Source organism: Ochotona curzoniae, unplaced genomic scaffold (assembly GCF_017591425.1).
Source record: "Ochotona curzoniae isolate NIBS_2020 unplaced genomic scaffold, NIBS_Ocur_1.0 patch48, whole genome shotgun sequence".
NCBI classification, from domain to species: Eukaryota; Metazoa; Chordata; class Mammalia; order Lagomorpha; family Ochotonidae; genus Ochotona; species Ochotona curzoniae.
Window position 1 is genome coordinate 455,028 of NW_024467026.1, and position 72,089 is coordinate 527,116.

At 42.0% G+C, this 72,089-nt stretch overlaps 1 protein-coding gene across 1 annotated transcript; it reads right to left on the reverse strand.

Moving 5' to 3' along the window:
• Window positions 1–331: 331 nt before the first annotated feature.
• LOC121168054 (klotho-like) lies at window positions 332–55,438 on the reverse strand. Its single transcript, XM_040997823.1, has 5 exons — window positions 54,644–55,438; window positions 8,751–9,261; window positions 7,049–7,317; window positions 1,773–2,874; window positions 332–666 (listed from the first exon to the last, which is right to left on the reverse strand). The coding sequence occupies exons 1-5, from the start codon at window positions 55,436–55,438 to the stop codon at window positions 332–334; spliced, it is 3,012 nt and encodes a 1,003-aa protein (XP_040853757.1).
• Window positions 55,439–72,089: the final 16,651 nt, after the last annotated feature.

Genomic DNA, 72,089 nt, shown 5'->3' on the forward strand with positions numbered 1-72,089 from the left:
TAAATAAGTCTTTTAAAAAATATTCCTATTCTTATAATTCAAAGTTTTGTACAAAGGCTATTGGATATGGTTAGCATTTCCATGCTTTTATTACAGAGTATGTTACAAAAATTGCAGTGCCTGTAAGTTCTTTAATCAGCAAGAAGAGAAGGGATTCAGGCACTACTCTTCACATTAGTCAGTATTTTACAATCACCTAGACCCATCTCAAAACCTCTGTCATATCCCACAAAGGGCTTTTCTATGAAGTGTGCAGTTGGACAACTTTGAGAGGTGCAAATGGTTAACAGCACAATCATCTCCACACACATGAAGAGGAAAACGCTCAAAACTATTTGTAACTTCTGCTTTTCTTTGAGTAGTAAAAAATCAGAGAAAGAGAAATAATAAAAGCTAACAATAGAAAAGCTAGGAAACCCAGTATAGACTTCCGGGTGTGAAAAAAGCCACACTCAGTGCACACAGTGAGTTGTTCTGGACAAAATCTCCCCTGTGCTTCCGAGCCCGGGAAGCCATTGCTGTCGACAATTTTCCTGTAATGTTTCATGGATGGTTTGGCTTCAAACTGGTTTGCAGCGTAACGATAGAGGCCAAACTTGGGAGCCGAGCGGTCGTTAAATGAGTATGCAAAGTACCCGCGAAGATCAATTCCATCCAATATATAGGCTGGAAAACAAAAGGACAGGGAAGGCGTTACTGAAATACCTTGCACACCACACATCACTTTTATGTAGCCTTGCTGCATCAAGGGAAATCTCGGTATCTTTTAATGAAACTCCAGACTCAATTAGATTTCCTCAGAAAAGGCTTCTTTCATGCAAAGACAAATATTGAATTTCCGTTAGCGGTTGGTTCTACATAATTAAGCCTGCTGTGATTCAGTTAGGTTAACCTATGTGCCCATCACGCAGCTCGCATCATTATGGGGCCAGCAAAAGCTGAAGACCAGAGAGCCTGTGCTTTAATAGGTTCAGAGAAGGTGCTAGAGACTTCTGGCCTGCCACTTTCCTTATCCCTGGGGAAATAAGGAGGAGGAGACTTCAAAACATTTATGGAAAATTGAAACAAAGCCAGGTTTAAGGGGCAGGGGGTTGGCACATCAGTTAAGATGGCCATATTCCATATCTGAGTGACTGGGTTCAAGTGCCAGCTCTGCTGGACGCCAGCTGCCTGCATGTGTGCCCTGAAAGGCTGCGGCAATGGCTAAAGTACCAGGACCCTGGCGACCCACAATGGATACTTGAACGGAGTTCCTGGGTCCTGACTACAGCCCAGCCTGCTTTCCAGCCACTGTGAGCATTTGGGAAGTAAACCCACCAAGAGAAATTTTCTCTTTTTTCTCTTGCTTTCCTCCTTGAGCACGTGTGTGTGTGTGTGTGTGTGTGTGTGTGTGTGTGTGTGAAAGAGAGAGAGAGAGAGAGAGATGGAAGGAGAAAGGACTGCCTTTCAAATACATAAACTTTTTTCAAGAAAGGGATATGTTTATCTTGTTGCATACAAGCGTTTCCGTCTATAAGACATATTTTAAAAGTCCATAGAAAACACATATCATAAAACATGAATTTTTAGTTCATTTGCATCAAAATAAACTGATTTCTGAATTCCATTTCCCACAGCGCTTTAAGGCACTTCCGTATGGGGTACCCCTGGGGACTGCTGCGCCGTGGCAAGGCGTGCATCGCTCTCGGGTCCAAGCATGAGCGCACGCCAGCAGGCAGATCCGTATCCTGGTGACCCATCTTCAGGAGTTGGCTGCTTGCTGAGCTCCTTACCTTTGAGCGCTTCATTTACATAGTTGCGAATGTAATACATCCTCAGCTGGTCTTGTTCCACGTGCGGGTCATCATCAATCCCGTTAGCAATGATATACACGGGGAGATCTCCGTACTTGAGCTTCAGCCAGTTCAGTATTTTTCTTAAGCCCCAGGGCACCACAGCCACCTGCCCGGGAGAACTGAGCCATGTGATGTCAGTCATTTCCTGCACTTCCAGGTAGTCGTTATATTTTATTGGATCTTCTTTTTCCCAGTCTACAAGGATGGTGGTGTAATGGCTTACAGCCAAAAAGTCAAAGGAACCCTGGATTAGCTGTTTTTCCTCTTCGGTGAAATACGGGAGAAGAAAATTGTTTCTTTGATTCAGCCATTCTCTCATCACGCTGGGATAATCTCCGGAGCCGAAAATGGGCTCGGCTAGCCAGCCAATGTCAAATTCCAGTACTCTCTCGGCCACCTCCTTGTCCTTCTGGGAGAAGGGGCAGGCGGGCTCTATCCAGTCCGCCTGCAGGGCTATGGATATTCTGCCCTTCTGGGCAGGCCTGAACTTCTCATTGTACTCATGCCAGGCCAGTGCGTGCGCCTTGAGCAGGTGGTGCCCTGCCCTGTAGGTCATGTTGCGCGTGTACGGTTCGTTCATGGTGATCCAGAACTTGACACGGTGGCCCAACTCCTGAAAGCACAGCCGGGCATACTCCGCAAAGGCCAGGGCAGTGTGCGGGTTCTCCCAGGCACCCTGCTTGGCTAAGGGAGGCGGCAAACCCTGGTAGGGTGCCGCAGGTTGCCATAGGGCCACCACGGGCGTAATGTTGGCACGCACCAGCTCGCTGACCACGCAGCGGTAGTAGCGCAGGACCGTGTGGTTCACCTGAGACTGATTGCCCTGGGGGAGGACGAGGGCCCAGTCCAGGGAGAAGTGAAAATGAGTGACATGTATTTCCTGGAGTAAGGCTATCTGGGGCCTGATGGCAGCGAAGTCCACACAGTATGATTTCCTTTTCCTGGTCATAACCCCGTCCAGCTTAATGAGCTTCTTGCTGTGGTGGACATCCCACAGGTAAACATTGGGGTCTGTGAACTGAGACAAGGTTGTGTCTACCTACGAAATGGAAACGTTAGCTGTACTTTTTCTGCAAAAAGTGATTGGATGCAATAATTTCAAGACATCCCGCCAGCAACAAAAGCAAAAGCTACAACTTTTCTGGTGGTGAATTTTGAACTTCCTAGGTTCCAGAGGAGGCAAGCCTTTTGCTTTTTTTGTTTGTTTTTGTTTTTGTATGTGTTTTAGGTTTACTCAGAGTTCAAACTCTGAGGCTAGTACTTCGGTGTTAATCATCATCATCATCATCATCATCATCATCATCATCATCAGAGTTAGGTCTCTCTCAGTGCCCACACTCATGACTCATTCACACCTGGCATGTGGTGCACTAGCAAGGTGTCTAAGATAAGAAGTCACACAAGAATCAAACTTTTAACCTAAGAATTAAAAAATAAAGCAAAACAAAAAAACCACTTGACAAAGGCAAAACATGGAACCCGAGTGGGAGTCGGAAAAGGAATGTTTTGGAATCCAGTGTTGATCCATAAACCGTGAATCACATCCTTGGTGATTTTGCTCTAGGTAGTGAAAGTGCTAAATAAGCTTCTTTCCTGCCTCTCATTGCCTTTGGGGTCAATGACAGGATTTAAACCTTCCATCTGGTTGATGGTGGAAACTACAAGAGGGAGGGGCTGGTAGTGTGGTACAGTTGGTTAACATGCTACATGTGGCCCAGGCATCCCATTCGTGTGGGAGACCCGGGGGGTCCCATCTCCCACCCAACCCTAGCCACTGCAGACAGTGGGAAACTAAACTAGGGAACAAAAACACCTATTCTCTCTCTCAAATAAATGAAAAGTTCATGGAGATGTTTATTATGAAAAAAATGCAAATTTCTAATGTTATTTTGGCACCAAAATAAACTTCTCTTTCAGTCCTGTTTTCCACAAGCATTTTGAAGCCTCATCTGTATCCACTCCCCACATGAAAAACAAGTGTTTAAGAAAAGTGGGCAAACTGTAAGAATGAAAGTTTCGGTCCATCTGAAAGCCAGGCCACCTAAGCCAGCTCTAACTTCTTGCAATAATCAGCCTGATGAGGTTCCTAGGCTTGATTCCCTGGTAAGGCAGAAGTCAGGTATATCTTGGGTTTGAAGCTCCAGCGGTTTTGCTGCCCTTGGCGATGGAGGGCACAGTGGAGTGTTGTAAATACACTGCCATTTCTTTGGAGGAATAAACACTGAGTTTATAAAGGAAGCAAGGAATCAGCGTGTCAGAGGGAAATGGCTTTTCCTAAAGAATGGGGCTGTGTAGCTCACCCACGCATGTACTTCCCCTGGTGCTGTGTGAATGCTGGCATGGATATTTTTCCACCGCGATGCAGGCACAAATCATGTTTCCTCAGCCTTGCAAGAGAAAATATTTACGTGCTCTTTCAGAGTAAAAGTGGTAGAGCTTGGAGGGATTTTCTGGATTATTTTTATAGAGCTCTAAATTGATTAAATTCATAACTGTTCGGCCATAATTATTCCAAAACAGTGTTTATTCAGCCTATCACAAAACAAACATTCTAAAAAAGATCGGACATTTAGAATTTGCATGGAGGCACATGCTAGCCAACCTCCATTAATCTGTTGACTTAGTTTTTTACTAAGAGTTGGGCCATTTAGAAGGAATGGGCATGGAGCATGTATTTGGTATGTTTTGGAAAGAACTCTGTCTGAACAAGGACTGATGTTAAAGTTCTATGTGCTCAGTTTGTAGTGCATTCTGTGGCTATCTTCACTATGCACACTAGTGGTTATGAGAAAAGAGCCAGCTGGGAAATTAGTAAAATGGCTCTCTACAGATGAACTCAAGGTCAGACTTGACGCAGAGTGTGTCTTAATGGGACATGAGTCTTAAAGTTGTTAAGATGAAATGCATGCTTCAATCAAGATCATTTCAATGGCTTATGAGTCCTCGGGATTCTGATATACAATGTGCTAGAAGTGTAAAGGGACTACTTGTAACTAAAAACACATACCTTGGCACTGACACAGCCAAGGACTCAGGTTGACTAGCCCATGGGTGAGTGAGCTGGGCGGGGGTTGCTGCCCACAGAATACAATGATTGGTGTGAAGACCTCAAAAAGGAAAGCAGCGGGGCAGCCCATTCCACGCAGAGAACTTGCAGAGGAGTACCTGTCCTCATGGGTCTGAGGACAACTTAATTTTGCCCATCCTGAAGGAAACTGGTGAGTCCTGCCAGCTGAGGGACAAAGACGAGGAGCTAAAAGGTTGGGGAAACCTGACAGAGGAGCTCTGGGCTGCTGAGAGACCATCCCTTGATCAGAACCTCAAACCACTTTGGATGGCAAACACAAACCTCCCATTTGATTCAGTTATATATTTCACTTCCTACCAGTCTCTTTTATTCCTCAAGGGAATAGGACATACTGCTAACACTTTCTCCATAACCATCAATTTCCAACGCAAACACATAGCCCCTCGGTTGGGGAGCGGAGGGTAGCATAATGTTTCTCTCTAGCACTTCCCCCTTACCTCTGTGCTCTGCGTCTGAACAGAGGAGCTGGCCCTGAGATGCCTTACACACTAATGAGGAGCCAGGAGCTACCTGCAGATGCAAGCTGCTCTCAGGAGATACAGAGCAGGAACTCCTCAGGGACAAAAAAAAAAAAAAGACAGACGAACTTCAGCAGGGAGCCACAGCAGGATCAAGAGATGGAACAAGGACCAGAGACCCTCTGACACTTCCTTAGCCCCTGTGTTACTGTTTGGTCTCTGAATTCATGCAGGACCCTAAACCCCTAACTCCTAACTTCTAACAGGCTGGAAATTGAATCCACCATGGTGCCTAGGAAGTAGACCTACACCAAGGTCCTTAGATCATTATGGATGTGCTCGCCCACAGTAGCTCTCCTAAGAGAGTTTATTAAAAAGCCAGCATTTGGGAATAGCTGCTCTCTGCTTCCCAGCCGAGCTTGTAATCACCTATGATACTTGACCATTGCTATCAGCCACTCATGGGAAGCTGAATTACTGCACCTGGCCAATCTTGGACTGGAACATCTTAAACCGTTGAACTAAATAATGCTTTTCTCTCTGTAAAGTAAGCTGCCTCGGCATTTCACATTATGAATGAAAGGCTGATTCATGCATCTAAAAATCGGAAGGAGGAAAGGATTTCAGGTGGTGTCATTTTCCCTTCCTCCTTTCCTCCTGCTCCTCACCAAGCTCACTTTGCCGCCTCTAGGCCTATGTGAACTGTAGATCCCACCTTGGGAAGCAAAAATTAGGAGAAGGTGGCTCCCCTTAGCCCTGAAAGGAGGTGTTGAGACCAGGCATGGAGCAAGCAGGAAAATCTCACACCGAGCCAAAGAGAGCCAAGCCTTTCTGTTGTGCTTAGAAATATTTGCAAATACATTTTATGCCATCGTTTAAATTGAAGCCCAGGACTGTCTCCAAAACAAACTGCATGCTCTGAAAAAGACACAAGAATAATTCAAAAGAAAAATTATTAAGCGTAACGTTGACTTATGTCCTTAGAAATAAAAGACTTCAATGTGATATTTACTAAAAAAAGATTAAACCATTTCAGCTAGAAAACAGTTCTTTAGATCCAAGCACTCTTCTGAAGCTGTGATTTGCAGAAACAATGAATTGGCTAGAAAAACTCAATATGCTAAATCTCACTTTTTAACTACGAATTCTGAACTTGGTCTCTGTTTTGATCGCTGCTTTCACATCCTGTGTTTACTAGCTTCCCCCACCACCACTGCCACCACCAACGACCATCAACAACAACTACATACTCACTTACCATCATTTTCTGCTTGAAGTGCACATGAGTCTATTGAGAGTCAATTATATATATATATACGTATATATATAATTATATATATAATTTTTGTGTCAAAACACAACTACTTTAAGGGAGGTTGAAAGCTATAAAACAAAAAGTGTTTTCTGTTTATTGGTTTTCTATTGAGCATTCCATGTTTAAGATTTATTTCCCTTTGGGATCTAATTTAAGGTACAAGGTGAAGTCTGGAAGATCTTTTGAAAGAAGGGCATTGTATTCCAAATTTGTGCACTTAGAGTGCTTTTAAGGAAGCTGTGTTTGGCTCAAAGAAAGAAGAGTGTGCCATGACAAGAGCCTAATAAGGAAACACTACTTACTAGTGATAGGGCTTGGTGAGACTGAAGATTGGTTTTGTCAGCTGACTTACTTGAATGTAGTTGTCAACAACTCCCCAAGCAAAGTCACAGGAAAATGTCCCTTCTAGGGGTTGATTTTCAGGTAAAGGAGGGAAGCCATTTTTCTCTATCAGGTTTTGGTAGAACAAGGCTGAAGACTTTGGCAGCAACTTCTTGTCCTGGCTCTGAAAATCAACATAGTAGAGTCCGCGTCTGATGCTGTATCCACGGTGCCACTCAAAACCATCCATGAGGGACCACACTGTGTACCCAATGACATCAACCCCATCCAGCCTGAGAGCTGCAAAGGGAAGACAAAACAAGAGCAGCGTGACCTTCAGTGATTACTCACCTTGTGATGGATGTGAAGGGTTCACAACTTAAAAACATGAATTAAGCTTCATGCTTCTTGCTTAAAATGCCAATGATTTTTCTTATGGACTAAAGGTTATCATCAAATCTAGATAATTCCACTAAAATGTATTCACAATAATAAGCTATTTTCCAATTTGTTTTTATTGAAATGTCTTAGCATGGAGATGAGACAGTTCCTTGTTTCCAAAGGGTGCTCTGCAAAACTGAGAGACACCTTTCAATTTCTGTCCTAGGCACTTGACATTGTGCCTTATGCAAAAAAATGAAAATTTTCTTTTAATAGTACTTTTGGGGGTGGATAAAACTCTGTATAGCGCACAACACGATAGTGTGGTGGTTAAAGTCCTCGCCTTGAACACACCAGGATCCCATATGGGCACCGGTTCTAATCCCGGCAGCCCCGCTTCCCATTCCTGCTTGTGGCCTGGGAAAGCTGTCAGCCATTGAGGACAGACCAAAACCTTGGGATTCTGCACCTACGTGGGAGACCTAGAAGAGCTCCTGGCTCCTGGCTTTGGATTGGCTCAGCTCCAGCTGTTGCAGCCGCTTGGGGAGTGAACCATCGGACAGAAGATCTTCCTCTCTGTCTCTCCTTCTCTCTGCATATCTGCCTTTCCAATAAAAAATAAAACAAATCTTAAAAAAAAAACTCCATATATACAGCAAAACTAATAAACAAGTATTTCTTTATTGGATCTTAATGATATCTGCCTTTGTCTGTCTTAGTTAATTCAATATGATACCTTTCAGTTCTAACAATTTAACTGCAAATTGGTTATTATAGCTGAATAATAGTCCAATATATGTATATGTTTATATATGTATTGTACAATATATACTATATATACCTATAAATACATTTTATTTATACACACATAAATATGCCTATTCATCCAATGATGGATTTTTAGGCTGATTCCATATTTTGACTATTGTGAAAGTGCTCCTATAAATATTGCAGGGGAAAATATGTCTCTTAAATACAATGAATTTATGTCTTTTGAGTGAAGTAAATGCTTTTATTTGAGCAAAACAGTAAGGACACAAAAACATGTACAGAGAACTACGGAGCCTGAGATTTGTTGTATGCTTTAGCTTAAAAAGCTAGACTAGCAACCCTGAATGTAACAATAATATCCAGTTTTCAAGTAAAAAAAAAAAATGAGTTCTAAGAATTACGTACGTTTTCTGGGGCCGGGAATAAGTCAGGTGTTACATAACTGTATCCCTCCCTTTTCGAAAATGAATTTCTACATTGTGATTAGAAACTATAAATTTACCTAGTTTCCTAAAGATAATCTTATAGCTTATTTTTCCAGGGGACTTCAACAGGAAATATAAATTTTACCCGAATCCTACCTTTTAACGTTTCCATTATGAACTTTTTGAGGTAATACATATACTTGGCATCATCTCTCTTGGTGGTCCCTGAGACAAACCAGCCATTTTCCACAATAAATATCTGAGGGTGATTGTATTCCAGGTCTATCCAGGAAAGCAACTGCCTCAGGCTGGGAGACTCTAGTTGACGGAACTTCATTTGAGGATCCAACAATTGGAAACTCAAAGTTGGTCCAAAGGAAAGAGCAAAAAAATCAGCTGTTCCTTTGATGAGCTTTTTCTCAGATTCAGTAAAATCAGGCAGAAGAGATGAGAGATTCTTCTTCATGCTCTCAGGATAATCTCCATCAATAAATAGGGGCTTGGCAAACCAGCCTAGGACAAAGTCAAGAGACTTTTGACATTCTTGGATGTTGTGATCAGTCATTCTTCGAGGAGTGATCCAGTGGGAGCTGAGGGCGATAGACACCTGGCCTCCCTGGGTTGGGCGGAAAGAAGCATTGTAGAGATGCCAAATTTTGGCATGAGCCTGTGAAGAGAACAGCCATGGTGGATTTAGTTTTGATCGTTAGGGGGAATGTGATACATATTTTCATCGCCAACTCCACTTTTATCTGTTTTTCATAAAACTTAACCGAAGGACTAAACCCAGAATGTGAAAATCAGCTGGAACCAATAAATGATTTTGGATGTGGATCACCTCACACAGAGTTGCTACCATGATTGGACTTGTTTTGCTTGTTTTTCAGCAGTCACTGGAAAAATATGAATATCTTGTGTTGACTGTACAGTTATTACTCATATTTTGAAAAGTAATGAAATTAGAATTTGTTATACTATCTTACTCCTTAATTGATTTTGGATTATGTAATTTTAATTACTGGGCTCCATAAAAAGAACCAATCCCACATCTGGAATCACACCAGGAATTTCTAAATAGGATTATGTTGTTGTTGTTGTTGTTGCTGTTTTAATCCTAAGAGACTGGAAGTTTTTTAACTGACCCAAATTATTGGAGTCGATTTAATATTTCTTATTCATCTATCATGGCTAAAATTTAAAGACTTGTCCCTGTAATCTTTGTTCATCATAAATATTCAGCACAATAAATTAAAGGGTCAATTCTGATTTGTAAGCCACTTTCCAGAATTCTGTCTGGCATAGGGCTGGCTTCCCACACACTGAGACTTAAAGTTCAAGCTAACAGCAAAAATCAACTAAATAGTCTGCAAAGAGATCATAATCAACCAAGAGTTTCCTTCATCCATGAAGAGCTTAGCTTTTATAAAATCAAAGTAATAGTCCCAGCAAATCTCACTGGCTTCCAGTGTTCTTATTTTCATATGTTTCCTTTTGATTGACAAAGTTTTATTCTCCCCTTACCTGTATTAAGTTTCCATTTACTTTTGAATTCTTTGATTTCATTTTCAGTAATTTCTTACAAATTTGAGTGCTATTTATTGGCTTTTTATTTCCATAACATATAATTTTTGAAAACTCTGTTTTAATTCTCTGGCTAACTATGCATATTCCCTAAAATGATCATTCCAATTTTTATTGCATTCCCTGGTTTGAAGAGGCTCTGTTGCTCAGTGATCCAAGTACCCTTTTCATCTTCTCTAAATACATGTCTCATGGTTCATTTCAGCACAGGCGTCCAAGAATGGCCTCATCACCATTCTTATGAGCATTTCAATGGGATAGGGTAGTTTATGTCTAGCTTTGTATTTTTAGTTTCTTAGTGAATATCTACCATGTCTCATTTCTCTGAATATATCCTTTGCTTGACATGAATAGCTAACTCCAAACTAAGAAAGAAATATGGAATAAGATATTGATCAAAACAATGGTTATCGTCTAAGTGATCCAAGAAGCCAGGGACTTAATTATGCCGCACTGCTGTCAGCTCTGTAAGGCCTGCTGCCCTTGGGTATCTTCCTCACCCCCGCAACCTCCACACTACCCATCCCCAATGAAAGGAAAGCTTGTTACACAGGAGGGTGAGGGAGAAGTCCAGGTTGCTACTCAGGAATAATACGTGGTCATGAACAACTCCTTCCAACCTGGAAGACCTGCAGGTGACTCAGAGGAAGATTAGGGAGGAAATGGGGAATGATCTGGACCACCAAGAAAGGTACACACAGTCAGTGATGCCCCCACCATGTCTCAGTTGTAGACCTGACCTCATTTTTTAAGCTAGGAAGGTAAGTTCAACTTTCCTTCTCACAGGGCTACCATGGATAAAATGAGATCATTCAGGTAAAAATCCTAACATCGAGTTTGGGACAGGAGGATCTTCTCATGGGAATGTTTATTCCTTCTCTCACAGGATGACAGAGCAAAAAGGATAAACATGACAGGTAAAGGAAGCACCGCCTGCTAAGGCAGTCAGTCCATGGCAGCGATGCGATGTAGCGACAAGACCTGGGCTTCACACCCTAATTCCTTCCTGTGACCCTCAGTTGTTCCCCTCCACAAGTGAGGATGGCATCTCTCCTCTGTGAAGTTGCTGTGAAAATTAGAGAATGTGATACATGCAACAATGTCTAAGAAGCAGTTGATTATTTTAGAGAAGGATACATGTGCAGCATTGGAAAACAACCTGCATGTCATTAGATTTAACAATTCATTCCACTCCAAATCCCTATTGGATGGGCTGTGTGACTATGTTGTACAGCAGCCAGACTTGGCCACCCTGTGCACAGCTCTCAAAAATCCCACCCACCCTCCCACTTCCCTTAGTTGTGTGTCCCTTATCTGGATGCTGTCCAAATCTTACACATAGTCGCTCCCATTATTTGCTGCAGGTAATGACACATCCCTCTCCAATCTAAGATCCCAGTGGACTTACTTCCTCACCCTGGCACACATTCGAGCCTATTGTCTGTGAAACTGATTTGAACTCTGAGTCATCGCCTCCTGATGAGGCAGTTCATTCCACTTGCAGATGGTGGATCTGAGAAATCAAATATTAGGAGGCAGGCTGTGGGAGTTAAGATGTTGCAACAACTGAGAATGATTAATGATTAATGAAACGGTTATGGATGGCCTTTCATTCATTTTAAAAATTTATTCCAGGTATGTTAATCTTACAAGCTTATTGTCTTAAGATAGAGATTGAATAAATCTATTAACAAGGGCTCAAGGAAATAATTAACTGAGCAAGAATGTTCACCTTAACATTATTTCTAGTTGGAAAGCAATTGAAATGTCCAGTATTGAAATACATCTCAACCATATGGGAATATTTTAACACATGGAAGTATTACTATTTGAGCATCATAAATGATGCAAACAAACATACAATTGTTTGCACAAAGTGCTTCTAACATACTAATAGGCTCAGGTTACACAATGGTAAGGAAAGTTTAAGAGCATATGTATTAAGAAAAACATGTGCATAAATCTGGGAGGATTTCTAATTTGCTGAAAGGCCTTTTATGGAAAGATTATGTGCCGTATATTTTTCTTCATTTTACCTATCTACATATTTTTTTTTCATTTCCTACCAATACCATGTATTGCTTTGGCAATTAAGACATTAAAATTCAATAAAAGAAAATGGTTCAGAATAGCAGGGTGGCAGGCTGATTTATTAAAAACTCTCTGATTTAGCTGAGTCACCCATTTGCTCCCAAGCTTGACCTCTGGTCTCTGCTTTAGAATCCAAGGCCCAGGGAAACCCTACTGAAGTCCTGCAATTCCTAAACCTGCCACACTTCCATTGATGCAGCTCCCAAAAGGTGTGTTTCCCATTCCACCCACCTTCTCCCACACTTGAAATCTCAGCTCAGCTACCACCACCTCCAGGCAGCCTTCCTGGTATTTTCTTTCTCCCCAGTCCTAGCAGCTAAATGTGTCTTAGGCGTTTTTGCACCTGACCTCTTTCAAAGATCATAATCGTATCTTATTGCATTTACGTGACTGTTTAGATTGTAGGCACTTCAAAGACACTGCCTGGGCCAGTTATTGCTCTACACCCAGACTCTCCCTAAGTATCTGGGACAGATATGGAGGAAAGAAGGCTAGCACTAAAGTCAAAGAGATTGAAATAATGGGTACAGGTGAAACATTTTTGTGGGCTGAAGCAGAAAAACTCATATTAGATACTGGCTTTGTTTTATTTTAGAATCCATGAAGGACAACTTTCAGGCACGTTTTTGAAACAAATTAGTGGGAACCTGATATGGAAGCATCTGAGAATGATATTGCATTGTCTCACAGTGTGTTTATGAGCCAGTTGAGGTATAAGTCATTGCTATTTGATGTTCACCTAGCTTCCTTTCCACCCTTGATGTAGAGTTTGAATGCAATTTCTGCAATATCTAGGAAAACTTGGAGATTATATTTCTTTCTACCAATCAGCTAGTGTCTTTAAATAATGGAAATCAAGGAAAATATTCTTCATTTCTGGCACTTATAAACTTTTTATCTCTAGCTAAATGGTAAGCTCACTGTCACTGTTATCCTGCACAGAATCCAACACAAGATTTCACAACCATGTGGTTTCAGAATTGGAGAATGAAGGGTGACATGAGCAGTGAGACTCACATCCAGTCCAACTTTCCACTCTGGGTTGTATTCCAGATCTGGATGACGGAAAAGAAACTACAGCGATTTGCAGCACTACCATCAACTTGAGAAGGGAAAAAAAAATCAAAGGTGAAGGTTGTGGAAGCAAGTCTATATCCTGGAGAAGAGAAACCTGCCCCAGCAAGACCCAGACATTTATTTGTATGCAGATTTTCTGAGTTTTTAGCTGTTACTGCATGAAACAAGATCCCGGGAGGCTTAGAAAAAGGCTGCTACTCCTCTGACAGCTGAAGGACAAATGTTGTGTAGAGCTGAGAACACTGAAATTCCCAGGATAGAAAGATGGATGAACACTTCAAGCATTTAGCAGAAACTCAGAAAACTACACCTGCAGTATAAAGACAGAACTGAAATAGACTAACTAATAAAAGCAGAGGCAAGCCTGACAAGATCAAGTAAACTCTCTTGCGATGTAATTCTCTGGCACAACAAAAAGCCAGCATTCTTTAAAAGAAGACATGAGTTGGACTCTATAATGTGTGATTCACGTTGTCTAGGATATAATAAAAATTACTAGATGTCTGAAAAGAATGGTAGAATGAAATATTTACTTAATAAAGAAATAAAGAATTCAAAATAGTCAAAGCCAAGATGCCACAGATAGTGGAATTAGCTCAATATTTTAAAATAGCTACTATAAATAAGCTTAAGAATTTCAAGGAAAAGAGATAAAGTGAACAAATGAAAAAAAATAGCACTTAATTGGAAACTGAAACAAAAAAAACCCTGAAAGTTACAGAGCCAATAAAAACTTCAAAATATTTTAAATGTGATTAATGATATTAATTCAAAGAAAGTTTTAAAATAAGGATACATTTATAATGTAATTTCTAAAAATCCACCAAAATATTAAAGGTATATCCAGAAAGCCAATACCTTAAAAAGTGAACTACTAAAAAATACTTTATTTTTCCAAAAAGAATTAAGAAGAAAGATTCAAAAGCCAGATTGGATAAATATCAAGATGCATGAATGAATCCAATCATATCAGTCAACACTCAAATAAATTACACTAAATGTCCCAACTACACAACAGTTGTGTCAAAGCAGATTTTTGAAAAAGTGAACTCTAACTACATTCTACATATATACAGAATATATATAAATATATATTGAGACATTATATATATAAATATATTTGTATATGTTCTATATATTCTATATCTACATTCTCTCTATACATAAAAAACACAATGAACATGAAGTTTCAGTTTGAAAGAGAAAGGACAGAAAGATAAATCATACAAATAGTAAAGTTGGCGTTGGGATAGCCAACTTAAGATGGGTTAAGATGCTACTTGGCATATCCACATCCCGTATGAGAGTATCTGGGTTTAAATACTGGCTCTGCTCCTTTTTCTAGCGCCCTGCTAAGACATCACAGGACATAGTGGACAGTGGCTATGCTCTGTCCAGAGGCATAGTGGACAGTGCTATGTCAAGCACTTTCATCTGCCACCTCTTTGGAAGCCACGTTTTAACTTCTGGGCTCCTGCTCTTAGCCTGGCCCAGTATTAGCTAGTGCAGGTGTTTGGGGAATGAACAAATAAATGGAAGATGTTTCTCTCTCTCTCTTCCCCTCTCGAATTGTCTATCTTCATTTAAATAAAATAAAATAAAACTAACACTGGCAGAGCATATCAATAACGAATCAGATTTCAAGACATGTTATGTTGAGATGACATTTCATAATGATGAGTCAATTAATCAATAAGCACACAGATACACACGAACTATAACAATAAAGATATTAGAACTTTAAATTCATATAGCAAAACTTCTTAGGGCTGGGCATGGTGAAGCACCAGGAATTGTGGTTTGAGTCATAGTTACTCGGTTTCCAACACAACTTTGTGCTAATGTACCTGGAATGCAGATAATGTCTCAAGTATTTGACTCCTGCCACCAGTACAAGAATCCTGGGGGTGACTCTTGGTTCCTGTCGTCAGCTTGGTCGCACCTCAATTGTTGTGGTTATTTGAGGCATGAACCAGCAGAGAGATTTTCTCTTTATCACTCTTTCAAATACACAAATGAATCTATCTCTTAAAAGTTCATGGAATTATTTTCAATTGACAATTTGGGTTAGAGATTTTTAACTCTTCTTAGACTGAAGAAGTAGCAAAATAAGTAATAATAATAGCAATACATTTGTAGACTGTCTCAATATTGTCAATCAACCTGAAAGCTTTAGGCCAACACTAAATATTTTTGAAGAGTATTCATATATACCTTCAGAATGATCATGAGGGGCCTGCACAATGGCTCAACTAGCTAATCCTCCCCTTGCAAGCACCAGCATCCCATGTGGTTGCTGCTTCACGCCCAGCTGCTGTATTTCCCATCCAGCTCCTTGCTTGTAGGCTGGGGAAGCAGAGGAAGAAGAACCAAAGCTTGGGACCCTGCAACCTCATGGGAGACCTGGAAGAAGCTCCTGGCTCCAGGCTGTGAATCAGCTCAGCTCTGGCCACTGTGGCCACTAGGGAAGTGAGAAAGCAGGTGCAGGTTCAGGATCTTTCTGTCTTTCTTTCTCTCTGTAAATCTGCCTTTCAAAAAAAAAAAAAAGTAAATAAATCTATACCTGTAAGCAAAGATCATGAATATAGATCACATGTTGGCCCATAAGATGAATTTCAAGAAACAATCAAGACAATAAAACTTACAGAGAAACTTTGATGAGATGCAACTAAATTACAAACAAGAATACACTAGAAAATTCATTAACTGTTTGGAAATCAAACACACATTTCTAAGGAATCTATAACTGAGAGAAAAAAAAATCAAACAGAGAATCAAAAAACATTTGAAACTGAGAGATAAAATACCAATCAAAATTTGTAAAATGAAGCTAGAACTAAAATTTCCAGGGCTTAAATGTTAATGTTACAAAATGAAAATATCTGGGCCTGGCGGCATGGCCTAGCAGCTAAGGTCCTCGCCTTGAACGCGCCAGAATCCCATATGGGTGCCGGTTCTTATCCCGGAAGCTCCACTTTCCATCCAGCTCCCTGCTTGTGGCCCGGGAAAGCAGTCGAGGACGGCCCAAAGCTTTGGGACCCTGCACCCATGTGGGAGACCTGGAGGAGGTTCCTGGCTCCTGGCTTCGGATCAGTGCAGCACCGGCCATTGTGCTCACTTGGGGAGTGAATCATTGGACAGAAGATCTTCCTCTCTATTTCTCTTCCTCTCTGCATATCTGAATTTGTAATAAAAATAAATAAGTCTTTTAAAAAAAGAAGATGGAAATATCTAATAACTAATTATCCAAACTTGCATATTTAGATATTATTAAGTTTAAAATGAGTAAATTTGAACCAAAATAATAGGAATAACAAAATTAAAGCTAAAAATGGTGAAATAAAATGAACAATAGACAAACTTAAAAGCACAAAGGCTGTTTGCTTGAAAATATTTAATGAAACTGACTCATTCTTACTTTAATTAAGGAAAAAACCTAGAAAATTTAAGTAAAACTATAGAAAATAAAGCAGGAGTTATTGCTTAGACATTGACCTGACAAAAATAAATCATGAAAATGTTTTGCCAGGCCCGGCGCGGTGGCGCAAGTGGTTAAAGGTCCTCGCCTTGCACGCCCGGGATCCCATATGGGCACCGGTTCTATCCCGGCAGCCCCGCTTCCCTTCCAGCTCCCTGCCTGTGGCCCGGGAAAGCAGTCGAGGACGGCCCAAAGCTTTGGGACCCTGCACTTTCCAATAAAAAAATCTGCCTTTCCAATAAAAAAATAATAAAAATAAATCTTTAAGAAAAAAAAAAAACCTTTTGCCAAGGGCTTGTCAACTTATATAAAATGCATGTTTAAAAAAAAAAAAACATAACTTGTTAAATCTGAAACAAGAACATACAGAAACTTTTCATTGATCTATACCGGGTATATAAACTGAATTTATCATCAAAATTCTAACAAAGAAAACTCTAAGCCCAGATCATTTCCTTGGTGAATTCCATCAAACATTTTAAGAAAATGCAAGTTCCCCAAATGCTGTGTCAGATAAGGGAGACGAGAACACTTCCATCACAATTTTTGAGGTTAGCTTCATATAATTAAATCTAATATGAAAATCTGAAAATAGAATATTATAAACAAATTAAAATCCAATATCCCTAGAGCATATATGCAAAATTAGGAAGTCAAACTCAACCATATATAAAGACAACACAACAAGAAAGACAAAATGTGTATACTGATATTGGACAAAATATAATTTAGGTCAAAAATTGTTAGAAGACACAAGAAAGTACAGAAGAGTTTGGTGAAAGCACTGACCCATATCGAAGATGTAAAATTATGAACACAGAGAACCCCAAAACGTACAAAGAAAAACCTGACAGCACTGGAAGAATAAAATCTACCACTCAAAAATATTTGTTTGAAAATGTAATACCTCACTTTCAATAAAATACCAACAGAAAATACCAACAGAAAAAGTTCTTCAATTTGATTATCTTTCAACGAGAGCTGTTACACATGGAATATTCCGCAGAACAAAAGCAAAACAGGGGCCTGGTGCTATACCTACTGGTTAAAGTCCTCGCCTTGCACACACCAGGATTCCATATGGGCGCTGGTTCCAATCCCAGCTGCCCCACTACCCATCCAGCTCCCTGCTTGAGGCCTGGGAAGCAGTTGTGGATGGCCCAAAGTCTTGGGACCTTGCACCTTCGTGGGAGACCTAGAAGAGGCCTCTGGCTCTTGGCTTCAGATGGCTCAGCTCTGGCCATTGCAGCCTCTTGGGTTTGAATCACTGGACAGAAGATCTTCCTTTGTCTCTCCTCCGGTCTGTATATCTGCCTTTCTAATAAAAAAATAAATAAAATAAATCTTTTTTTTTTAAAAAAAGCAGAAGACACTTCTCTTAAGTCTGTGTGAGACACTGTATATAGATCATGCTAGTTCAGGAAACAAATCTTAATCAATTTTTTAAAAAACTTAACTCATAAAAAGCACTTTTTGTCATTACAGTTTAATGAAACTAAAAATCAACAGCAAAAGGAAAATTGGATAACCGATAAGTATAATTAAATTAAGCAATGTACTCTTGAAAAACCATTAGGTTAAGGGAGAAGGTACAAAAATACTTTCATACATTTTTAAAACTAAACAAGGGAGGGCACTGGGAGGGGTTGGGGGAATCCCAGAGCCTATGAAAGTGTGTCATATAATGCAACTGAATTAATTGAAAGAAAGAAAGAAAGAAAGAAAGAAAGAAAGAAAGAAAGAAAGAAAGAAAGAAAGAAAGAAAGAAAGAAAGAAAGAGGGAATGTGAGGAGTCGGAGGTCAGACAGGCTAAGGGGCAGTCAGGGTCTCCAGTCCCCGCGAGGTTACCAAGTTACTTTTGTTTGAAGAGCACTTTCTCCTAGTTTCACCTCCAAATGAGGGAGAACAAAGAGACAGAATCAACATACCAGTTCCCGCCCCTTAGAGTGATTGTTATGACAAAAACAAGGAGCCCTAGCCTCAAGCAACTCCCATCTCAGTTACTGAGTCGCACTTTCACCATGCCCTCAGGCTTTTCCTTCCTTGGAGCCCCCTCCTGTCCTTAGGGATAGAGACCTCTTTCACTGTCTTAAGTAAATCTTGCTTTGCATTCCGAAAGAAACGAGTCCAGGATATTTTGCTTCCAATCTAGTTTCCTGGGAAGCAGCCCAGGATGGACCAAGCGCCACGGTCCCCTGCTGCAGGTGTACAACAGGTTTAAGTATCTGGCTCCTTGCGTTAGGATGGCTTAGCCTTGGTGTGGCATTCACTTGAAAAGTGAATCCGCTGACAACATTTCCCCGTATTTCCCCCTTTTTCGCTTGGTGCCTCACTCTGCTTTTCAAGCAAGCAAACAAAAAAATCTTTTAAACAAATTGTTATTGATCTTCAGGATGTGTTTAAGTCTTGCAGTACATCCTTGGTTTGTTTGTCTAAAATCAATTTTTAATATCTGCTCTTACTGCTATAAACTTTCATCATAACACTGCTGCTTCTGGGTCCCATCGTTTTTGCTAATTTATATTTTAGCTTTAATTTGTTGCAAGAAATTATTGCGTACTTTTTAATGAACACTTAGTTATCAGAAGGATGATGTTCAAAGTCAATGTGTTTTAAAATTTTATATTTTTACTATTTCTAGTTTTATTTTAAAAGATACATAATTCGATTTTGGTTTGTAAATTTACTTAGACATGACATGCAGTCTAATATGCTCTATTATACAAGATATTTCATCTGCTGATGAGAATCATGTTTACTCCGTAGCTGTTCAGTGAAATGTTTTATAAATGTCTATTAGGCCCATTTGCCCAAGAGTATGGTTGAACCCTCGTGTAGCTTTGACTTTTCTATCAGAATGATCTGCCCATTTACCAGAGTGGGCGCAACCATTGTATTAGGGTCTATCTCTCCCTTCAAGTCCAACATTTGCTTTATTTGGATAATACTGTGTAGGTACACATGTATTTTGACTAGTTATATCTTGCTGAATTAAACGTAAAAAAAAAAAAAAAAAAACTAAATGAACAAGTAAGAGATGTAGCATGCCAGGATTCAGTAAAACCAGTACAGAGGGAATTTTCATCAGTAAATGGCTACACTAAAAATCAATCATTTAATCTTCCCTCTTAAGAAAATAGAGAAAGAAAAACAAATTAAATATACAGCTAGTGGAATAAAGGAGCTGGCAATGATTAGATTGGATTAAAAAAGAGATATTAGAAAAATTACAAAATCAATAAAACCAAATACCAGTTCTTTTAAATTGATAAATCTTTGCCTGAGCTGACTAATCAAAAAAAGAAGACTCAGAAATTTAAAAAATTAAAATTGAAAGTGGAGGCATTCACTACTGACTTTCTTAGTATATTTATTTCTGTAATGAAGATTATGTAAAAATAACATGACTAATTGATATCCATAAATTAGGTAATACAGATGAAATGGACAGGCTTGGAGACAGTTAATATATGGAAATCATAAATGACCACCTCCAGAGCCAACATCCCATATGCTTAGTCTTAGCAACTGAGCTTCTGGTATGACTTCCTGCTCTTATGCTACCCACATAACCCAAGATGGAGGTCTGGGGTCTGGGCTTCACCTTGGCCCATAACTGGCTGTTCTGTTATTTGGGGAATTAACCAACTGATGGAACAGTCACCCTCTTCATCACTCCCTTCAAACTAAACAAATAAATAATAAATCTTTTTAAAAAAAAACTCATGATCATCTCAATACAGAAGACAAAGTCTTTGGCATTTGACAAAATCCACAGGGCTTTCTTTGAAAAAAAAGTTTCAGGAAATTAGAAATAGATGGGAATTTCCTTAAAATGATAAAGTACATTATGAAAAAATGACAACTAAATAGCACTCAACAGAAAGGCTGAAAGCTTCTCTATTGGATCAGAATCAAAAAGGTGATGCCCATTTTCATTATTGCTGTCCTACATTGGGCTTGAAGTCCTAGCCAAAGCAATTAGCCTAGAGGAGACACAGAATCCAAAGCCATGAGAGATTACAAACAAATCCAACAAAATGTCAAAATACAAGATCAACACACAAAACCCAGTTGCATTTCTCTGCAACAAAAATGAGCTAAACAAATACTTAAAAAAACAATTCCATTTATAATATGTTTTTAAAAGGGTGATATGCTTAAGAATAAGTTTGGGGGGTTAAAAAAAGAATAAGTTCAGCTATTCTCATAACTTCTATTCTACTTACATAAACTAAAAAGTAGAGTAAAAAGCAAAGTAGAGAAATAAAAGGCACAATGATGGGGCAGCTGCCCATGGGAAGCATGATTTACTATGTAGATTTCCTAAGAGCTCTTAAAAAAGCTATCACAAATAATAAGTGAATTTCACAAGTCTACATAACACAAAAAATACAATATGCAAAAGTCAACCGTATTTATCTACAAACAGCAAATAATTGGAAGACACATTTTGTGCACAATGCCATTTGTAATAGCACCAAAATCTTAAAATAATTAGAAATAATGAACAAAAGATTACAAGATTGCTACAAGGACTTCTACAAAGCATTATCACAAAAGCTAAAGCAGATCTAAGTAAAAAGGAAAATAGCACTTTATAGATCGGAAGATTCGATAACTCTACAGTATTAGTTCTTCCCAATAGACCCATTGATTCAAAGCTAACTTTGTAAAAATTGACAAGTTGATTCTAAAATATGTGGGATAAAGGATACAAAACAGTTAACACAACTGAAAAATGGAAGAACAAAGTGAAACATTCCCCATTGCCTGATTCGAAGACTTACATCACAGTACAATAAGCAATGCAGAGTGATACTGCCAGGAGGATAGACAACTAGGTCAAAATGCGTGTGATGGAGCATGCTCAAAACACAGACATCCTACCAATAACACATGGAATTATCTTTAAGCTATCCATATGAGGTATATATAAACCACTAACGAGTTTCGTGTTTAGATTTGGGACCCATTCTGAAGCTATCTCATACCACGGATGCAAATATTCCAACATCTGAGGAAAAAAATCTGAAATCCAGATACTTTTGGCTCCAAACATTTTAGATATAGGCATCAAGCCAGACTATCATCTTGCTAATCAACAGTAGAGGAGAGATAGATAAAAAATTTGCATGGCCTTTTAGAAGGGAAAGGTCATCAATGGCCAGGAAGCACAAAGCTCAAGGTCAACAACAGGGAAATGCAAATCAAAGTCACGATAGGCAATCAAAGGCACTAAACTACCTACAATTAAAAATACAGGCAAGGCCCAGTGCAGTAGTCTAGGGCTAAAGTCCTCACCTTGCACATACTGGGATCCCATGTTGGTGCCAATTCTAATCTCAACAGCCCGGCTTGCCATCCAGCTCTCTGCTTGTGGACTGGGAAAGCAGTCTAGGATGGCCCAAAGCATTGGGACCCTGCACCCACGTGGGAGACCAGGAAGAGCTTGCTGGCTCCTGGCTTTGGTTCAGTGCAGCTCCAGCCATCGCAATCGCTTGGGGAGTGAATAAGCAGACAAAAGAACTTCCTCTGTCTCTCATCTTCTCTGTATATCTAACTTTCCAATAAAGAATAATAAACCTTTAAGAAAAAATGCAGGCAACAAACTGGTAAGGACATAAGGCAACTAGAATTTTATGCATTGCAGGTGGAGGTATAAATAATTCCTCCACTTTGGAAAACTACTTGACAATTTCTTACAAAGTTAAATGTAGGTCTTCTCCATAATTCTTCAGTTCAATAAAGGTAAATGAGTCCACAAGAAGACTGGGACAATATTAAGATTAGAATGTTTGTAGTGGTTTACTCATAAGGTCCAAAAACTAAATTTGGTACACATGCCCACTACCAGGAAAATGCATCATCAGTATGGTTTATTTATACAATGGAACAGTACTCAGTATAAAAAAATGAACTGTTCTTTTATGGAATGTTATGGATTTTTAAAAAATGCTATAAGGCAGAGAAACATGGCTCAAAGTGTACACTCACAAAATTATATGATCCCATTTACATAACAGCATAAAATTGGCCTATGGTGATAAGATTGTAACATCAGTTGGGCCCGGCAGCATGGCCTAGCGGCTAAAATCCTCACCTTGAACGTGCTGGGATCCCATATGGGCACCGGTTCTAATCCCGGCAGCTCCACTTCCCATCCAGCTCCCTGCTTGTGGCCTGGGAAAGCAGTCAAGCACGGCCCAAGGCCTTTGGACCCTGCACCCACGTGGGAGACCCGGAAGAAGTTCCAGGAAGAAGTTCCTGGCTCCTGGCTTCGGATCGGCATAGCATCGGCCGTTGCACTCACTTGGGGAGTGAATCATCGGATGGAAGATCTTCCTCTCTGTCTCTCCTGCTCTCTGTATATCTGACTTTGTAATAAAAATAAATAAATCTTAAAAAAAAGAAAAGACTGTAACATCAGTCATATAAATAAGTGAGAACTGACCAGATGCCACAACAAGACCTGGCATCATGGTGTGGTGGGTAAAGCTGCTACCTGTGGCACCGGCGTCTCACATAGGGGCTGGTTTGAGTTCTAGCTGCTCCACTTTCAGTCCAGCTCCCTGATAATGTGCCTGGGAAAGCAGCAGAGTGCGATCCAAGGGCTTTTGCACTTGTACCCACATGGGAGACCTGGAAGAGTCTTCTAGCTCCTGGCTTCTGACCAAACCAGATAACAAATGAAAATAAAGCAGAAACAGAGGAAAGTGTCAAGGATGGGAGATGACAGTTTAGACAGATTTGCTTGAGGATGGGCTAAAAATTAAAGGATGCTGAATAAGACTAGGGCAGGTGAGGTCAAGGAAGAGTATTTCATGCCAAGCTGGGCAAGTGGTTAAGAGTATGGACTCTGCTAGACTTCAAATTCTATACCCTTAGTGGTTGTGTAACCTTGGATTTTTTAAATGTATAACTTTTATATCCTGGTGTTTCCTCTTTTTTAAAACATAAATAGCAGCAACACCATATGATCATATACTTATGGGGGTTAAAACTCAATGTATGAAAAGCAGAGAGACTGCTTCACAGCACGTGCCACATAAGGGTTTATTATTCAGATGTAGTAGTCATATATTTTAATTACCATTTTTTTAGGCCACTGGCTATTATGTGAAGAGCAAATTCTAATAGAACAAGCAGCAGAAGATGATATCAGGCAGCTATTGCAATGCTCCAAGCAAACAATGATGGTGGTTTGGGCCAAAGAGCTTATAATGAGAAATGGCCAGACTTAGGCTCTTGTTGAAGGCGGAAGCAGTGGAACTTGCTGATGAATTGGGTGTGACATTGGAGAAGGAACTGAATCAATTACCACAGGAAAAGCAAGAATACACAGGACTGAGGAGGGCACTCAAGTTCTCCTTGTATCATCTTTTTGTTATCTCGACGAATATGTTCTGTAGATTGCTGGATGCGCAACTCTATATGAGAAGATATGGATGGACAGTCATTCACACATATTCCAGGGACAATACTGAAAGGACTGGGTATTTTGTTACCATTTTTCAGATTAAAAAAAAAAAAGCTGAAATGAAATAATTCTTAAGGGATTAATTTAATCCTATAAATAATCTTGATTAAATTCATTGAGACCAGCGGTAAAAGAATTGAAATACAGCCCAAATACAAAAAATTAATTCAAACAGTTCCTTGTATCTACCCCTATCCAGGAAGAGCCCCTCCCCACTCTCCTAATATTGCTTCAGTTCTAAGACAAAGATGCCTTCTTGTAAACAAGTCATGTGAAAAAGGATGGAAAATTTTCATGAATTAACAGAGATGTGTTTGGTTTGGCTTAGCATCCTTTTTTCTTCAACTTCAAGAACAGTATCACAAGTTTGAGGATTTCTATATAAAAGTCACTGCAGCCCTACACTATTCTGTAAGTGTGCCAAAACATTTTCAAATTCCACTTTTTATGAGCATATATAAATATTTGTATTTGAGATGACAAGACACAGAGAGAGACACAGGCAGAGTTACCTTCTGCTAGTTCATTCCCCAAATGACCTCAGTAACTAGTGCAGCACTGATGTCAGGAGCTGGGAATGTGATACAAATGGATTCAGATACTTGAGCCATCACCATTGCCTCATAAGGTCTATCTTAGCAGGAATTTGGAGTCAGGCTTCTAACTCAGGCACCCTAAACACTATCTTAACTGCTAGGCTAAACGCCTGTTTCTATTTCCAGGAGTGTCTTTAAACACCTGTGGTAGAACCCCTTTGGAGCCCATCTCTTTTGCAAAGCAGAAAAATTTCTCATTACCCCTCACTCAAGGCTCTATCCATTTTAATGATGACCCACCATCTGTTTCAGACTTTTTTCAAGAAGCACTGTCCAATTCACTCCTAAGATGATCTTCCGCATGTATTCAATCGAAAAATTCTTCTGCCAAATTCAACTCAACTCCTATTTCCCCTAGCTATGCTTTTCCCAAACTATGCGGAGCATGTACAGCCCGAGGAAATCCCATGCTTCTTCACAGATCTTCATCAGTTGGTGATGCTTCATCAAGCGTGTACGAGGAGCAGGGCCAGGCATTGTGGTGCAGAAGGTTAAATGGCCCCTTGGGACACCCACATTCCACACCAAAATACTGCCTCTGCTTCTGATCCATCTTCCTTCTAATAAACCCCAAGGCTTGATGACCCAAGCACATGGAAACCTGGGAAAGACTGGGATGGAGTTCCTGGCTCTTGGTTTCGGCCCAGGCCAGTCCCAGCAATTGTAGGTATTCGGGGAGTGATCAAATAGATGAATATGCTCATGTGTGCTCTCTCTCCCCCTCTCTTCCTCCCTGTCATTCTGCTTTTCAAATAAAAAAATTACAAAAAGAAAGAGTACACAAGGGTACTTCAAAAAGTTTGTGTAAAAAAAGAAATCAAGGCTTATTTCAATATATTTTGAAATCCGTGAATACAATGTTGTTCTGAAAAAAAGTCATGGAAAATGAGTTATAAAAAAAGAATGACTGGGCTTCATATAGTCTGCAATAAAGTAAACTTACCTTTTAATTCCATTCCACTAAATTGTTGAAATTCTGATGTTCTGTATGCTAACTACAACTGAGTTGAATGAAGATGACTTAAGTAACCTACAACATGGCATTAGCCAGTCATTAGTTCTTCCCATCAGAAACTTAATTAGCAGCTCTATGTGCCAGTAATCATTCTTGCATTACCTGAAACAACTTGGCAACAACAGAGACTAACAAAAATTGGTTAGGAATGAGTAATTAAGTGGAATAAATTACTTGTTACTGGCAAGTTGTTATCATCATTTTATACAGTGTAGGTAACTACAAGTAAATCATATACAGTAGTGGATTATTTATAGAAGTATATATACAACTACAAAATAAATACAAGTAGAATAGGATTTTAAATTATTTGTACCATATGTCAGTATTTATTATTTATTTTCAGTAAACTATGCAGTTTTTTTACATTCCTCTATAATTTGAGTTTCTGACTTTTATACAATGCACATGAACTTCTTTTCTAATAAGAAATGAAAGAAACAAAATTTAAGGTGTGGAGAATTTTCGAATTATTAAACACATTGTTTTTTTCTGTGCTAACAGTGCCTGCTCTGTTTGTTTAACTATGCTTTCACTTTTTTTTTTTACCACTGGATGGGTGACAGATTATTCCAATTCATTCAACATTTCCACAGTCAACAACTTTCTTATTCATTTTCTGATTCATTTACTAATGCCCTATTTTTATACCTTTCAATTGTTTCAAATCTCATAAATATGGAATAGCAGTTTCTTACATTATGACCTTTTAGTTTCTGCAGAATGTTTAAAAGATTCCTAGAATATCAAAATTATTAATAGTAGTAAATTTTAGTATTTAAGGTATATTCTTTTTTAAAGACTATTTATTGGAAAGTCAGAGTGATAGAGAATAACAGAGTGGGTGAGAGAGGGAGAGGAAGGAATGATGGAAGGAAGGACACAAGGAAGGATGGAAGGAAAGAAGGATAGAAGGAAGGATGGAAGGAAGAAAGGAAGGAAGGAAGGAAGGAAGAAAGGAAGGAAGGAAGGGAGACAGGGAGGGAGGAAGGGAAACTCTTGCATTCACTGGTTTGTGGCCCTAAAAGGCTGAGGCAGCTGAAGCTGGGAGATGAAGATTTCATACTGATCTACTACACAGGGGACAGAGACAAAGTACTTAGTCAATCTTTCACTGTTTTTATTATTATTATTATTATTATTAATTACATTGCATTATGTGACACAGTTTTATAGGCACTGGGATTTCCCCCCATCTCTCCCCTAACCCTCCCCCCATGGTGGATTCCTCCACCTTGTTGCATAACCACAGTTCAAGTTCAGTTAAGATTCTTTCATTGCAAGCAAATACTAAGCATAGAGTCCAGCCTCTTATTGTCCAGATAAGTTCAACAGCTTGTTGGGGAGACCTTCTCTGGTCTGAAGGTAGAGCCAGCAGAGTATCATCCCGATCAATTAAAAGCCCCAACATAACATCAGCAACAATTTATAATGTTATGGAATTAATTGACATAGTATTGAGTAACCAATATGTTAAAAAAAATGCAAGTTCTTAACCACATCCTGTGACTATTTCACTGTTTTTTCAGGTGCATTAGCATTAGTGGCATAGGAAGTAGAGCAGCTGGACTTAAGCCACATTCTGATATGAGACACTGGCATAGTAAGCAGTAGTTTGATGAATGGAACCACAACAGCTCCCCCAGGATTGGTTTTTAACCAATAGATCTGGTTGATTCAGTCATGTGTCACCAAATGATTTGTTTTTGGCCAACTTGTATGTCACCAAATCATCAGAAGTGCTTGAAAAAAGTCCAAATAATTAAGCCACACATCTGAGTTCTTTTCTGGTCTGTGCCACAGCTAGATCAGTGCATTTGGAGCAATGTGTCTTTAAAATAGCCCCTCTTGTGAAACTTGGCTGATGCTGAGAGAGAGCAATGGGGAATCTGAGCTTAGCAAAGACACAAGAGATGATCAAAGGATAGCCGGTTTGATAGGGAAAAGAATAAATAGTTTGCGGCTTTGGATAGATAAGTTTACAGAATATGCTTCTAGAATAAGAAATTATTTATAAGTTGTCTTCATTTGATAGAATAGATCGTGATAGATTAGAATAAGTTTGTGAGATAGTGATGATGCAAGGGATATGCCCCAAATCCCTCATTGCAGAATAGATTTCTATGTGAACAGCTGAATGCTGATAACTAAAATGGTGCTGCCAAATCATAGATACAATTAGGGTCCTGGATAAAAGTAATACTCATTGGGAAGTAAAGGAAAAGGAAAATCTGAGAGATAGTTGGAAACATGGAATGGGAAGAACATGGTGAATTAGCTGCATGCTGCTCACACACTCATTCCTGGTGAGCTTGGCTGGGCTCCACTAAGCACGTCCTCTGATCTCATCTGGCTGATCTCCGACGGGTAAGCCGCTAAGCACTATGGCATGTGACTTTCCAACAGACTGGCCTGGGCATTTCCTCACAACAATTTCAGGGCAGCAAAAGAACAAGGAGGAATCCACAGGGTTCTATCACCACATTGGGTGCAACAAGTCACGTAGCTGAGCCCAGACTCCAAATAGGGTTGACTCTGTCTCCAGAGTGGACAGCATTACAAAGCTGCACGATAAAAGGCATGCATACAGTGAACAGACGGGGAAATTGGTGCCTATACTTTAACTAGTCTACATTATACTGCATTCGATCTGGATTATAATGAAGTGTTGAAAGTGACTGTATGTGTCAACCTAAAGAGGCAACCGAAAAAGGAGAGGATATTTGAACTCTAAGGCTATATCTGCAGATTCAGAGATCTTTGCTGATTTTTTCCAAATGACTAATTGGCTAGACAGCTTGGTTTCCATGCCAAGGAATTTAGTCATTTATTTAACAAATACTATTCAACATCTGGTGTATGCCAGACAAATAAGTGCTAGGAACATAAAAACAAACAAAATCCCAGGCTTAAATGTGTGCTATAACTGACTGCATACTTCAATAGAAAAACTGACCCCAGTATTCCTGAAAACATTGATGAAAGCAAAATATCCCAATATTAATATCTTTGCATCTAACCACCCACCCAAAAAAGCATTAATACGGTCCATTTCATAACATTCTCACTTCAAATTTTGTTAAGCTGTTCAAGGTGAAAGCTATATGTACATACAACTGCTACAACCCTTTCTTAATTTCTCCAGAAGAATTCTGTTTGAGATTAGGTGTCCTTTAGAATTACAAGAAATAATAGCACCTGCTATTTTTGAAAAATGAACAGTAAGACAGAGGAACTTCACTCTGGTAAAACGCATAACCAAGTTTTTTCATTTAATAACTGTAAGCGCATAGCTCCATAATTAGTTCACTAAGCATCCATTATGTACTAGATTCTAGAGACACTGAAACTGAGGAAGGCACAATACCTGCTATCAAGATATTTTAGGGTTATCCATTGTTTTTAGAGAAAGCCTTCTCACCCCTTGGAGGTAATGATTACTTGCAAATACAGTTCCGAACATCTGAAATCCCTGGAGCAATTCCCCAATTCTGTATCCTTCTCGTATAATCTCTTTTCTTCATCAAGTCTGTTGTAAATGGGGTTTGAGAAATGACAAATACAGTAGTACACAAATGCAGTAGAGTTGCAGGTCTAATGTGGATCTGTAAGAACTGGTCAGTGAAAGGCTTGTTCTAAACAAGGTAAAAGCCAATGAAGGTTTCTTAACATTGTATTTTTGTTAAAGTAATTTTGTCTATATTCTTTTCTGAAGTGGGCTACAAAAATGGCCTTATTCATTTCATTTGTTTTTAGAAAGAAATTTTGTCAAATAAGGAGGACTTTGTTAATGCATGTTAGATAAATATACCAATAAGTCAGAGATTAAATTCCTTCATTTATTTATCTATACAGCACTAATAAACAACAGTTAAATTATTATATTTAATTCAAATCACACTGCTATCAAATCCTTGCAAATCATAATGGCAGATTGTTAACAAAATACCCGGCTGTGACCAGAATCCAGTTAGCCCATTACTCACAACGTTATTATTGGAAACACAGAGGCGTTTTAATTCCTGGGGGTTTATCTGTTTTCCTAAAGGCAGCAACATGAAAACCACAAGGAAGCAGGTAAAAAGGCACATGTCTTGATGAAGAAAAGGCACGAGATAAAGAATTCAGACAAGTTTGATCTATTCACAAGATCAGCAAAAACATTCTCAAGTTCATTAGTCAAACAGGTCTTGTCAGTAAACCCCCATTACTATAATCATCAGAGTAATTTAATAATACCCTCATGAAGCGCGACTCTTTCCCAACAAAACTGGGACAAGTGTTTTTCTTCCATAATGCCCATCTTTCTTTCTAAATGTTCCACCTCTGCCTCCTCACTGGACGTTTCTGCTTCGAATTATCGGCCGCACAAGCTAACCAGCTCTCTAAAACTTTAAGCTCATTCACAGGCTGGATTATAGCTCTTTGCTTTTGAATTAACTCCATTCCCTTAGCTGGAAAGAGCCTTTTTTCAACCAAAGAAAAGGTGGCATGTGGATGTCAGAGGGCTCCAGCATCCTCAGGCAGGGTAAGATTATACGGAGATTCAGTATGCACTTTGGAGGAGTAGATGGCAGAAAGCAACCTGCCGGTCCCAATGCTCTTTCCCATCTGCTTTTGGAGTAGCAGGTTCTCCTTGGTCTAAGTTTAAGCCCAAGTTTTCCACACTAGAGGTTGTGCATGTCAGTCCATCCTAGCAGAGCCTCAGACATTCTGCAACTTAAAATTCAGCACATTGGAAGCGATCAGAATGCACTACCTACAGGAAGGACCACCATTGCTTCATGATCTTTTCTATCAGTCGTGTGGATGTCCACCTGCAGAATGCAATTCTTAACGTTACCCAAAGTCAAGCATGTCTAAAAGTCACAGGACATTTTCACTGGAGTATTTATTGAGCGTTTAGTATGTGACTATCACAGGCCCAGAGCACTGGAACCAACAGTGAATGCATCAAACAAAACCCCCTACCCTCAGGGAGCTTCCACTTTAACAGGACGTGGGACCCTCACGAGCAACAAGAGAAATAAAAACTGTAGGTCAAAAAGGATGTTAACAGATGATAAATGCTACAGAAAATAGAGTGAGATAAGAGACTTGGAGTACCAAGGAAAACGGAGGAGTTTTCTTGGTTTTTTGTCTTTCGGTGTTGTTGGTGATCACAAAACCCTTCATTTTCCTTTAATTAAATAGGCATTCATACTTGTCATTTCATTGATATCTACAGGACAGAAGCACATGTGCTTCTATTTCTGTTGGGTAAACATCATTTCCCCTGCTAGCAGCTTCATGCAAGGGAACGCCTGCCCTTAAGGAATATAAATTCTCTAATTCACGGCAAACAGAACAGCAGCACACAGTTCTGCAGCCCTGCTCCTCACCTCAACCCTGGTCCCCCAGAATCACAGTCAGAGAATGGGACCAACCAGGCGGCAGGCCTGCTCAGAGATCTGGGCTCAAAAACGCACCAGTAGCCCTTCTACCTCATCTCTAAGTCAAGGAAAATTTTTTCTTACAATATCCCTTTGTGATCAGAAATAATCTCCACAGATTATTCTTTTTTTTTTAAAGATTTATTTTTATTATGTTTTTATTGGAAAGACAGATATACAGAGAGCAGGAGAGACAGAGAGGAAGATCTTCCATCCGATGATTCACTCCCCAAGTGAGCGCAACGGGTCGATACTATGCCGATCCGAAGCCAGGAGCCAGGAACTTCTTCCTGGAACTTCTTCCGGGTCTCCCACATGGGTGCAGGGTCCAAAGGCCTTGGGCCGTGCTTGACTGCTTTCCCAGGCCACAAGCAGGGAGCTGGATGGGAAGTGGAGCTGCCGGGATTAGAACCGGCGCCCATATGGGATCCCGGGCATGCAAGGCGAGGACCTTAACCACTTGCGCCACCACGCCGGGCCCCAGATTATTCTTTATCATGAAACAAGCTGGTCTCCTTGGGCTTTGGCTGAATTCAACAAATATTCTCCAACGTGTGCGGATTAACACCATCTAAGCCGCTTGGCCTTCCCATACTGAACAACTGTTAAATCCAGAGAATTAGTTTCTGCCTGGGGATTTCTAAGAAAGACAGCATTTTTATAAATAGCCACCAGGATGCCAGAGAGGTTTAGTTAGTTATTTTTTTAAGATTTATTTATTTTTGTTGGAAAAATAAATTTGCACAGAGAAGGACAGTCAGAGAGGAAGATCTTCCATCTGCTAGTTTACCCCACAAATGAGTACAACAGCTGATCCAAAGCCAGGAGCCTCTTCCGGATCCCCCACGCTGGTGCAGGGTCCCAAGCAAGGTCTTGGGCCATCCTTGACTGCTCTCCCAGGCCACAAGCAGGGAGCTGGAAGGGAAGTGGAGCAACCGGGACATGAACCAGCGCCCACACTGGATCCCAGTGCGTGCAAAAATGAGAACTTTGGCCACTTGCTCTGTTTCTTCTCTCTAGAAACAAAAACCCTAGACCAAAAACTCCTATTTACAGAATTCACATGCCATATCTACAGAATTAGCCAGGGTCAGGGTCCCTCAGAAGTGCCCCAGAAAGTTGTCTGTCCATCGTGTGTGAGGCTGGACTGCTGGGAGAAGCAGTTTGAGGCTGGGTAGTGCCAGGGTGCGCCTCAATGGAGACAGTTATCTGTGAGCACAGGCTCAAGGGAGATAGAGGCACTGGTTCTGTGGTTACTGGGGAAGGGATAGGAATGGAAAACCTCGCAGAGAGAAGAGAGTAACAGGCCCCAAGGCACAGGAGCGAGACCTGCAGTGTGGCTGGGAGGCAGGGAGAGGGCAAAGCCGAGGACCCTGCTGCTTCAATACCCGTGAGGATACTTCCAGAACAGGGGGCTGCAGCACTGAGGGCTGCTGGCTTCAGCTTCCTTTGGGATCAAAGGGAACTTTCAAAAACTGCAGGGCTTGAACATTAAAGGAGATGAAAAAGAACTTTTTAATCAGATTGTGAACGACATGGTTTCTCACTCCTGCATCTGCATTGTTTCTCACAGAGCAGCAGTAAACAGCCATGCATCGTCTGTACTGCAAATCCTCAAAAGGGATTCTTGGATTTCTTTAACCTTTCAGAAATGAGAATTGCAAAGGAAAACAGAAATCGGGTTTTAAATGCATTTTTTTCATGGCTGCTACTTGAGTTCCTGTGCAATCAGCATCTCATTAAGCAAATATTTACTCAACAGATTATGACCCAGGGCATTGTGAGGGGCCGAAGCAAAGGTCCGCAAAGTAATGATGACACAAAATTGAAAGCCAAAGTGCCAGAGGGTATAGTTTTTTCTTTTTTTTTTTTGAAAGTTCAATGCTCATTGAAGGTGGGGGGTGGGGAGAAGATTCCTTTCAGCTAAGGGAAATCAGAGAAGTCTTCATGGACGAGGCTGTTTTTAAAACATACATTGAGGGCCCGATGCAGTAGTATAGTGGCTAAAGTCCTCACTTTCCATGCACTGGGATCCCATGTGGGCACCTGTTCATGTCCTGGCTGCTCCACTTGCCTTCTAGCTCTCTGTTTGGAAGGGAAGCAGTCAAAGTCTGGAAGAGTAGTCAAGGATGGCCCAAGACTTTGCTTGGGCCCCTGCACCCGTGTGGGGTGCTCAGAAGAAGCTTCTGGCTCCTGACTATGAATTGATGCAGCTCTGGCTGTTGTAGCCACTTGGGTAAAGAATCAGTGGGTGGAAGATCTTTCTGTCTGTCCTTCTCTCTGTAAATGTGCCTTTCCAATAAAAATAAATAAATCTAAAAAACATACATTGAAATATGATGTTTAGGTCCTGGGGAGATAGAACAAGGCATTTCAGGTAGATTCCAACGGCAGCTGAGAACACAAGGTCAGTCAGTGAGGACAGCAGTGCTGGTCTCTCATCAGCAGTACCACAGTCCACCCTGCGTGTGCTCCATCGTGGACACTCAATACAAACAAAGCTTTGAGTGATGGCAGACCACAGGCAAACTGGTCCAGTGAGCTCTGCCCTGTTCCTGATCCTTTACTAACCAGTTATTTAAAGCCAGGGAGTCTGGTTAGTAACTTCAGCAGGTATATTTGGGCATTGCTTTTTATAAAACTGATCATGATGAGCCCCTGGCTGTTCGTGGAGGTTAAATAGGTTGGTGGCAAATTGTTCTCCATTTACAGGGCTGATGTGGAGAAGGAGTCGGAGGCAACCTGGAGAAGAGACACTCAGCACCCACAGGAGGGGTCAGACACCTGGGCTTTGATGCCAGCTCTGTGTGGCCCTTGGCAGCCACAGAGAAGTCAGTTAAACCTTGTGCATCTCTCCACAAATTTCCCTAGGACTTGAGGAACTGTAAAGCATCAGTCAATGGCACTCAATTTTTAAAAATAATTGAATTCATTTTTTCATAGAGCTTAAAGTCAAATAGTACTAACTACAGTAGAACTTCTCCACTTTCACCATTGCCCAACCCTACCCGCCACCCCAGATAATCGCAATTAACCTCATTTTCCCCCTTGATTGACACCACTTTCTTAAATACTATGCTTCCTGTGAAATTTAGCAATTCATTAGAATAATGAGAGGCTAGCTCTTTTACATCCTCCAGTTTTCTTCCTTTATTCTTCCAAATGTCTGCTCAAACTTAACTCATTATCAGGGTTTATGTAACAACTCCTGTATAAATGCTGTCCATCACAGAACCAAAGGTACTATATAACTTCGCTTTTCTGCACATTTTTGCATAATCACCTCATTAGTACATTTGCATAATATTCCATATGTGGTTTTTAAAAACGCTTTGATTACTCGCTATCACACATTCTGCCTTGCTATTGATTCTGCTGAGTCTTTTGTTCACATTGAGCCCTCCCTTCCCTGCTAGAACTTTCTACTCCCCTAGTCCAATCTGTACTAAATGCTGTCTCGAGTTGCTATTACCCTAGATTTTTTCTTAATGTCTTAAGAATTGTAACCACACTTTTTCCAGATCCTGTCTGTTCCTACTTCAATCACAATTTTGCTCGCACCTACCTTCCATGAGCTAATTAGGAAACATGGAAAGTAAGCGATCTAAATCCCTACATATCTTTATACTCGTTGTGCTAGAAACTCTTTGAAGAGGAAGTTCATGTTTGCAGTTCTGAGCATTTAACAACACAATTAATAAAATGATGTACGGGTGCTGATGTTGTGGCAAAGCAAACTAAGCTGCCACCTGCAGTGGAAGCATCCCACGTGGCTGACAGTTCCAGCTCCACTTCCATTCCAGTTTGCTGCTGCTGTGCCTGGGAAAGCAGTGGAAAACAGCCCGAGTGCTTGGGCCCTTGTACCCGTGTGGGAAAGCTGGCGAAATCTCCTGGCTCCTGGCTTCAGTCTGACTGAGCTCATTGTTGCAGCCATTATGGAAGTGAACCAACAGATGAAAGATCCTCTCTCTCTCTCTCTCTCTCTTTCACTTCCTCTGTCTCTGTAGTTCTGCCTTTCAAATAAATCAATACATCTTTATCATTTCCCGTTCATTACTCTGTACTACTTTGGAGGTATTGTTTTTATTCTACTCTTCAAAAAAAAAAAACTTTTTTTAAGATTTATTTATCTTCACTGGAAAGTCAGATTTACAGAGAGAAGGAGTGACAGAGAAAAATCTAACATCCGCTGCTTCACTCCCCAAGTGACCACAATGGCCAGTCCGAAGCTCGAAGCTAGAATCCAGGAGCTTCTTCCGGGTCTCTCATGTGAGCACAGGGTTCCAAGACTTTGGGCCATCCTCAACTGCTTTGCTAGGCCACACACAGGGAGCTGGATGGGAAGTAGAGCAGCTGCTACATAAACCAGTGCCCACACGAGATCCCAGTGTCTGCAAGGCTAGGACATTAGCCACTAGGCTACTGCCCCGGACCCTCGTCTTCAAATTTTTGCTGAACATTTTAATCCAACAATCTCATCGTAGATATTGATAAATGTTTTCGTACGAGCAAGGTGTTTGGAGTAGCTTAGGATGCTGGTTGGAATACACCTATCCCATGAAGAGTGCCTGATGTGGAATCCCATTTACACTTAGGATTCTAGCATCTTGCTAAGACACATCCTGAAAGACAGCAGGTAATGAACGCCTCACACACTTGGATCCTTGCTATCCATTTGAAAAACCTGCTTGCCTTCCCAGCTCTAGCCTTCAGCCTGGCTCAGCTCTGGCCAAGACATTGGAGGTTTGGGGCAGTAAGCCTGCAAACAGAAGGTTCCTCTCTCTCACTTGTTCTCTTACTTGTGTGTGTGTGCGCGCGCGCACATTCTTGCAAGTAATTTTTAAAAGAACTTTTTTCATATTCTGTCATTCTTTTTTAGTTTGTATGTCTAATTTCCTATATAATGTCTTTCCCGGTTTGCTTTCCTATTTGTATATTTTATTCCTGTGTATTTCCTGTTAAAAGCTTTCTTCAACTATCTTTTTAAGTTAATTTTCTTTTTAATATTGTTTACATAGTTGAGAGGAATGCATGCCCATGTGGGTTTCTGTTAGGGTGGGGAGGGTAAGGTATGGAGGAAGGTGGGTGGGGCAAATGCTTCAGGTTTTTTTTTTTTTTTCTCCTGCATCCACAGGCAGAGAAGGGGAGGGAGAGTCCCCAGTATGCATCTGGGCATGCCGTCCACTGCACAGGCATCAGCAAATGAGGAGGCCCAATCCCAGGGCATACACTCCAAGGTCAGACCACATATCCTTTAATTTTACCTGTGGCTGGGGTCTGAGTCCAGCAGTGTAACTGGAGAGTTCTCCAAGAAACCTTGCCTGGGGTGACCTCAGGCAGGTTCAGCCTGTCACTTGCACCAGCCAACACACATATCAGTGGATACAGCTGTCTGGTCAGTTCAACCCCTGCCCCATCTCTCAAATCAGTGGGTGCTACAGCACAACCCAGGTAGCCTGTCACATACCTGGTCCTCATGTGCACCAGGTGCTCTGGCCCAGTTGGGGAACCCTCAATGACCCTCACCAGTTCCACTGCCAGCCCAGAGACTGCATGTGCCAGCTTTTGCTATGGTCTAGTCCAGCCCAGCCTGAATCCTATCCAAATCTTGTGCACACCCATAGGTGCTGCAGCTTAGCTCGGCTTAACCCACCCCAAGACCCTGTCCTCACGCTTGCCAAGAGGTGCTACTGCCTGATTCAGCTTGGCCAACCCAAGCTCTGCTTCTTGTCTACACCAGTAATAAGTACAGCCAGGCATTCTCCCAGGCCCAGACCTTGCACCTGTCAGGGGGCACTGCAGTCCAGCTTGACTTGACTTACACCCAGTTTTGGCACTTGTCAGGTGGTGCTGTAGCCTAGCCAAACCTGGTCTGGCTGCAGACAGACCTGTCCTGAGTCATGGTCCTCATGCTCCCCAGTGGGAACAGTGGTCCAGCAAGGAAATCTCTAAGATTCAGTACAAGGGCTGCTCCCAGCCATAGATCTTATGGTGTAGGCAGGTGCTGAGGCTCAGTCTGAGACGACCGGCCCCCAGTCTCAGTATTCTCCAGCAATGATACAGTTTGCCTCAATCCAGTCTGCCTCCAGTCCCAGCTCTCACCAGCAGGTGCAACAGCCTATCACAACTAGGACCATCCCCTAGCTCTTATGTGAACTGATGGATATTGCAGTCCAACCCAGCCTGGCTTATGCACATACCAGTATGTGCTGTGGATTGATCCTGCCCAGCCTGCCACCAGACCCAGCTCACACTTTTGCCAACAGGTGTTGCAACTCAGCTTGATATGACCTGTTCAAAGACCTGGCTCTTCCACTCAACAGTGGGACCTGTGGCCTTGCAAGGGGGTTTCCAAAATTTTCCTGCCAGGCTGGCTCCCAGGAATATATCTGACATGTGCCAGCAGGTGCTGCTCCCCAGACTGATATGGCCCGCCCCCAGTCCTGACACTCACTGGTAGCTACTACAGTCCAGCCCAACTGGCATGCATCCATTCTGGCTCTCACCAATGTCTTCCATTCTCTTTTTATGTATGACTGTCCATTCATAATCAAGAGAGAAGGCTTAAAAACTGGTAGGTGCTGACATTGTGGTATAATGTATAAAGCTGACACTTGCAACACTAATAGCCCTATGGATGCTGGTTGGTATCCTGGCTGCTCCAATTCTGATCCAGTTCCCTGCTGACATACCTTGGAAAGCAATAGAGGATGGACCACATGGGAGACTCGGAAGAATTTGCTGGCTTTTGGCTGGGCTCCACCAGGCCCAGACTAGAACCTCGTGGCCACTGGAGAATAAACCAGCAGATAAAAGATTGCCCCAAATCCCCAGACCCGCTGTAACTGTGATTTTAAAAGGAATAAATAAGTCTTTTAAAAATAAATTGTCCAAATATGATAAGCATGCAGGCACGTTATGGAGGGAAGGCTGTACCCTATGTCAATTTGTCAACATTGCAGTCATCCCATTATAGGTGGGGAGGGAGGCGGGTGTCTCTACTCCTAGTGTTGCTGGATGAGGTTTTACCTTTAGAACAATTCAAGGTTTTCAGAGAAGAAAAGTCTTCACTTTTGATATGTGAAAGACAAATGTTATCAGCTTACAGGAGTGAAAAAGCTGTGGGAGGTGATAGAAAGTTTGCAGCTTCATTTTCAACTTGGCCTGTGCCCTATCCCTGCCCAGTTCTCTGTCTAGTGTTCCAAACTTCCACACTCTTCAGTTTCTCCAGGGCATTCATAAGAGCCACATGTTATAAACTCTAAGTCCATAGAGAAAGTTCCTTTGTCCTTTGATGTATTTTCTTAGTTACCACTTAAATATCAGGGACACTCATAGAAACTCTTGAATTTCTAACTTTGGAAAACTCAGAGAACCTGGCAGAACCATACCTTGTCCCTCCTGACAAAGAGTTGGATCTATGCTCAACAAAAACCACATTTCCTGCTTCCTCATGTCACTCAGCAAAATGATCCATTTGTCCTTGCTAGGAATTAACCCTTCCCAGGAGCTTTCCCAGAAGATCACAAATGTATCAGGAAGTCAGCCCACAGGTTACTCTGAGCTTCCTTACTAAAACTGCATCTGCATGAAAAACATCTAGGGTTATAAACTATATACAAAAAGTTATAGATTAGACTCAGATGATAATATTTAGTTGATTGACTATATATTTACACACACATACATAGTATATTTCTTTTAAAAAATATTTATTTATTCTTATTGGAAAGTAAAACAGAGAGGAGAGAAAGAAATATCTTCTATCTGTTGGTTCACTCCTTAAATGGCTGCAACAACTGGAGCTGAAGCAATCTAAAGTGAGGATCCAGAAATTTCTTTCAGGGTTTACCAAGTGGGTGCAAGGTCCCAAGGCTTTGGGCCATCCTCCTCTGCTGTTTTTCCAGGTCACAAATAGGGGCTGAAAGGGAAGTTGAGCACCTGGGACACAAACCGGTGCCCATATGGGATCCCAGCACTTGGAGGTGGAGGATTAGCCAGTTGAGCCAGTGCGTCTGACCCCATGATACATCCCTAAAGCCTACTTATTACCCTAGCATAATACAGCTGATTGGAAGGTCAACATTGCTTTCTGAGATCACAGATTATAGCAGTTCTCTGATTTCCTTAATTCACTGTATCTGGATCTCTTGGAGAACTATCAGTTCTGCCCATGACTTCCAGGTCTTTCTTTTTAGTGTTCTTATCTAGCATGAGGCACTATTGTAATTATTGTCCCCAATAGCTTTGATTTGGTTACCACTTGCCCTTCTATTGTAACTATTCCTTCTTGAATTTGGGTTCCTTGGCAAGAATACCAGGAGTCTGAATGCCATTGCAAATCTGTCATCCCCAAGGGTAGCCTAACAAAATAATTTGCACTTATAATCACAATACAGCCACCAGTTACCCTGAGAGATCATAGGAAATGAGATGCTTGAAGGAAAAAACCATTGTCTCGAGTTAGAAGTGAAGCAAAATAGGTTTCAGAAACAACAGACTCAGAAGCAAAATTACATAATGGCTAATAAAAGCACACCAATATGTACACACCTCGATTTACAGTCTGATGAGGCTCAACAGATTCATCTGAGGTTGAAGACATTGTTCTGTCAAGAATATATCCAGAACAGTCAACCTGCTAAACATCAGAACTTCGCCTAGCCTACTTCAAATGTGCCAAAACACTTCAGCCTAACACAAAGTCTATTTTCTAGTACGTGTTAGAAATCTCATGTAATGTATTATATGCTAAAGCTGTTGAATGTGAGGAACAGAATGTGTATATGGGTACACTTCCACGCCGTCACAGAGTAGATGCTGTGGAAATCGAGCCATTGTAAGTCAGTGACCATCTGTACTGAAGAAGAGAATAGATACAGAAGACAACGTGAATTTGTAGATTAAATCTGCTAAACTACCTTGGGATAATTTTCATTAAATTTATTAATAATTTAATTTAATTATTAAATTACATAGCTTATCTGATAACACAATGTTCCTATCTCTGTATAGAATAATCCTAATAATTGACAAACCTCATAGAATTCTTGGGGTCAAGGAGAAAGTGCATACAAGATAGCACTCTTTCTGCTGGAAAAGCTACGTTTTGACAGTATTTGTTAAACAAAAATGTACTCTGTTTATCAAATGCCAAACACTGACAGATGTTAGAAACATTAATTACCAGAAGGCCTGTACCTAACAGCAAGTGACTTAACAATTTCCCACGGGTTTCCTCATTGCCCTATTTCTTTTTAACTTCCTCTCACCAAATGGATGAAAGCGCAAAAGGCATTAATCTGAAAACGCAGAAATTCTCCAAAGTTTGAATTAAAGAGTTTTATAGACTAGAATATGCAAACTGCATGCTACAACTAGCAAAAACTAATGTCTAAAGTACTAGCACAAACACTGGTTTCAACCAGACTAGGCAGGGCTACAACACCTGTGCGCCTCATGTGGACCAGATCAGGGAAAAACCAGGCTGGGCTGATTATTCCTACTGGTGCAATCTACAATTAGAGTGGGTGAGGGTTGTTTGGGCTTAGCCGCAGCATCAGCTGGCAGAAGCTGGCACTGGGGGCTAGTTCTGTCAAGTTAAACCACAGAACCACCTGGAGAGTGCATAATCTGGGAGTGGGAGTGGCCTGGGAGGGAAATAGTGGGCTCCTCCCTCTTGGGTTACCACCCCCCACAGGAGGGCATGAAAACTAGGACAGGGGCTGGGGTGGCTAGACAGACACCCAACAACATCCGTGAAGGCTGGATAGTTGAGCTGGTTAGATGGAACAAGGTTTTAATACCCATTGACATGTGTGAGAGCCAAATGGGATGTGGGACAGACTGGACTAGTCTGTTGTACATACTGGCAAACCAGGGTAGAGGGTGGGCCTGGTGGGAGTTATTGTGAGTCGCTCCAACTAGGCTGTAGCTCCCACTGGTTTATGTGAGGGCCAAGTATGTGCTGGGCAGAACCAGGCTAGACTGCAAACACCCATTGGTTCCAGTGGAAGACAGGGATGGAAACAGAACCAACCCAGCAACTGCAACCACCAGCTGATCGGGGTGATGGACTGTGCTGGGTGCTGTGCTTCCTCCTACATACAAGAATCTGGTCTGAGAACACCTCAGTCAAAGTTTCTTTGGGGATCCTTTCAATCGAGCTTCTGGACTCAGAACCCTAACCATGAAAAGACAGAGGACAGAACAAGTCAATCAACCACCTCAGCTATATGTTGGCAATGAAAATACTGGGCAAATGGAGACTCTATGATGGACTATGTCAATCAGTGGATTCTCCAACGACCTCATCATGCTTGGAGTGGTGAGAGTGGCAGCAATTCAGAACTGTTGAACTATCAAAACCACTCAGCAAAGACCCTCGGGGCATGCCCCACATCTGGGACCTGGGGTGGGTGGGAGACTGGGTGGGGCTTCTCCCCTTTTACATCAGATATATATTATGAAACAATAAAAAAATAAAAATAAAAAACAAAACACTGGTTTCTACATTTTTATGTTCATTTAATGCTCATAGTGTAAAAGGTCAGATACATGGTCCTCAACTTCAGCCACCTTCTCAGATCCCTTCCTCAGGGTCTTTTCTCCTTGCTGTTTACATGTCTGCACACACTCACTTCAGGCACTATCCACCACTCTCCTGTCATGCTCCATGAAATTTCAGTTCTCAACAGTTGAGTTACTCAACTGTTTAGAGTTTATCTAATATCCGTTGCTGACATTATCCTGACTCACAACTCGATTAACTTCTTGGAAGTTAATCATTGTAATGTTTTTTTGTTTGTTTGTTTTGTTTGTATTTTCATTTTCTTGGTTTTCTTCATGCCTGCGGCAAACTCTTCCCACAATTTCCAATGGCTTTTCAGTACAAACTCTGAGTATGTTTTTTGGAGACACACTTTGGCCCTCTTCCCCCATTCTGCACTGGCTGCAGTCTGCTGCACAGCTGACTTCCAGGGCCTAACATCACCCTCACCTCTCTGCTTAGACCCACTATCTGTGTACCCTATGTGTTCTTCCTTGTGATTATCATCGTTTTAAATGGAGGTTAGCCTCCAACAACTTCATGAGAAATGGTTCAAGAGATAGTGAATGATGAATTAGTGATGATTTGAAAGCATCCAAATCTATGTTGGAAATGATTCCCATTCCCTTCTTCTGACTGGCATCCCTTGTTAGTCTTTGCGGTAGCTTAGATGGCACCAGTTGCTACCCTTTGGGATCCACTAGGGCAATTGGCCTTGTGTTGTGCTTCTCATAGGCTAGTCCCCTATAATGGAACTTGGCAGGGATACCAGTGCAGGCCTGTTGCCACAAGACACGAATTATTTCAACAGGCAGCATTGCCTCAAGGACTCTCCATGTCCCAGGTGGGTCTTCCTTTGACCTGTACTGCCACAGGAGTCTCTTCCCACTAATTCTCTTCTATCTGATCCTCCTTTCTATCAGCTCCATTCAGAAGTCAGACAGCATCATGACCTATGGTCTCACCTGCCTTCTCTGGATTCTCCCCCGACCCTTCACAACTCCCTTCAGTGCACTTCTTGCACATCTGAATAACTCCATCTTGACATTTATGTGGGTTTGGAAAACCCTTCTTGGAAGAATGCCATTCTGATATGTTGAAACAGATTAGTCCCATGGCACAAATGGTTCCCTCAGTGGAAACATCATTTTTTAAAAGATTTATTTATTTTTATTGGAAAGGCATATATATAGAGAGGAGGAGAGACAGAGAGGAATATCTTCCATGGTTCCATGGTTCACTCTCCAAGTAGCCGCAACGGCCGGTGCTGCACTGATCCAAAGCCATGAGCCAGGAGCCTCTTCTGGGTCTCCCACACGGGTGCAGGGTCCCAAAGCCTTGGGCTGTCCTCTACTGCTTTCCCAGGCCACAAGCAGGGAGCTGGGCGGGAAGTGGAACTGCCGGGATTAGAACTGGCGCCCATATGGGAACCTGGCGCATTCAAGGTGAGGACTTTAGCCGCTAGGCAACTCCGACGGGCCTGAAAACATCATTTTTAAAGAGATAATAACCTGGGTATTCCCATGCCTGCAAGGAAACAGGAAACTTATGCTTCATACTGAGACTATTTTGTACTGAGACTCTATAGAGAGATAATGAGAAACTGGGGGCCATTAACAATAAGTTAAAGATGGGCCTGGCGCGATAGTGTGGTGGTTAAAGTCCTCACCTTGAACACACTGGGATCCCATATGGCACCAGTTCTAATCCCGGCGGCCCTGCTTCCCATCCAGCTCCCTGCTTGTGGCCTGGGAAGGCAGTAGAGGATGGCCCAAAGCCTTGGGACCCTGCACTCGTGTGAGAGACCTGGAAGAGCTCCTGGCTCCTGTCTTTGGATTGGCTCAGCTCCAGCCGTTTGCAGCCACTTGGGGAGTGAACCATCGAATGGAAGATCTTCCTCTCTGTCTCCCCTCTTCTCTGCATATCCGCCTTTCCAATATAAATAAATAAATCTTAAAAAAAACAATAATTAAAGAGTTAAAGGACCTATTTAAGGACCAGAAGTTATCAATGGTAGTTGACAGAGAGGTCTTTATCTCTTGGAGTGATGGAGTTGACACAATTTAGAAGTGAACCTGGGGCCAAACAGAATCATTAGGATCCAGGTAAATTTAAATGCTCAGCCACACTGATGTATATGCCAAGGTTATAGTGCTGGCTGGAAAAACTTGGGACTCAAAACATAGGCTGTGGTTGCCCTTACGGAGGCTAGCTTTCAGACCCCTGGGATTCCTTGGAGCTTAAAAAGTTGCCCATCCTAACTAGTAATGCAACAAGAATCCACCAGGGGCGGGGTGGGTTTTGGGGAGGGAAGGAGGGAAGGAGGGAATTCCAGAGCCTATAAAACTGTGTCACATAATGCAATGTAATCGATAAGAAATAAATTAAAAAAAAATTTTGCCCATCCTTCCCACTAAGGCTACTTTTCTCTGCTGAAGAGATCTCACCCCTCAATGACAACAGAAACCCCTCTCAAGAGTTGACACATCAATAACTAGGTTAAATCTCAGTATAATACATTGGAACATCTGGGCCTTATTTCCCAGGAGTCCCAAACTAAGCAAACACACCCTTCACCAAAGCCACTTGGGACGTGCTAACCAGAGGCTCCAGTTTCACTAAGCCACTCAGTGTAGATGCTCCTCTCCAGACCAGGGCTGGCAGTGGGAGGTGGCCACAGAGCTGGGCTTGTCACCATCCACGAGGACTGTGAGATCCTAGGGGGACTTGACTGCTTCTGATATAGGACACTTAATTTACTTTGTACTCACCCAGATGCAACATACCCCACAGCCTCTGACCATGATTGAACCTAATGGTCAGCACTAGAGTCATGGGATTAAGTTCCCTCTTCATGTGTGTGGTTTCTTGAATCAACCCACTACTCCATACTGGAAAACCAAAGGGATGAAGTCCATGGAATGGTAAAGATACAGTCCACAGGGTCCTCTTCCTCACTCTTCCCCTTACTCGTTATTTGAGCTCCAGACTTCCCATTAGCTTCCTTTTGGCATACCTAACTTCTGTTGGATCTATAATATTTTTTTCATTTCATACTTTATAGTTTCACCGCCTTATTGTGTCTTGCTTGATACAAACATCCAAACTTAACACACTCCACCTCCCACACATTCCCAGTAGAACTCTCTTAGACAGAGATTATCCTGGCTTATAGCCACTCTCAATAAGGAAACCATAATAGCATAAACTGCACTACAGCCCAAGTTCCAAAGCCGGTCTACAAGAAGGAATGAACTAAAAAACAAAGTTATGAAACGTATTTGTTTATCCAGCCTTTTTTGAATTAATACATTTTTATTTTGAAATTTTGAATTATGTGGTACAATTTTATATAGGCTGGGATTCCCCCCCAAACTCCCACCCCCTGACAGATTTTCCCATTTTGCTACAATGGTGTAGTCCTTCATAAGGAATCATAATTCTATCAGTCTCTTATTTAAGTGTAACCCCAACGTTGTTGGTATAGACAATCAGACCAACCAGCATCCCATTGTCTACACATGTCCAACAGTTTCATCGGGAATTCATCTTTCATCTGGAAGCAGGGATGCATGTTCCATTATACCCCCACATCTGTATATGATAGACCCCAGTACTCCATCACTATACATTTCCATAACTGAGAAGCCATGAAACAAGGTCAACAACTGGTATGAGTTAGAACAGCAGCAGCAGCAACAACAACAACAACATCAACAACAAATTACAGTACCATGAAAAAAAAATGCGCCACTGAGTAATCAACACATGAGTGACAAAAAGGAAACAAAAGTCTCTTGGGAAAAAAAAATGTCACTGTGTAATCCATGAGCCAGTGATGAACTCGACAAGGGAAAGAAATTGTTTGGAATAAACAAAAGTGAAATAAAAAAATATCAAAACACCTGGGATACAGCCAACCAAACAAAAACAGTATGGGTCAGATTATTGAAGTTACACTTTCCAGCATGGAAAGTGTTTTCTCATAAATGTTCTCTCTCATATAAGGAAAGTGCCTATAAAACTGTATCACATAATACAATGTTAATAACAATACAAAAAAAAATAAAAAAAAGAAAGTGCATCCAGTCTTTTTTTAATGCTTAAATAAGAAAGTTTCTGATGCACATGTATCTATCCAGCTGCTTTTAATGCTTATTTGCTCATTTTTATTTGAAAGGAGAGGGCAACAAAGTGGGAAAGATAAATAAAGAGCTATCTTCTACCCACTGGCTCAGTCCTCAAATACCCATACCCACAACAACCAGGAATGGGCCAACCCAAAGACAGAAGCCAGGAACTTCATCCAGCACTCCTTCATGGGTGGTAGGAACACAAATGCTTGGACCATGTTCTGTGGTCACCCAGGCTCATGAGCAGGAAGCTGGATGAAAAGCAGGAGCAGGGGCCAACACGGTGGTCTAAAACTAAAGTCCTCACCTTGCATATATTGGGATCCCATATGTGTGCCAGTTCATTTCCTGGCTGCCCTGCTTCCCATCCAGCTCCCTGTGTGTGGCCTGGGAAATCAGTAGAGGATGGCCCAAATCCTTGGGACCCTGCACCTGCATGGGAGACACGGAAGACGGTCTGGGTTCCTGGTTTCGGATCAGCACAGCTCCGGCTGTTGCAACTACTTAGGGAGTGAATCAATGGACAGAAGATCTTCCTCTCTGCCTCTCCTCTCTGTATAGCTGAGTTTCCAACAATAATACATCTTTAGAAAAAATAAAGGACTAGATCCCAGTTTGGATAAGTTTAGCTGTAACCATGTAACCACGTACGGAGTGAGCCAGTGGACCTTTCTTTCTGTTCTTCTCTTTGTGAATCTGTCTTACAACAGATAAAAATAAATGGGTCTTTAAAAAAACACTTACTTTGTTTTATTTAGTTTAATTCAATGGGTCTCAATCTTTCATGTTAGATGGTTATTTAAGATGTCTATTGATTTTTAGCTGTCCATTCGTATTTAATACTGGCAAACAAACACTTGTGCATTGCAGGAGCTGTGAAGTGGGTATTGCTTTTGATTTTCAATTCCACAGTAATCATGTGTTTTAATCATTTGGAGTGGAACCCACAAGATCAGAACAGGAGAGGTCTTTCCTCATGAGTTCATCATCTACCTTGGAATAGGCTTTTTAAGTTTTCACCTAGATTGTTGATCACTCTGAGAGCCTGGGGGTGGACAGGAAGAATGGGGAAGTCTTTGCATTTGTCTCACACATGGTATTTGTGCCCTCACATGTGACCACTATAGCTTGGATATTAGAAGAGCTGTCTTGCACCCAGCATTGCAGTGTAATGGTTTCAGCCACTGCCAGCCATGGCAGCATCCCATATGGGCCCAGTTCATGTCCTATCCAGCTCCCTGCTAATGAACCCAGGAAAGAAGCTGAATATGGCCCAAGAATATGGGTCTCTGCATCACCCCACTTGGGAAAGCTGGATGAAGTGCTTGTTTTTCAGCTTTGGCCTGGCCCAACCCTGACTGTTGAGATTATTTGGGGGAGCAGAGTGAACCGTTAGAGGGGAGATCTCTCCCTCTGTCTTTCCCTTTCTCCCCATTTCTGTAACACTGCCTTTCAGATAAATAGAACAGATTTTAAAGAAAGAGAACAGGTAAACCCCCAAAAACTCAAAGAGAAGAGCTTGATCCTCAAAGTCTTATATTAATAGTAATTGGGTTGAAGTTACTTGTTAATGGATTAGGATTAAGAATTAGTGAAATTATGATGTCTGGAAATGGGGCCTTTGGAAAGTAACTGTATTAGATTAAGCTGCTAGCTTGGGGCCCATAATCAAATCCTGGTGGCCTTAGAAAGAGACATGTAGATATGGGGGGCGGGGTGAGTGTAATTCTTTAGCTTTCTGTATCCCCACGTGAACTTCCCCCCACAGGCGCTCTGCCACCTAACACCCTCATCTGATGGCAGATCAACGCAGCCACCTCATTTTGAATAATGAATCTGCAAAAATCTGAGCAGAGAAACAAAACAAAACAAAAAACACCTCTTCCCTGCCTAGGTAGTCTCAATGAGTGATGGTGAGAGAAAGCTGACTACTCCAGAGCCTGACGTCTTCAGTCCAGACACCTTCCATGTTACTCTCTGCACAAACTTCACATCTCCTGAGGTAGAAGACAAGCAGATGTTCAGTGGCAAGGACTGCAATTAGTGATCTAAAAGTCCAGTTGTTTCTAAAACAGATTTTGACCAATTTCCCATTTTAGCCACTCATGCCCTCTAGTTCCAGGCTCTCTAGACTGGTTACTCGCTGAGCCTTCTGAAGATTCTGCAACTATCAAATTGTTCTTGGCTTCTCTCACTGCCAGAGAAGCAGCCCACTTTCTGGACTGTGAGAAGCCCGTAGCATCTGTCCTCTGCTTTTCAGGTTCGGAAGTTTTGCTGCTTCTCCGCTTCCTACAGCTTTGTGGATCTCCTCCTCCTCCTTCTTCTCTCTCAACAATTCCTTCACTCAAGGCCCATGAGGTTTCCAGAGCTAACACAGTCGCAGGAGTGAATACAATCTGCCATCTTTTTCCAGAAACTGTAATAAGTATGGTGCACAGAAAAATTGGAAAAATCTGGATAAGCAGGAAAAAAAAATCATCTCTAATGCCAGCACCCTGAACAACGAACCCATTGTTAATATTTCTTTCTGTTGCTTTCACATTGTGTGGGTGTTTCGCAGAGAGGTGTTTTGTGTCATTCACATAACAAATATCTCTCAAAGTCCTATGAGGCTCTGAGTGTAACATGGAAAGCAAGGTAAACATATTCTAGGTCTGCTGAAGGAAGAGAAACAAACCGTTTCAACAGAATTTTATTGGAGAGGTCCTACAGAATTTCATGGAAGCAGAAATAAGGCTTAGCAAGCCTGGTCTTGGGTTTGACAGAGAAGGGTTGCTGGGATAAATAAGAGACAGAAGACTGGGGACAGTATTGTGGGCAAACCTGCAGAATCCAAGAGAAGCCTTTTGTCTCCCATCTGTGTAGAGATACCTGGAAAGGCAACCATGGCTGGAAGGGGTGACTCTGGCAGCCCCTGTTAGTTAAAGAGAGGCACTGGCATCTTTCCCTACCAAGCATCATGCGCTGCCATGGAGGCAGGAGGCGAGGCCAAAGCCACTTACATAGCAAACCTGGTATCCCAGCACCAAACCTACCCAGCAGCACCAAGAAAACACTCATGATATAATCCCCCTCCCATGGGTCCGCACCATCCAATGCTGTTGCATTAACAAGTACATTTGGAGGGAACAAGTATTCAAACCACAGCAGCTATTTTATATAATAATAATAATAATATTAATTTAATAATAATAAGAAGGTGGGGGTAAATCTCAGGCAAAGAGACATCACTTCACATTTTCATTTTCTGTCCCCTGGAGGAAACCAGAATATTATTTGCTTTACAAACCCACAAAGATTATCCATACTTTGCTGGGGATTTATTTTCACTGTTCTTCCTAACTCTTTAAAACTACTTCCCAGATATTGTGGGAGAAAGTAGACAGCTAAGTATCCAATTTGCAAGGAAAAAAAATGGACACATCAAAGACAACAGGGACTATTTTACAACCACATTATTCACTTACGAAAACTACACTGGAAACTTCTCATTCACTATGGGGAGAAGAGTGACAGGTTATCCTCAGATCAACTTTGTACCCAGAACACATGAAACATGAACATATAAAAGGTGTGTCCTTCTGATTCAGCTAAATACAGGTTACAAGTATAGTTGTCTGATAATTTTTCTTGAATATTGGAGAATTCAATGAGTACATACATTGTTACTACCAATGGATTTCCCTTTACCTTCCAAAGCACATACTCCATTCTTCCTTTACTTTGAAAATCTCCCTTTTGCCTCAAAAAAGTGAGATAACTTTTTAAAAGTGCACTTTTTTAAAAGATTTTTTTGTTGTTGTTTTTATTGGAAAGGCAGATATACAGAGAGGAGAGACAGAGAGGAAGATCTTCTGTCTGATGATTCACTCCCTAGGCGGCCTCAACGGCTGGAGCTGAGTCAATCCAAAGCCAGGAGCCTCTTCCGGGTCTCCCACACGGGTGCAGGGTCTCAAAGTTTTGGGCCGTCCTCAACTGCTTTTCCAGGCCACAGGCAGGGAGCTGGATGGGAAGCGGGGCTGCCGGGATTAGAACGGGCGCCCATATGGGATCCCGGGTGTGCAAGGCAAGGTCCTTAACCACTGCGCCACCGCGCCGGGCCCAAAGTGCACTTTTTTTTTACACAAATTGATTATATCACAATTGTGGTTCAGAGCAATGATATTTTTTGAAACAATCAGAAGGTTTCTGTGTGTCAAACTGCTGACTGATGACCTAGTCAGGCAGTGTAGTCATACATAACTTCATTTTGCACTTGGCATTATTTAAATGTTCGATAATTTTCATTATCACTCTTATTGAATTTTAAATAATTGGCATTGGTAAAATGTTGCTATGATTTTGAAAGTAGTAGTTCCTTTTCTATTCTATTTTTTTTTTTTTTCTCCTTGGGGCCAGCATTATGGCAAAACTACCACCAGCCATGTCATGCTGGCATTCCATAGGAAAACCAGTTTGACTCACAGGGCTCCACTTCCAGTCCAGCTCCCTGCCAATGCTCTGAAAAAAGGAGTAGAAGATGGCCCAGGTGTTTAGGCCCCTGCCACCCATGTGAGAGTTGCAGAAGAAACTCTTGCTCCTGGTGTCCGCTTAGCCCTGCTCCAACCAATGATGTGGTCATCTGGGGAATGAGGCAGAGGATGGACGATTTTTCTCTCTCTGTAACTCTTACAAGTTAGATAAGTAGACAGATTGATTGATTAATTAATTAATTAATTAATTTTTATTGGACTGGACTATAACTTTTACAAACACATTGCGTTCAGAGATTCAAAGAAGAATGATTCAAGTTCTTTGGAACATATTGTAACTCTCTCTGATTAAATGTATACAGAATCAGCAGTATTCTATTATATACATTACCTTTCAACCCAGTTGGCTAATCTAGCCAAATTTTTTACAGACTTCCTGAAGGTACATAGCATAATTTGAGTACACCTAATATATAATAAACTACTAATTCCTTTAGGAATGAAGATTACAAAATCTCTTCCCAGATAAACCGCATAAATAACACCAGACTGTGACTTTACCCCATGGTGAAAACACCTGCATAGCACTGAATGGGACTATAAGCTTTTAGCTGGAAGTCTTTATCAGAGAATCATATGTTTGATGATAAAGTTCAAATTTGCAGAGAAAATGTGAGTTTTTGACTCTTTATGAATACTGATTTTTCTACTTCCCACCTGAGATTTGGTGTTCTCTGTCAGAAAATGGCTAGTGATATTGGTAGCAGAATAAAGCATAGAAACATGAGTCAATGGGGGCAAAATTAAACTCTTCAATAGCCAGAAGCCACCCTCTGATCTCCAGCCACAAAACTGTCCTAAGTCAGATGAACAAGCCTTTTTCACTAAGATAATTGCCCAGCTGGTAGGCTGGTAAGAGGGGAGATAAGCAGTGAACCAAGCATGTGATAGGAGGCATCCCAATGAAGTGTGGCATTATGGGGCTCCATGGAAGGGAAAGATGGCATTCAGGTGTGGGCCCAAAGCAGCTGCTTCTTGAACAGGCAGGGACCCTCCCCTGTCTGCAGGTCATACTCTGCCGTGTCTACCAGGAAGACTCGCCATCAGGACACACTGCAGGGGGTATGGCAGCAGCCAGGTCACCAGCTAGGAGGCAGATTCTCCTGGTGGTCAGGACCCCAGCTGTGGCAGTAGATGATAGAATGGATTTGATTCTCTCCACATTCAGAAGGTAGGGAGAGCTGTAGGATTTGTTGAAAATTAGAAGTAAGATATCAGAGGAAGACAAGGGTTAAGAATAAGAATCCAACAAGAATAGAAAATGCCACGAGAGAGATTGGGAAAACAAGGGTTTAGTATTAATAGTGTCACATTTGATGCGTCTATTATACATTAATTGGTCTAGCCAAGGCTCGAACCCAAGAAAAGTCCCACTGGAGGTTCAAAGTTTGAAGTCCTTTGGATACAAAGGGTCACCTGGAGTGAACTAGAGGAGAGCCCTTTTTACAGGCAAGGTGAGGACCCAAAGGCAAAGAGATCTGGAATACTCGCGGGGTATGCAGGGAGAAACTACAGGTAGGGGTCTGGAGGCCAAACTGAGGGAGTGCATCAGGAAAGAGGGAGTGGTGGCTTAGAGCAGCCTCACACACAACTCAGCTGAGTGCGAAGTCGAGGCTCACACCTCACACCAGTCATGGTCCCACCACACATTAGTGCTCAGATTAACCTCCCCTAGCCCAGCTTTCCTAGTTGTCTTTTCTGCAGGTCCCCTGCACAGCTATGTGCATGAACTTCCCAGGACTGGGGTTGGGATGGAAGGGGACTTACCAAGAAGGTGTAGCCTTCTCTGGGTTATAATCAGAAATCCAGGCCACAATCTCAGCAAGAAAATCCTTCCTTCAGTTTCTCTCTCCTGCACTGCACCCCCATCTCTCTCACATACACTCCCAAACACACTATTTTGTCACATTCACACCAAGATTAAGAACCTCAAAGTGATCACCCATGCCTCCATTCTAAGCACCCCGCCCAGCTGCAGTCCCTGGGGCCTGCCACCTGCAGGTCATCAGATCATAACTCTGAATCCCTGGGAGGCCTCCCCTGTTCCCAGAGGAGTCCCCTAGCCCACTTGTCAATTAGGGGTGAAACAGAGAGGAATGGAAGGTGTGCTGGCTTCTCCATACTTCATCAACATCAGACCCGCAGGCACAAATAAATTCTCTTCAGTCCCAGTGGCTTCTAATTGTGTGGGACAGTAACAGCCAATCTCCATTTGAAGTTTCCCAGTGCTAATTTCTGCCATATGTGACTTGTTTTTTAGGTAAGAGACAGCTTCCCTACACCCACTTCCTCCTTCCACACACCAAGAAAGAACATTGGAAACAGAATGAAAAGATCTTCTGGGATCAAATTAACGAATCTCTTTTGATAAACAACTTATTTCTAAGTAAAAGCACAAGAGTGACTGAATTCCAAATCCAAGCACATTTAAAAGCAAAATTAATATTTTACAGCAATCAACATTGTTTGTGGCATCAGCAAAACCAAGTCAATTATCCACCAGTTGCTAATTTCTTACAAATACAAAGTCCACTGCATTTCTGGAAAGGATGCTGAGTGTTTGGCACAACTTTAGTTTAATGTCTCATGAAAGTAACTAGAAAGTTAGTCATAGGGTCAAAAATAAGCACGAGAATCTAAAATCTGTTGATTATTTAAAATACCAAAGTACCAGAGTCATGTGGTTCCTTATCTTACAAATGAAACGACCATAACTCACTATAACAAATGACTTCTGTATAAATACAGAGTCTATTTGTACTTTAAAAATAGGATGTGTATGATTTAACTCTTCAGCAGTGACTTCCCAGGCATGCTCTGCCACATCTTCAGCAGGTCCACTGGTCTCTTTTTTCTCACATCTATGGGTGATTTGTTTATGTTCTTCAAAAGGTGTAGCATTTCTCTCCACAAAAATAACAGCAACCATAAACTGCTGGTGTTTATGGTGTTTTCTTCTTCTTTTGGTTTCCCTAAAAGGATTGACAAACTGAAAAAAGCTTAAGAATCATTTGCTCAAAAGTACCCTTCTGAGAAGACATACAAGATATCGCCAAAATCGCAATTTGTCCATCAAATGAAACCAACCTCTTTTTATGATGGGTAGTAGCGGACAGGTTTTATGGAGCTGATGTACAATCTAATTTAGATATTATTACATTACCAGCATCTCAGAGCCCCTACGTCAACTTAATAATCCAGTACTGTTCTACCTCAATTATCTATGGCTTTAATTAACACTGCTTAAAAATAGTCTTTCTCTTGAGCTTGTTCAGAATACATGGCTTAATTTTGAACTTGAACACTGTTCTCCCAATAGCTCCACAAGCCACCAAAACAGTATATCCAAACTTGCACATTGAAGCACTTTTATTAAAATATTTATACATATACCTAAGATACCCAGATCCAAAACCCTGGACAAAATGTGCCAACTGACATCACAACACTCAGGAAAGATGACAAGCACAGAAAAAAAATGATTGAGAAATAATTTTAGCACAAAGATATTTCCTGAGCGAATGAAGACTTGCACGAAGGTGTTAAAGGTGTTAGAATGACTTTCATCTAGTGAATGAGGAGCCCTTAAACTGGACAGAGCACTACGGGAATACAGGTGTCACACGGCCAACGTCATGTTTATCTTCTTGTGCCTGGCATCTCCATGTTAGCTTTGTTCATCCACCTCCATCCTTTCCCTGCGGCTACCACCAGTTTCCTGTGCTTACCTGGGAACTCACAGAGAAAGAAATTCTTTCCCTGCACTGAACAAACTGACTCCTCTGTCCTAGGGATGCATGAGCTCCCGGGGGCACTCAGGGCCTCACACATTGCCGGCTTCCCCTCCCAGCCTTAATTCCGCCTCCTCCAAAGGAGGTCGGAGCTGGCAGTTTCCCTGAAGGCGTCAATCCTAGGTGAATTCACCAGTGTGCTCCAGGGAGACCCCATCTGAGCTGGAGACTCTGGCCTCCCCAGTTGGCCTTGGCACTTCCAAGGGTCGTGCTCTCTCGCGCGCTCTCTCTCTCTCACTCACTTTTTTCCCCTCTCTCTCTCTCTCTTTCAGCGGCGTGGCCCCCAGCACTCACCAGGAGGAGATTGTGCGCCACCAGGTACCCAAGCCGCGCGCTGCCCTGGACACCAGGGGCCAAGCGCCCAGTGGCATAGCCGTGCCAGGCTACCACGTAAGGGTTGTCGATGGTGATCCAGTACTTGACCTGGCCGCCGAAGTGGCGGAAGCAGAGCTCGGCGTAATCCCTGAAGTGGTCGGCCAGGGAGCTGTTGGCCCAGCCGCCGTAGGCGTCCTGCAGGCGCTGCGGCAGGTCCCAGTGGTACAGGGTGACCACGGGCTGTATGCCCAGCTCCCGCAGCCGCTCCAGCAGGCGCCGATAGTAGCGCAGCCCCTCGCGGTTGGGGGCGCCCGCGCTGCCATTGGGGAGCACCCGAGCCCAGGAAATGGAGAAGCGGTAATGGGTGACCCCGAGTTCGCGCAGCCCCTCTGTGTCGCGGAAAACATTATTGTAGCCGTCGCTGGCCACGTCTCCGGTGGCGGGCGGGGGTGGAGACTGGGTGTCCGACGGCAAGGGAGTGTTCGGGGGTGCCGAGGGGTGGTGGGTGAATGTGTCCCAGATGGACGCGCCCTTGCCGTGCTGCCGCCAGCCGCCCTCTATCTGGTAGGCGGCGCTGCCCACGGCCCAGAAGAAGCCGTCGGGGAAGGTGTCATGGAGGAGGCCCGCGGCCTCGGGGGACGGAGGATGTGCGAAGCGGGCCCAGGTCTGCGCGCCATCGCCCGGCTCAGCGCGCAGGCGGCGGCCGCCCAGGGCCAACAGCAAGAGCAGCAGCGGCGGCGGCGACGGGCGGCGCGGCGGGGCGCAGGCGGGCATGCTGGTGGGAGCCAGGCGCTGGGGCCCCGCGCCGCGCCCATTTATGCCCGAGCCCGCCGCTCCCGCCCGCCCCCGCTGGCGCGCCCGGCCCCGCTCCGTGAGGGCCCCGTGGCAATAATTACCTGCAATCGGCGCCTCCCTCGGCGCGGGAACCGGGGGCGGGGATGCCAAGGGCGAAGGGTACTGCGAGAGGGGGCGCGATGGCGAGCGCGAACAGGGCACCTGTTCCTCTCTGATCTAGTGAGCAGTATGGGCTGCCCGTGTGGCTCTCAAGTTCTCGCCGCCTGCCCTTTCCCATCAGCTCGCGGGAGAAGCAGAGGAGCCCAGGTACCTCGAGGTGGGAAAGCGATACACCAAGTTTCCCCCGGCTTGGACGTGGGGTCTAGGCCCAGCTTTTGCAGAGCCCGCCGGGGAAGAAGCACCTGATTTCTCTTTCCTGCCATTCAGGAGCTGGATAACCTGCAGGTTGTCTGAAATTCTATGAGGAGAGTGAGACAGGGGAGCCCGGTTGGACTTTGCCATGTTAGAGGCATAGACTGCAGAAGGCTTGTCCCTTAGCAGGTGCGCCTCACTCTGACCGAGCCGGAGAGGGAGGTACCCTTCTCCTCCTCCTCCAAGGATCCCGGTCTCAGAAGCCTTCGGGGAAGACAAAGTATACTTCAGAGTTGTGTTGGGACTTTGCTTTATTCTCTCTTGTACTGTCAGCATTCTGTAATCACTCCAAACCAGTATTGGTTTTAAACGAGATCTCTAAGAATTCCCTGGGGCAGCTTCAGATCAGAGTTGTTGGTGGGATGGGAGGGGGAGATGGAGAAACCAACAAAATCCCCGTGGAAGATTTCTCTTTGACTAAATCGCTTTCGTCTTTATTATCCTTTGCATCTGTCTTCTAAATAATTAATTTTCAGCTCTGAATTAGTAAGTTAGTTGTGCCAAACTGCCCAAACCTGTTTTGAGTGAACGAGACAGAGGTCTTCCATCTGCTGGTTCACTCTCTAGATGGCCACAACAGCCATCTGGGCTGGATCAAGCTGAAGTCGGGAGCCTGAAACTCCATCCAGGTCTCCCGTGGATAGCAAGCAAGTCCTGGCCATCTTATATTGGAGCTGGCTGGGCAGTGGAGCACCCAGGAATCCAAACAGCGCTCTGCTATCAGCTGCCTGCACTGCACGAGTTGCCTCTTAACTACTGTGCCAGTTTGCAGGCTGTGTGCTCTTATTATCAGGATAGCTCTATCCCAAGATTTCAGCAGAGGCTTGGGCAGTGGCCTGCCGTACGTAAGATGTAGAATTCAGTGCTTATATGATCAATTGCTATTCCTGAGATCTGGGCCGACAGTACTAACCAATCACTTTTACTGGGCCACGGTGTGGCTTTAAAGTGTCAGCATTTCAGTTCCTGGGAAGGCAACTGACTCCTTCTCTATGGATTCATTCATTCATTTATACATTCCACAAATATATGTGAAGCACCTGTGATGTGCAAGCACTATTCCAAGTGTTGAAAATAAAAAGTAAATAAAATGATTTGCCTTCTATTCTTATGGAATAAGGAAACTCAATTTAAAAAAAAAATCATCTGAGACTGATGCAGTCTGTATAAGGGAAAGAAGACAGAGGACTTGCGTTTTACACAGTGACTTGAGGCAATGTCTCCTGAGGAGTCCGAGAATGCTAACCTCAGGTTACAGCTCTTATTCTGTGAGCTGCTGGAGAGGCAGAGGAGGAACATTCCAGAGACAGAGCTCTGAAGGTGGAGCTAAGTAGGCTTGTTTCAAGGAATCCGGGAAGCAGCGTGACTGGACCCAAGTAGAGCTCGGTGAGCGATGGAAGAAGAGAAGCAGTGAAGGACACAGAGGGCCCGAGGCATGGGAGCGAGTGTGTGCGCACTGTACGTCTGACAGGTGTTAACATCCTAAGTGGAGAGCTCACACTACTTAACAGCCAGGAAACAAATAACCCAGTGTAAAAATGAGAAAAGGACTTGAATAGATTTTTCTGCAAAAAAAAAAAAAAGACTCACGGATGGCCAACTGAAATATGAAACAATGTCCAACATCACCAATTGAGAAATACAAATAAAAACCAACGTTAAAGTGCCTAATATCAACAAATATAAAAGGAGCTGACAAGGCGGGTCTGTAGGTTAATCCTCTCTCTGCAGTACCCACATCCAGGCCCTTGTTTGTATCCCAACTGCTCCACTTCTGATCCAGCACCCTGTTTATGGCATGGGATAGCAGCAGAGGATGGCCCCAAGTCCTTGGGACCTTATGCCAATGTGGGAAACCATGAAGAAACTCCTGTCTCTTGGCTTTGGATAGGCTCAACTCTGGCTGCTGCAGCCACTTGGGGAATAAACCAACGGATGAAAGTTATCTCTGTCTCAGCTTCTCACTCTCTTTCTCTCCTTCTTTCTTTGTAAAGTCTGCCTTTCAAATAAAAATAAATAAATCTTCAAAAAAAAAGATTTAAAATGTTGGCAAAGACACAGAGAAAATGCATCCCTTATATACTGTTGGTGTGAATATAAGTCGGTAGGGTGAGGAAGGGCCTCAAAAAACTGAAACTAGAACTGCTGTGTGACTCATGTACGGCACAGCTGTCTGAGTTCCATATTGATGCAGCACTAGCGCCAACAGCCCCAGTGTGGAATCAACCATAGCCCTGGTAGTGGATGAATGGGTAAAGAAAAGGCACTGTGGATACATAACGGAACGTTAGTTATAAAGGAAGGAACATGAATGAAGATGGAGAATATTATGTCAAGTGAAAGAAGCCTGGGTAGAGAGACAAACATGAATCTTATGTGTGAAATCTAAAAATCTCGATCTCCAAGAAATAGAACAGAATGGCAGTTTCCAGGAGGTGGCAGGAGAGAGGGGAATATAAAATTTCAGATAAAGAGAAGGAATAAAGTCAGGAGACCCACTGCACAACATGATGACTTGAATTAATACTATATTGTTATCTTGATAGTTACTAGGAGATTTTAAGTACCCTCCCCATCAAAAATGATATGTGAAATAATGTATGTGCTAATTAGCTCGGTTTAACCATTCTACGGCATTTTAAAACAATATTGCATGTGATAAATTAAAATTTGTATCAGTGAAAAATGCAAATTAATTAATTTTTAGAGACTGGAGTGGAGGGACTGGTTGTCCATTTTCTTAACTACTGCATTCCCAGTCCCTCGAATAGTGCTAGGCACAAACCACTGATTTACTTAAAGGCTAAATAAAGGCAGGGCTTTGCTTTGGGGTCATGATGAGACCTACCTTCATCTCTGTACAGGACAGTTTCATCTACCTTTGTATTTACTGTTCCCTTGAACAATAGATTTTCACCACCAGAAACGCATTGTAAGTACCTGGTTGTTTTTTTTTTTTTTTTTTATGTGTTGCTTCCATTGTTTTCTTGTCTCCAATTCCCTTTGCAAATTTCACTCTTCAAATCTCAGATATTGTCATATCATTTCTGTGGAAACTTCAGTGGCCAGTTCCATAAAAGTAAATTTCTCCCTCCTCTGAATTTCTTGTTATCCTCATCAAAACAAATTAAGCAGCTGTCTTATTTTCAACTTTCTTGACCCTGACTCTCTCTCTCATTGCCAGTGAGAGCAGATTGTCACCTGTGTTTTGAGGTCTCTAAACACCTCGCAGTTGTCTGGTCCTCGGTGTTGCTCAGTCAGATCGTGGCTGTGGATGGGAACACCTGCTCATAAAGGGAGAATGTGAGGGCTAAGCCAAGGGCTCCTGGGGTTGGTGCTGTGAGGGAGGTCCAAGGAACACATGAGTCTCCTCTGCTTCCCAGGGCTAGGGAGGGCTTCTGTGGCTATAGAAGCATACAGGAGGAGCACAGGTGAGAAAGGGCTGGAGGAACAACTGTGGATGGAAGAGGGAAAGATGAGCAGCTTGGCGGCCATGTTTAGGTGGCTGAAAATCCACAATGTGACCAAAGTCACTAAGCAAAGTGTAGATGTCCTTTGCAGATACCTTCACCCACACATTCCAAGTACAGTCAGCAAGTCACCTCTTATTTGTGGGAAAACAAAGCATTAGAAATCCCTTTCAGCTGGCTGGAGGTGGTTGTAAAAACCACAGCCAAAACAAAAAACAAACATATGAGGAGCATCAGTAGCAGTCATTCACACTTTAGGAGTTCAGGACTTAATAACCATGAACAAAACCTGATAAACAGAAAGTTCTGGAAATAGAGTTTAATTGTTATGTCATCTTTTTTCATTCTGCTGAATTAACTATCATCTGGGAATGTCTGCTTGTAGATGCTCATGGCTTTGGTGTCAACCATAGGAGATGGGTGTGCTTCATATACCTCTGAGATGGATATATTTCAAAGGTGAAGTATTTAAACAGTATGTCCTGCCTTTTAATAACTGCTGTAAAAAATGCTTTTTTAAATTATTATTTTACTGTCAGTTAATTTAAAAATAGCCATAGATACCATCTGCCCTCAGAAGACAGACCACGCATCAATAAGTGATACTTTGCCTCAGTTGTTTCCCAGCAGCACCGGGAAGCCTTCGTAATGAGATGTTAACAAGCTACCACCTTGCAAACAGGCTCATCTCTAGCTCCCAGAGGGATGTGTGATGCTATAGGCTGATTTAGTCACTTTTGACTTCAGCTAAAGTGGTACAATGTGACTATGTGGAGCATTTTTTCATTGCCGAAGTGTCATTGTTTGACATTTATTGAAAAATAAAAATATTGCATCAACAGAATAACACGAGTCTGTTTCAGCCTACTGACTGATTAATCCTACAAATAATGATGGTACATACTAACTTGTGCTACGACTATTTAAGAAGATACTGCAACAAGTTTGTTGCACTTTTCAAGTGAATTTACACAAAACTTTAGGTACTTCAAATTTATATGAAACAATACAGAGATAATCACTAGTCAAGGATGGGTGTGATTCCGTGAGGATTTTAGTCATTTGACACCCAGGTAGATGTGCAGGGACTGAATCATCACATCTCAAATAGGCAGGTAAAAATATGAGCAAATGGGCTTGGTGCAATGGTTCAGCCTGTTAAACTGCCAATTAGGATCCCTGCATCTGACATCAGTGTACCTGGGACTGAATCCCATCTCCATTTGTGATGCTTTGTCCTACTAATGTGCATCTTGGGAAGGCAATGGATGACGAACCCAGTATTGGAGCTTGGATTCAGTTTCCTTCAGCCCAGGCTATAGAAAATATTTCAGGGAGTTAAAATATTCTCAGGGAGGAAAAGACTCTCACTCTCTCTCTGCCTCTCTCCTGTTTAAATAAACTAAGTAGGATAACTCTTAAAGTGAACATATGCCACCTGCTCTGTCTGGCACACCTCTGAAAAGCCCGAAAAGACGTTTCAGGAAGTGACACTGAGATTCTGAATTGTGACTAGCAAATTCCTCATGCACACAGATTTCCAAAATCACCAAATATTTCACACACTTACACAAAGAACCAGGAAGGCAACAGGGGCCCGTTCCTCTTCACTGGTATATTGCTCTTACTGCTTATGTGTAAGTGAGACACAAGTAAAAGCAATTTACATTTCAAGAGCTGAATTTCAAATCTGGAAGGACCCAGTCCAGCTCAGCAGCTACTCTGACACTGCAAGTGGTGAAATTATAGAGACAGACAGTCTTGTAACATTTCAAATCAGTTGATTTGGTAGTAACACAAAGGATTTGTAGAAAGAAGAGATACTGGAACCTGGAAGACCACCATTAAAGCAACTGCAGATGTTGAATTAAGGAAAACATACCCATCAGGATGAAAATGCCCAGGGAGTGAAAGGTGCAAGGCGATACAAAAGAAAGCATTGCATATGAGAGATGAGAAAAGGGAAAATTAAAGATGGCTTAAATATTTTGAACTTATTTAAAAATAAAGACGATAGAGCCAACAATACAACTGTACATTCGAGGAGGTATAATTTGAGCAAAAGATTAATTCAGAAATGGAAGTTCTGCTACTTTGGTCTAAGCCACTGCTTGGGATACACAAAACCTCCATCAGAGTGCCTGGGATCAAGTCCTGCCTCCACTTCCAACTGAGCTTCCTGCTTATGCTCCTGGAAGACAGTAAATCACAGTTTAAGGATTTCAATTCCTGCCACACACATGGGAGACCTAATGGAGTCCCAGGCACCTGGCTTCAATCTGGCCCATCCTGGCTGTTATAGGTGTTTAGGGATTCTTCTTCTTCCTCTTCTTTTTCCCTCTCTCTCTCTGTCATTCTGATCTTTAAATAAAAAACATAAATGAACGTTAACATATGGGCATTTCATAATTATAAAAAAGTTCACAATCTGTATGGATCAAACAACAGGTTATAATGCTATATGAAAAATATCTCTCAAAAGATTAATTAAATGTTAAATATTTTGAGTTTGAAGTGTCAAAGATGCAAATGTAGACACAGTATCAAAAATCTTAAGGTAGTTACAGATTGAAGACTTGGAGCAGAAATTTTGATATCAGGATAGAGAATAAAATGATGGTACTGAAAGAAATAATTTAAAAGTCAAGTGTTGCACCTTAGTATATCTCTCCAATGGGCACAGAGAAAGGCATAGAATAAGAAAGAAAATCCCTCCCTCAAAAAAGAACTCCACAGAGGGATGCGCAAACACAAGGTGTTTTTCTAGTTTAAAAAATCAGCATAGCATTTGAGAAAGGACAGTTGGTTATTCTTCTTAAGAAAAGATATTTGATCTGGTGTAGATCATATAGTGTCTTTGGGGACACATTTACGTATATATAAATCAGGTTACCATTTAATCCTTGCCGCAATTCTTTATTAAAGTCCTGCTGCTCTGCTTGCAATACTGAGAAGGCAACGGGAAGATGGCCCAGGTTTCGGGCTCCTATCACAAATGTAGGAGACCAGCATGCAGTTCCCAGCTCCAGAAGTGATTCAGCCTAGCTATTGTGGCCATTTGGAGACTGAACTAATGGATGCCAGGTCTCTTTCTCTCTCTCTCCCTCCCTCCCTTTTTGTCACTATGTCCTCCAAACAAATACATAAATGGATCAACAGGAAAAATAAAAGACATATCTATTTCCAATGAAATTGAAAGGTATTAATGGCAGTACTTCAAAAAGCTCATGAAAATTAAAATATGGGTTTATTTGGATGTAAAAGGTTTTTTTTTTTAAATCCATGTGAACAAGAGATCTGCAAAAAATTTCATTCAAAATTAATATGAAGAAAGTATATGTGGATTTCAGTTAAGGGGAGACACTTACCTTTTAATTCCATTTCTCAGGGAACTTTCTGAAGCATCCTCAGAAATGAAAAGGAAATAAAGGACTGATACAGGAGTTGGCTGAAAGAGATACAACTATGAAGTAAGTGTTTTACTTGGCATCACTACAGAAGAAATCAGCATCTGTGATACTATGCCAGCAGCAGAGCGAAGGAAGCCTGACACAGACGCAGTTACACACTGGTTTTCTACCTTTACTCAGCACAGTCAGGGACTACTCACACCCTGAACTCTAGTCCCTCCTCTAGCTGAAAGCAAATATCCAACACCAACTCCCTCCAGCCTTCAATCTGGAGAGAAATACTCCATCCAGCCTCACTGGAAGGCTGTGATCCAATCACAGAAGTGTACAATAAGTCCCACCAACAAAGCTGCTGGGGATTGTCGCGGAAGCCTCAGACATGACCTAAGAAGGTTCTGGAAAACCAAAGTTCATAGGGGTGACAAAAACAAGGACAATAAAGAAAGCCTCAGTCTCTGCCCCCACAGAAGGGTGAAGAATGGTCCCTGAAGCACAGCTGGCTAGCTTGGCAGAAAATCCCCCTGCAAAGGCCCATCACACCTGCTTTTCTTATCTGATACCTCATGCCCAGTGTTTAGTAGCAACAACAACAACAACAACAACAAAAGGTCATGCTAAGAGGGCAAAGAAAAATATCTAAAGAAACACAACAAACTTTAAAGCCAGATTCCAAATTAAAGAAATTAAAACAAAAGAAGGATTTCTTCAGGGCAAGCAAAGTTAGTTCTATGTGAATGTAAATGTTAGAGAATCTATACTGAGGGACTCTAACATATTCCTTTATTCTACCAAAAGATAGAAACTTTACACTAGAGGACTGTGGCTACAGCTATATTGCACGATCCCATGAATGATTCTGGAAGTGATACCTGAATTTTATTTTAAGCTGTGGTGGCATAATGTCAAGAAAAAGAGTTGGAAGAAGAAAAGGCCGACAGCCTGAGGATGGATGATTTTGTTTAATATACTTTCCAACTCTACTTAACATTTCCACTTGTGTTTATGTTCGAGGAAATGCACATCACTGCATCCTGGGTCAGTGCGCCAAGAGTTAGCTCTGGCTAGGAGGAGACCAGAAGAGCAGTGGGTGAAGGCTGCGAAGGGAGTTAGAAGCAGAGATGATGGTGTAGACGGGCACATTTTGAAAGACTGACCGAACTGAGCGGGATGGTAGGGAACAGCAATAACTCATATCTTCTTGCAAAATGAAAGACCCCCCCCCCCCCCCGAAAAAAGAAACAACTGAAAAAGCCATGATAGTGAATTTCCTCAACAAAAGATGATGGGAACAGAGCTGAACAACAGGATGGAAGCAAAGTGGCTTGTGTTTTTAAGGGAGCTGCCATGTAACTCACACTTCGCTCAAAGACTTTATGCAGTATTTTGGGGTGTCTAGGTGCTGGCATTTAAAACTCCTGTGACCTGTTTCATGAGACAGCTATGCTCCTCCTAAAAGACAAAATCGAATTTGCTATTTCTTTGTAGGCGATCAAGCTCCTGTGCTGATTGAGGTCGGCAGTTGGGTTTTGGATAGCCCAATTAGCATCCATTAGGCCACAGACTGCCACCCTGTTCCTGACCACAGCCTTGAGATTGGTGTCCTGTGTCACCAGGGGCACTGGTCGGAACAGAATGTGAATTAATTAGTAGGACTGTTTCTGTAGCCTATAAAAACAGCACAAAGCACAGCGTTCCCCGAAAGTGACTAATAAAACCCGCGTGTGGGCGCTGCACCCTTGACAGCCAGCGGTCCTATGGCCTCACGCTGAGGTATTGTGTATGCTGCTGCTGCACCACGGGGCCTCTCTCTCCCAAGGGAGAACCTAAACACCATGTGTTTTCAGCAACAGCCTCCCACGGCTTTGCTCTCCACAGCTCACTTCCCACAGCATGAGTCTTAGACTGCCGGCTCCATGCTCCTCGCCCTCATTACCGTCCCCATCTCTATCCTTGGCCTTCTGGTCCTCTCCAGGGTGACGCACAGATTTGAGTTCTGTCAGCCAGGACCCGGTCCCTGCTCTCTTACCTGCCTTTTTTAGTACCCACTCATAGTTCAGCTGGAACGCTTCAAGGCACCCTGTCAAAATCATCATGTTTAAAATAATGAAATGCCCAAGCAAGCAATTAATATAAGAACACCCAGCGAAAAAATACAAACACGTAAAGACTCAATATCCTTAATGATAAAAGAAATGTGAATTGCGTGAGAGTGGCCCAGGAAATTGCAGAAAGAACTTATATTAATGTTATTACAGCAATATGTTACTGGAATAGAAGGAGTGATAAATCAGTGCAACATACTAAAATGCGCAAACAACCCTGGTTATATGAGGTGATTCAACCTAAGCTAAACTGTGAGGAAAGGAATTTTAAGACTTGGATGATGACTTTCATTCTGAAAAAACAGTGGTAAAATTATATCCCAATTCATACTGTACTACCAAGATATTCCTAATCAATTAAAAATTTCTAGGTGTATCAAAAGTTCAGAAAAATGTTTAATAATATTTTTATAGTCTTGGTGGTAAAGGAAACTTGCCCTGCGTGAACCAAAAGTTTGGTAGCATAAGAAAAGACCTATAGGGTTCATTGAAAATAAAAAACCCAGTCATAGAACTTTACAAGTGACAGACTTGGAAGAAAGTATTTGTAAAGGGCATCACGGAAGTGTTCCCAGGAATAAGAATCCATTCAGTAAGAAAATCATCAAGATGCATGAACAGGCAAGTCACTAAGAAAAAAATGGCAATACCCAACCATTGTAAAACAAAATGAACTACCGAACTGATAAAGAACAACAGAAAAATATGTTAGGACAAAGATAAGATTTTCATCTAAAAATGGAAAAAAACTTAACAATAAGTGTTTAACTATATAGGAAAATGTACATTTTATGGAATGCAGATACTGTTGGTGGAAATGTAAATGGATAAGTCATTTGTCTCTCCTTGGGAAAAAAAATACAATAGTATGTCCTTAGTCAGGGTGGACAAACTCCACAGTGCCCAGTGGACACTTGAAGAACAAACAGTAAAGACAAACAACAACACAACCATATTAACAATACTGGTAGAACCCCATGTAAACTTAGTCTCTTTCAACGTTTTTTACTGGTCATTTCTGGAATTTTGTATTTAATAATTTGCAACTACTGAAGACTGCAGGTTACTGAACCCTCAGAGGGCAAAGCCAGAGATCAAGAGGAAACTGTCTTATGCTTCAAAAGGTTCCCTTCAAGGACTCCACTGCCACAGTGGAAGTGACAAATGCATGAAGACGTGCTACACAAAAGCCCAGAGTGATGCTGTGTAATAACAGATGGCAGAGAAATCTCCAGGGGCATCAGTATGGGAACGTGAAATAATGTCGCAAGTTTAGATTTTTCAAACCACCTGGTTGAAAATATTCTAAATGTTCATCCGGAAGCATGGAATTGGAAGAGATTTCCTTCATGTTTTTACTGTATAAATACTCCTTATAATTTCCCCATGTGGAGAGAAAAAAAAAAAGGAATAATGTAGGCTGGATAATCACATTGGGATTAATTTGGCTTTGTAGTTCCTGTAGATACAGACATTCACAAAGATGGATGTTATTTGCATGGGAACAGTCACTGAACTCACTGTCTCTTTTCTTCTGCAACACCACAGGGAAAGCTTAGGCATAATATCAAGGGAATTCCAAACACGGAGCCCATGTTTTACAAAGGCACTGTCAAAATAGACCCAAGAGTGGTCACAGAAGCCAGAAAGGCAAAAGGAAGAGAGGTACAGTGTCAAGAAACACATCCAGGAGCCACTAGTCCTTGGGCAACCTGCCCAAGTCACTGGCAGGTACAGGAGCGGCAGTGGCACCCAGCCTCCACCAAGTTTTTAAAAACACCCCATCCTTTTTGATTGATCTTTGCTGTGTAGGCCAGCCACAGTGGGTTCTGTCATGTATAACCCACAGGGACTATGGGGACAGCCAGCCCTCTATACCTGTATGTACTGCAGCCCACAGATTCAAACCACCTTGATTCAGTTATCCGAAAAAAGCTGTATCTGTACTAAACAAATATGTACTTTTTTCTTATTATCCCTCAAGCAATTATTTGCATTGAATTCACAATATATTTGATATATTATATAATCTAGAGATGATTTAAATTATATATGGAGACTATGTTGGTTCTATGCAAATACTATGCCAGTTTTAAAAGACTGATTTGTTTATTTGAAAGTCAGAGTTATAGAGAAAGGGAGAGTCAGAGAGAGGCTCCTCCATCTGCTGATTTATCCCCGCTATGGCCTTATCAGCACGGACTGGACCAAGTTGAATCCAGGAGCCAAGAGCTTCATCCAGGTCTCCCACATGGGTGGCAGGAACCCAGTCACTTGGGCCATCTGCCTTGCTTTCCCCAGGCTGTTAGCATGGAGCTGTCGAGGACGTGATCCCGTGCCCATGTGAATGCTTGCTATGAAACCACAGCACTGGGCCCTACACTGAGTCATAGAAGAGACTTAAACATCCACAGATTTTGGCATCTGAATGGAATCCTAGAACCAGTCCCCCAGAAGTACAGAGGAACAACTGTACTAATCCTGTGGCTTCAGCCAGCTGAGTGCCCCAACTTAAGCAAAACACAATCCTATTCCTAGAAGGCAATCTAGGAGTCGACTGCAAACTCCTAATGCCTATGCATACCACTTGCTATGACAGGGAAGGAAAGTGTGAACCATTGCATACAACAAATCAAATTTTATTCCTTCTATAGCATCTGTTCCTGAGTACCTTCAACTGGACGGTCTTGGTTCTGTCCCCAGGAGACAAATTGAGCCACTAGCCTCCAGGTTCTTAGCATTTGAAAGAAGCATACATCAATCTCTCTCTGTGACAGCTGCTCAGTGAATACTGGTGAAATGGATAAGAAAGGGTAGTATCTCTGCTTGGATGCTCTGGTGACTGCAGTAGGTTTGATTTTGTGACTATAGATTCTTACAGGGCCCCTTCTTCCAACTACTGCTCTTCTCAACACCTGCTCCCCAGGGCAGAAGGAAGGGAGAGGCTGGTCCAGCACCTGGTGGGGACACATGCCCCTGGGGATGCTGGTAAAGGATATTCAGGAGGTAGCGCTGGGAAGGTAAATGGGTGACTTAGAGAAAGCAGGAACAGAGAAGGCAGTGGAGGGCATCCTTAACTCAGACAACACAGTAAGCTGACTGAGGCTCTGTACCAGGAGAGCTTACAAGACAGAGTGTAGGAGAACAACTGGAACTGTGTCATCAGACTGGTGTACAGGCATGTGAGTCTGTCACCAAAACCCTCTGGGGCAATTAACCAAATGAGTTGCAAAAGACATTAGTATGCTCAGGTCTAGAATAAAGCTTACTTACCAGGTCAAAATTTGGAATGTACTTAACATTCCATTTGGGAAAAACAAATGGCTGATCAGTGGTTAAAAGAATGTTATTGATCACCTACCATTGCACACAGATGAATGCTCCCTTCTCACCAAAGCTGTCCACATCCTAATCCCAACCCATAAAAATGGCAAAAGGACTCTGCAGGTGTGCTTAAGGTAGGACATTATTATTAGTGGTGGGGACATTTTTCTGAATTACCTTCACTGGTTGGGAAGTGGAAGGAACAGAAAGCAATGCAATCACAGGAGTCTTTCTAGGTTAAAAGAGAGAGACAGAAGGAAAGAGTAAGAGAGAAAGAGAGAAAGACAGAGAGAGAGAGAGAGAGAGAGAGAGAAAGAGGAAGAACTATGAGATTCTGCAGAAGGAGGAGCAGCGATCAGGGAAGCAGTCATGGTTGTGTGAAGCCAGGAGTCCCAGGAAGTCAACAGACCACTGGAGTCTCAAGAGGAAACAAGTGAGTTTTGTCCAGTGACCTCCAGAAGAGTAATGTCATCAATCTATGCTACATTTAGGCCACTACCCATGTGGTGATTTTGTAAAGCCGACACAGGAAATTAATACATCTGCTACATGCTGGACACAGCACTATGTTTTGAACATCAAGCAGTGAAACAACATAAATAAAGCCTCTACCTTTGTGTCATTTGCATTCCAGTGAAAAGGAGACAAAGGAGGAGTGAAATTTTAAACAGGGCAATCAGTGGGGGCTGCATAAAGAATATAAGCAGACCTGGAGGAAGTGAGAGTGAGCTGTGAAGGTGTCTGGGCAAAGAAATAAGAATAAAGCAGTCAATGGGGGCAAAACATGCAAAGGATCAGGTCTGATGCAATGACTCAGTGGCTAAATCCTCCCCTTACATACGCTGGGATATCATAAGGGTGCTAGTTTGGGTCCTGGCTGCTCCACTTCCCATCCAAGTCCCTGCTTGTGACTTGGGAAAGCAGTAAAGAACGACCCAAAGCCTTGGAACCCTGCACTCATGTGAAAGACCTGGAAAAAGCTCTTGGCTCCTGGCTTCAGATCATCTCAGCTCTAGCTGTTGGAGCCATTTGGGGAATGAATCAGCAGACAGAAGATCCTTCTCTCTGTAAATCTGCCTTTTCAATAAAAATAAATCAAATATTTAAAAAGAAGGCAAAGGACCTTAGTTCATTTTGTATTGCTGTACCACATACCTTAAATGGACGGGTTTATGAACAAAACCGTTTGTTTTGACTCACAATTCTGAAAGACTATACCTATGATAGTCTTTTTGCCTACAGAGTCCTGGCCAGAGACGGAGAATGAGTTTAGGGATGTGTATGTTTTCTGGTCTCCTTCATTCTGTCATAGAGCTCTACCCTGATGTCATTACCTAATTCTAATTCCCTCCACAATGCCCCATCCCCAAACATCAGTCTGATGGTTAAACTCCAATCCTCTCAATACCTCACAAATAAGAATTAATATCTCACAACATGAAACCCCGGGGATACACTCAAACCATAGTAGCTAATATCATAAATTATGTATTCAATTAACTACTGTGAGATATTCAAAATGCCATGACAGTATAATATGTAATGACACAGAAGGAAGTTTGTGACATGTTAATTGCTTTTAAAATGTATATAACTATAAATAAAACATAAGCCGGTGATATTTTACCACACACACACATCCATACATACTGTATCACAAAAGTGTGCCAAGAGTATGCCTCTAATGACTTTTCTTTTTATTTCATTGTATTTTGGAGCATAAGAACGCACAGCTGCATGAAATATGAAAAAATTGCCTTGTCCTCAGATGTATCTTTCCCTCATTTCTGGTCCTTTCAGTGATGCTAATATTCTCCTATCTCCAGGCTTTCAACCACTGAATCATGTTTTATTCCCCTGCCTCCTCTATCTTAATATTTCATCATGTTGGCTCTTTATGACAAAAGGCCTCTTACATTTGTCTCTTCCTTTTTCGGCACAGATCTAACATGCTTGTTAGCCTGAGCTCACCATTGCCACAGCTTCCTGATTGGCTTCCCTGCTTCAGTGTTTCCCCACCCTAGCCCCTGATGTTAACCTTGTGATGCTTCCAATAGCCTTTGAAGCACCTCCTTACATAAAGGCCAAGACTTGGACTCTTCACCTTGGCATTGAGGCCTCTGCTCTATCTGGCTCCATCTGCTGTCCACATATAATGAGAAACGCAGCTGCTCAACCAGCTACCTTCCTCAGCACCCTGGAAAGGTCTCCTGAGCAGCCTGTTGGCCCAGCTCTGGTCATGGACAATAAATCAGGATCAGGATGGATGACACCTTTTCTCATAAATGGCTCAATTAGTCACTCTTGAAAGGGTAACAGTTGAGGTTACATGAATGACCATATTTCATTCATGACAAGAAAATGTGACAACAGGAGAAAAATGAAAAGGAAAATAGCAAGGAACGCTATGGGAAGGCAAGGGTCCAAAAAGGTCCCTCAGTGCTCCCCACTTCCTGTTTCAGACAGTTTTCTTCATCTTCCAGGCAACCCTAAGGACTCCCCAAACCTGTGGCATCTCCAGATCCTGCCTGTTCCAACACAAACTCCTCTTGATGGAAGACTTCAGCCCTTGGCATATGGCTCTTCCCTCTGTCACTAATTTTGGCACCTGCGTAGATGATTCAATATTCACATAATAATGTTTCTCCAACATTCTGGCTTCTAGATTCATTTCCAATCCTACCTCCAATCTCTTTAGATTTTTTCCCACAGACCCCAGGTCAAACCCTTGACTTTATGATCACTGACAATATCATCATTACAATCTACAGCTGGTGTCCAACTCTTCAACTATCACTGGCCATCTTGCATCTCAATACCTCTTCTTCCCTGGAAACATCTCATCACTTGCATCCTAACACTTCCCTGGCAATGATTTCTTGACTCTCTGAAGACCAGCAGACCCTTCACTCTACACTGCTTTCCACTACCAGCTTCCTGATGATAGCCGTGCACTCTGTTCCCTCCTTAGAAAGTTTAGATTCCTTTGTCACCATTTTCATAACCCTCTTACATTCATTCTCAGTAATATTATCCTTTTTCCTTCAAAATATTGACCTAGAGGAAAAATATTCAGACTAAGTCCAGTTTTCTGTCCACTCCTCTTCTCCTGAACAGCTGTATAGGACTAGAGAAAAACTACACTATGCTGAAGAGCATAATTAAATGAATTGCACAAAATCCAGATTGACCTTCAGGCCACCCAGCCACCCTCCAACACCTGTGAACGTTCTCTCTAACTCTCTACATTACACTTTCTTCTTTTTTTTTCCTAACTTCAGCATTGGCAAGACTAAAGTGAATCAAAAGCAAATTCCTCAACCTCCCCACAACAAATCTACCATCTCACAAGCTTCAGGGTTTATATATTGTGCTGTCATCAAAACCGTAGAGAAGCTATCTTTCCACATCTCCAGTGCCAGGTCTTCCTGTTGCTGAATTGTCTGGCACATTCTCTCATGATAATCAAGACCTCCACTCTTGACATTATCTCTCTTTCCTCCTCACGCTTTTCTTCTCTGCTGGAGACTCAGTTCCATCAGTCTACACAACACTGTTCTGTGAGCAGAAAATCTCTTTGAAAGAATGAGCTGAGTGCATGAAGAACTGTGCTGTAGTAATAATATAGGGGAACTCAGTGAGGGGAGAGGGAATAGGGGAGGGATAAGGTAAATCCCAAGGCCTATGGAACTGTATCAGAAAATGATACTAATAAAAGAAGTACAATTTTTAAAAAGAAAAAGAAAAGAAAAATGAAGAAACAACCAAGATAATTGGAGAAAATCATTACACGCTACATACCTGATCGGAGACTAATATCCAGGATATACAAAGAGCTTCAGAAACCTAGGGATAGTGTAAAAAAAAAAAAGTCAAGAAATGGGAAAAGGACATGAACAGACGTTTCTCAAAA

Bases quoted from the DNA above. Each gene is read 5' to 3' on its own strand.
- LOC121168054 (XM_040997823.1), bottom strand. From the start codon at position 55,438: ATGCCCGCCTGCGCCCCGCCGCGCCGCCCGTCGCCGCCGCCGCTGCTG. The intron at 9,262-54,643 runs GTGAGTGCTGGG...TTCTCTTCACAG, and splicing joins TGGCGCACAATCTCCTCCTG to GCTCATGCCAAAATTTGGCA. The intron at 667-1,772 runs GTAAGGAGCTCA...TTTGTTTTCCAG, and splicing joins TGTAAATGAAGCGCTCAAAG to CCTATATATTGGATGGAATT.